Source organism: Gastrolobium bilobum, unplaced genomic scaffold (assembly GCF_033153095.1).
Source record: "Gastrolobium bilobum isolate Gb01-03AN ecotype WA unplaced genomic scaffold, APGP_CSIRO_Gbil_v1 utg5722, whole genome shotgun sequence".
NCBI lineage: Eukaryota > Viridiplantae > Streptophyta > Magnoliopsida > Fabales > Fabaceae > Gastrolobium > Gastrolobium bilobum.
In genome coordinates, this window is record NW_026896284.1 from 79,829 (window position 1) to 151,145 (window position 71,317).

The 71,317-nt window shown below is 35.3% G+C and overlaps 7 protein-coding genes across 8 annotated transcripts; 1 reads left to right on the plus strand and 6 right to left on the minus strand.

Annotated features, from left to right (window-relative positions):
• Positions 1-6,691: 6,691 nt before the first annotated feature.
• Positions 6,692-9,253, minus strand: LOC133298618 (glutathione S-transferase L3-like). Its single transcript, XM_061497944.1, has 10 exons — positions 9,101-9,253; positions 8,925-8,999; positions 8,767-8,827; positions 8,484-8,570; positions 8,072-8,170; positions 7,889-7,991; positions 7,731-7,807; positions 7,431-7,538; positions 7,081-7,161; positions 6,692-6,974 (listed from the first exon to the last, which is right to left on the minus strand). Exons 1-10 carry the CDS (start codon positions 9,109-9,111, stop codon positions 6,963-6,965), a joined length of 714 nt encoding a protein of 237 aa, XP_061353928.1. The 5' UTR covers positions 9,112-9,253; the 3' UTR covers positions 6,692-6,962.
• A 136-nt stretch (positions 9,254-9,389) lies between these two features.
• On the minus strand, positions 9,390-15,773 carry LOC133298615 (thylakoid membrane protein TERC, chloroplastic). Of its 2 annotated transcripts, XR_009749830.1 has the most exons (15): positions 15,500-15,773; positions 15,314-15,367; positions 15,085-15,206; positions 14,904-14,980; positions 14,477-14,564; positions 14,232-14,312; positions 14,069-14,125; positions 12,923-13,004; positions 12,195-12,244; positions 11,929-11,985; positions 11,766-11,844; positions 11,301-11,359; positions 10,161-10,218; positions 9,773-10,082; positions 9,390-9,678 (listed from the first exon to the last, which is right to left on the minus strand). XR_009749830.1 is itself a non-coding variant. In XM_061497942.1 (14 exons), the coding sequence occupies exons 1-14, from the start codon at positions 15,708-15,710 to the stop codon at positions 9,991-9,993; spliced, it is 1,167 nt and encodes a 388-aa protein (XP_061353926.1). In that variant the 5' UTR covers positions 15,711-15,773; the 3' UTR covers positions 9,732-9,990. The 2 variants fall into 2 exon arrangements, 1 of the variants encoding a protein (XP_061353926.1); XM_061497942.1 differs by lacking the exon at positions 9,390-9,678 and having other exon boundaries at positions 9,732-10,082.
• A 3,833-nt stretch (positions 15,774-19,606) lies between these two features.
• LOC133298617 (probable protein phosphatase 2C 38) lies at positions 19,607-22,621 on the minus strand. The gene is made up of 5 exons (XM_061497943.1): positions 22,301-22,621; positions 21,822-22,217; positions 21,309-21,676; positions 20,657-20,893; positions 19,607-20,189 (listed from the first exon to the last, which is right to left on the minus strand). Exons 2-5 carry the CDS (start codon positions 22,108-22,110, stop codon positions 19,971-19,973), a joined length of 1,113 nt encoding a protein of 370 aa, XP_061353927.1. The 5' UTR covers positions 22,111-22,217; positions 22,301-22,621; the 3' UTR covers positions 19,607-19,970.
• A 4,894-nt stretch (positions 22,622-27,515) lies between these two features.
• On the minus strand, positions 27,516-29,190 carry LOC133298609 (uncharacterized). The gene is made up of 4 exons (XM_061497937.1): positions 29,101-29,190; positions 28,876-28,996; positions 28,232-28,668; positions 27,516-28,119 (listed from the first exon to the last, which is right to left on the minus strand). The coding sequence occupies exons 1-4, from the start codon at positions 29,178-29,180 to the stop codon at positions 27,879-27,881; spliced, it is 879 nt and encodes a 292-aa protein (XP_061353921.1). The 5' UTR covers positions 29,181-29,190; the 3' UTR covers positions 27,516-27,878.
• Positions 29,191-50,521: 21,331 nt separating this feature from the next.
• LOC133298621 (E3 ubiquitin-protein ligase SGR9, amyloplastic) lies at positions 50,522-52,170 on the minus strand. The gene has a single exon (XM_061497952.1). The coding sequence runs from the start codon at positions 52,064-52,066 to the stop codon at positions 51,137-51,139; it is 930 nt and encodes a 309-aa protein (XP_061353936.1). The 5' UTR covers positions 52,067-52,170; the 3' UTR covers positions 50,522-51,136.
• A 1,675-nt stretch (positions 52,171-53,845) lies between these two features.
• LOC133298610 (pentatricopeptide repeat-containing protein At2g37310) lies at positions 53,846-56,660 on the minus strand. The gene has a single exon (XM_061497938.1). It carries the CDS (start codon positions 56,658-56,660, stop codon positions 54,651-54,653), a length of 2,010 nt encoding a protein of 669 aa, XP_061353922.1. The 3' UTR covers positions 53,846-54,650.
• A 6,442-nt stretch (positions 56,661-63,102) lies between these two features.
• On the plus strand, positions 63,103-65,451 carry LOC133298625 (protein ALUMINUM SENSITIVE 3-like). The gene is made up of 3 exons (XM_061497955.1): positions 63,103-63,396; positions 63,796-64,041; positions 64,953-65,451. The coding sequence occupies exons 1-3, from the start codon at positions 63,103-63,105 to the stop codon at positions 65,262-65,264; spliced, it is 852 nt and encodes a 283-aa protein (XP_061353939.1). The 3' UTR covers positions 65,265-65,451.
• Positions 65,452-71,317: the final 5,866 nt, after the last annotated feature.

The window sequence follows — 71,317 nt, forward strand, 5'->3', positions numbered from 1 at the left end:
ATAATGGAAAGGCCAGTGTCTCTTTTGAGTGGTGGTTGGAGACCGGTGCTACCTGTCATACTACAAATGATAGAAATTTACTCACTAAGGTCATAGAAATGAAAGACACAGTGGAAAATTGCAGTGGTAATGAGACAGATGTGACTCATGTTGGAACTGCAAATTTGGTGCTTTCTTCAAGTAAATAACTAACTATAAAACAAGTTAGAGTAGTACTTTTACTTAAAAGAAAATTTATATCTTTGCTTGATAAAGCTTGTATGCCTTTCTCAACTATGAATGGTAGAGTAACTTTATTTGTTAACTCTTGTTATTTTGGTTGCACATTCATGATTAATGGTATGTATAGATTGAGTTTAGATACTGTGAGCATAAACCATGTGAGTTCAACTTTAATTGATCCAAAGTTGTTACATAATAGACTTGGACATGTGAGCTACAAGAAAATGCAACATCTAGCTAAAACTCTTGATACTCTATTAAATGCTTCTATTCGATTTGACAAATGTGAAGTATGTGCACAAACTAAGATCACTAGAAAACCTTTTAAGTCAGTTTCTAAAAGCACACAACTTCTTGATCTGATACATTTTGACCTTTGTGACTTTAGAAATTATATTGCTAGAGGTGGTCAGAAGTATTTAATAACATTCGTAGACGATTTTTCTAGATATTGTCATGTCTATTTGTTGAAATCGAAAGATGATGTTTTTTGAAAGGTTCTAGATTTTTAAGTCAAGAGTAGAAAATCAACTCAACTTGAAAAATAAGAGGTTTAGGAGTGATAGAGGAGGAGAGTACACAATGACAGGGTTCAAGGAATTTTGCGCTTCTGAGGGCATAATACTTGAAACCACTGCTCCTTACTCGCCTCAATCAAATGGTGTTGCTGAGTGCAAGAATAGGACATTAACTGAAATGTTAAACTCTGTTACTTACAGCTGGCATGCCTTCCTCCTAATGGGGAGAAGCAGTTCTAACTGCCAATCACATCCTGAACAGGTTGCCACACTCTAAGTTGTCTATGACTCCTTATGAGATATGGCATAAGCGCTCTTGTAGATATGATACTATTAAGACTTGGGGATGTATTTCTTATGTAAGAATACAAGATCCTAAGAGACCTAAGGTGGGACCTAAAACCATTACTTGTGTATATCTAGGAAGTGCAGAAGACAGTGCTGCAAATAGATTTTTGGATCTATCCACAAATGCGGTGATAGAATCCAGAGATGCAGAATTCTTTGAGAATAAGTTTATCAAAGATCATAGCTTGAGTGTTTCCGGATCTACAGATATGGTTTATGAATCTCCTATAGAATCTGAAGCAAGCCCTTCTGACACTTACCCCACACAACTGGCTGTTGAATCAGTTCCAGTTAGAGTATCTACGAGAGAGAGAGAGAGAGAGAAAGTTCCCAAAGACTTTGGCGAGGACTTTGTCACTTACCATCTAGAGGATGATCCATTCTTCTATCAGGAAACAATGAGATTTAGGGAATCTCTGGACAGAAGCCATAGATGATGAAATGAGCTCTCTGTTGCAGAATTTTACTTGACAGCTAGTCAATTTGCCGAAAGGGCTAAGGCTATAGGCTGTAAGTTGGTACTGAAGAAGAAACTGAATAGTGATGGATCGATAGCTAGATATAAAGCACATTTAGTAGCTAAAGGCTATAGACAATAAAGTGAAGTAGACTATTTTGATGTCGACTCACCTGTGTGTTATCTATCAACTATAAGAATTCTTCTTGCTTTGACATCTATTGAACACTATGTAGTGCATGAAATGGATGTAAAGACAACTAATGGATGACATGTTAATTCTTGGTTTTGATCATTCTGTAGTGAATGACATAAAAGCTAATTTAGCTAAAGAATTTGACATGAGAGATCTTGGTATTGCAAATACCATTCTTGGTATGAAAGTAAGCTTTGATAGGCAAGTTATCTCCCTTAGCCAGACTCATTATATTGAGTAGCTACTTTCTACCTGGGGATACAGTGAGTGCAAACTGAGTGAGACACCATGTGATTATAATAAAAGACTGAGTCCTCATGAAGGAACCAGCGTGGATCAGTTAAAATATTCAAGACTGACTAGTAGTCTCATATATGTTGCAAGTTGCACTAGACCTGACATAGCCTTTACAGTTGGCATGCTGAGTCATTTCACTAGTAATTTTAGTAAAGAGCATTGGGATGCCCTCGATAGGCTGATGCGATATCTTAAAGGTACTAAAGATTATGCTCTACACTACTCTGGTTATCCTTCAATTGTGGATAGATATTCTGATACGTCATGGTGTTCAAAAATTAGAAATAGTAAGTTCATCAGTGGATATGCATTCACTTTGGGTGGAACTGCTATTACTTGGAAATCCAAAAGACAGACTTTTATTGCATTGTCGTCTATGGAATCAGAACTTTTTTGCTTTAGCCTTAGCCGGCGAAGAGGCAAAGTGGATAAAGAATCTGATTATGGATATTCTTTGACTCAGCTAAAGATTAATTATTTAAGCCTATTTTGTGATAATCAAGCAGCTGTCCAAGTTGTTAGAAATGCTCTCTTTAACTTAAAGAGAAGATATATAAGATTGAGACATGCGTTGTTGAATTATCTGAGAAAATAAGGAGTTATCACCTTGATCGATGTGAGATCAAAGGATAACTTGGCTAATGCTCTCACAAAAGTTATGCCTAAAGATCGATTATTCAAAACAGTGGGGGAAATGAGGTTAAAGACTATATAGATAAGTCTTAATTACCATTTACTTACCTTTTAATTGTGTGTTTTGAATTATCGAATCTTTCTTTTGTTGGCCAAAATGATAAGCACTATTTATATGTTTCATCGATGTTCATAGTTGCTGATTAATTTGAAAAGGGTAAGTTGTCTCATTCCAAACTTGATGAAGATAACTTAAACCTGATTCAAAGGTTCTACTTGGGAAACTTGTGTCATTCCAAACTTGATGATACAATCCAACCTGGTTGGACCATCCTTTTGGTTAAATTATCTCATTCCAAACTTGATGCTAGATTATTTGACTTTGAGGAATCAGTAATTGTGACATTCCAAATTGAAACATTGAAATAGTTGTTTGCATAAGAAGCCTATGGGTCATGTTCTTAATTGAAACTTGACATCACATGACTAGGTTATTGTAAGTAACTTGACTATTGATTTTGTTCATTGAAACTAGACAATAGTTATTCTCTTACAAATAAACTTAAGTTGATGGCTGTTTGCAAAATAAACTATTTAGGCCTTGTTCATAATTTATGAAACTGGCTTGATGCTTATGAACATAATATTGCGATGCTTTATGACATTAATATATGTTCTTCTTTGCCTGATTATATGATGCTAAGTCCTTTTAGTAGAACTAGACATCTTTGGTAGATTATTCAACTGATTGGATTCATAATAATATGAAATTCATACTTGATATTCTACAGAGGATGGCAGAGATGGAGGAGAGCTTAATGAGAGGGATCTTGACTAAGATCACCTCCTTGATGAATGAATATATCATTTAGAGTATGTGGGGACTTGACAGTTCACCCGCTATTGCCCATTTTGATGGAGTCCATTTATTTGAGACTTACATTTTGCTATCTTTAATTTATGAACATTGTTGATTGAGAACTGATTTTGAGACTTCTTTTGGATGTTGGGATTTGGATGAGTTTAGATTGAATCTAAAACTCTAAATATTTACTTTGGTATGTTGGTCTCAGAACAGATTCATGATAATGATGATTTATTTATTTAGATTGAAAATGACGATTGAGTTTAATATTTTACCATTAAAACTCTTTGATTGATCCGAGTTAATTGTCTTGGACTGGATATGAATGATTCATATTTGTTTGAACATTATATTGATCACTCTATTGGATTGTGCTATATGGTGAACATAGGAGGAGATTGTTGGATATATTAATAGTATAATCAATAATAGTATGTTCACATATAAGCCCAATAGGTGAAAGCATGGTTATTTTGGGTCCATATGGGCTGGAGCCCAATAGCTTGTATTATATCTAGGGTTTCCTAAGCTGGAGGTAACACTGTTGAGCATTCCAAACTTTGATGTCTCAAGGTGTAATACTTTAAGCACCTCTGAACCCTTCTCTCTCAAACTCTTAACCTCCAACACTTATCACATCATTTATTCATTTCTGGTCTCTACCGGTTGCTTAAACAGCGGTACAAAATACCCGGCAAAAATCACTATTTACGAGATTTTCGTGAAAAGTGCGAGACTATACTAAATCACATTCTAAACACATATTTAGCATCCAAATCATCAAATTAAATCTTTATAATAAAGATTTATCGGTGAGGGTCATTATACAACCCAGAAGATGTAAGTCCCTAGAAACTATACGTGTACAAATCCTCTAATGTGAAAGGAAGCAAGATTGGAATAATTATTGAGAACCCATAAGGAGTAGTTGTGGAGCATTCGATAATCCTTGACTTCCCAACAAGCAATAATCCGGCGGAATATAAGGCATTAATTATTGGGCTTATTCAAGCAAGGAAACTTAGAGTCGAGCACATCACCATCTTCAATGACTCGCAACTCGTCGCATCACATATAAGGGGGGCCTACCAAGCCAAAAGGACCCTTGTGGCTAACTATTTGTAAGGTACAAAATCTACTTGGCGAATTTGAGAAAGTGGATCTAGAACATGTGAAAAAGAGTGAAAATACTAGGGTGGAAATTTAAATTTAAATCACTAAAAAAGTAAAAAATTTAAATATTTGAAAATCAATTCATTTTAGGCAAAAACTCGTTCAAATTAATTGTTATATTGCCAAAATTTATAACAAAAGTTGAAATCCACCCACAGTCTAACTCAAATAAGCTCTTAATTAATATTTTTCATGTTGTAGTAGATAAATTTATTTTCTAAAGATATATACAAGGGTTTTATAAGAGTTATGTTGTAGGAAAAGTGATTGTGTAATGTTATAGAGATTCGTTTTGCGTGCCTTAATTTTTTATTTATTTTTTTGTTTTAAAAAGTGTGGGCCCCACAAAATATTGTGAGTGTAGGAAAGTTTGTTGTGTTATGTTAAAGGATAAAATGAAAACCCTATATAAAAATATGTGAAGTCCATATTTTTTTTTCTCTCTTCTTCTTACGGGCCTACATGGGTCTCATGCACTTCTATATGTATATAGAAAATAAATTCCTACAATATAAGAAACAATAACCCCTCAAAAAAGAGGTACGTGGTAAATAGGGGTGGCAATTTGGGTTGGTCCGCCCCGCCCCGCCACCAACCCGCCAAAAACGGGGTGGGGCGGGTTGGCCCGCCATTAAATATGGGCTGGAAAAATGAACCCACCCCGTTTTATGGTGGGTTGGCGGGTCAACCACCAACCCGCCAATTATAATTAAAATTCAAAAATAAATTATATTTTATGAATTTTTCTAATATTATTTTATTTTATTTCACACATCTCTTAATTTTTTCAGTCTCAATCTTAAATGTATACTAATATTTGTCAAACATTCTTTAGGAACTCATTTGTCTCCATATATAGATAACATCTGTCATAAATAAAATTATTATTCTTTTTTTTTTCTAGAAAGTACTAAGATAAAATAAAATTGATATCACAAAAATTTAATAACAAATAAAATACTACCTAATTGTAAAAAAAAAAAAATTTATAACCCAGCGGGTCAACCCGCCCGCGGCGGGTTAAACCCATTTTGACCCACTTCTAAGCGGGGCGGGTTGAAGTGGGTTGGTGGGTTGAAAATCTCAACCCAATCCGCCCCGTTTTAGAGGGTTGACCCGCCGAGCTCAACCCATATTGTCACCTTTAGTGGTAGATCAAAACATTATAAATTATTAATTTACATTTAGATATTTATAAAACCGTACTAAACATTTTATGAAAGTGCACACATTACGAATGTGCATCATAATATTACCAATTTGTAAAATTTTCTATTAAAAAATTGACCTTCAATCGTATCATGCATACCAGAAGAAGTTTGAGGAATTTTACCAGAAATTTTAAACACGAGTTAATTTTTTGGGTGGTGTTTGGTTGGGAGCTTTTCAGCGGATATCTATCTTTCTCAAGTATGGCTTTTAGAAATACCATGTTTGTTTCAACGTTTTTCACCAAAAACCCATCTATCCAATTTGTCTGGATTTATGAGAAACATAGATATCCGCAATGTTTAGAAACCCAATTTGAAAGTGAGATTTTTCGAAAAACCGATTATCTAACTTTTAATGCACTGTTGATTTCATAAAGTTATCTAATTTTCCCAAGTAAATTTTTTTTTCACCAAACAACTTTTTTTTACATTTTTCTACCTATCTCAGTTTATCTATCTTTCCAATCATTTCTCTATTTATCTCATTTCCCTACTATTCTAAAAAATTTTCCTGAACCAAACGCTCCCTTAGAGTTCCTCCTTGAGTAACACAAACGACTTCATTTTAGATTTTGCACAGATAATTTTCTCTCTCTGTATGAGAAACACTTTTCCCATAAGGGTTTAATGTTAATTAAAATTACTAAAGTGATGGACGTCAAATAGTCTTCTACCGTTCAATGCATTGATCATTAGAAAATGCTTTCAACACAACTTTTCACGACCATGTTTAATTTTCACACAAACAAACCTTTTCTTACAACTCACGGATACTAGAAATACTAAAGTTTAATACATAAACATCAATATACGTCAAAGTAGCATAATACCACACTGATCAGTGATCACAAGCTGGTACATAAACATTATTATGACATCAAACAAACAAGCTGGAAAATGAACATCATTGCGACATTAACCTATCCTGCAACTCTAGTAGGTAGAGACACCAACATTTGACAGAAGAAGCATCCCATTAATAGAAATGACGCTTTATTGGCCACACTTTACATCTTAGAAGAAGCCCCGTGTAATCCAACGTTTACTGTTGAGGCTGTAGAGTAGAAATGCAAAAGTTTTAACAAGTAGCAAAGAGGAACATGCAGAAACCAATCACCATTCTTCAAAATCAATAGTAAAAGATTCATATTATCTAGTACCAGAAAACGTTTCTTGAAAAGATCAACTACTTCCTGAGGATCGACTCTTGTCTGTTTATAAGCATCAATCTTGTTCAACTCCTGCAAAAGGAACATATTTCACTCACAAATGAATATCTCTTTTGTAACCAGTGTGTCTGAAGCTGTTAGTAACTTAGTAGTTAGGCTTCTTATCGAAGCCATGAGATTGTGACCAAGTTCAAGTGGAACAATCTGTTACCACTTGCAAAGTAAATGGAGAAATTTGCTAAAAGTTCATATTGATGATTATGGTGAATTCAATGAATGCAAGCTGGTGCGATTTCCATAAACTAAGGAAGAAATTTTACGCAGAACTGGTTCTAGTGTACCTCGAGCCATGCTGCAAGTTTAGGCCTTCCTTCAGTGATGTCATGCTTGAAAACCTCAGCAAAGACAATTTGGAATCTTTCAACAAATGGAATATAGGCAATATCCACCTAATCATCACAGGCATTTACAAATTATATGAAAGAAAAGATATAGTCATTGATATTATCAGACACTATTTTTTATTCAAGTTATGACTACTTTCTTTCAACAGATGCATCATGACGAACATCAGAAATCTGCCTGAAAGGCAGCAAATTCAAAAGGAAATTTTCAGGACTATTGAATTGAACTCAACTTACCAAACTGAATTGACCAAGAAAGAATGGGCCATCATCAAATTTACCAAGAGCATTCTCCAAGTATTCAAAAGAAGGACCTGATCAAAATTACCAATTAAAGGCCGATTTTATATTTTAAGAAAACTTTCCTCTATTTATAAATTAAATATTTTACTTACTGGCTTCTTTTACAGGATCCCCTTTCAATGAAGTGTACAGGTCTCTGGTGAATGTATCAACATGGGATATCAATTGCTCACCGAACTCTTTCTTGGCAGGATCCTAGAAGAAGTTCACTTAACATCATTAGTTCATCCTAACTATTGAAAAGAGATGAAAGGCCACGATGGTGCAGTTCTTACACTGGGAACCAGAGATGTCCCTTCGAAGTTGGCATCTATATATTTGATCAAATCAAGACTTTCTCCATATACCTTGCCATTGTGCTCCAAGGATGGCACCTATTTATAATAGGAGAAGAAATTCATGATCAACTGGGAGAATCAAATTAGCTCACTAGCAACCAATTTAATGAATTCTCTCATGTGAGATAAGATTACATGAGAGTCCCTATAATTTGCAAAAAAGTATGTTTTTTATTATCTGTGATTTTTTATGTTTTAAAAAGCACAGTGACATATGTGATAAAAAAAATCACAGGAGTATAGATAATTCTGAAACAAACGACAGGAACATTGGTGAACTTTTCAATTTAATAAATTCTCTTGTCACATGAGATCATCCATTTCCCAATTTATTATCTAAGTTACACACCTTATTTTCAGGGTAGACTTTCTCCTTATACCAAGCAGGCCTGTTTTGAAGGTCGATAGGAACCAATTTGATCTTGTCTTGTAGCCCCTGTAGTTTAACCAAATAGGTAAAAGAAAAATACGACAAAAAGAATAAAATAAGATCAAAACAAACATACACATAGAAGTTAGCAAATAAAAATTAATAAAATGAGACGCTATATCTGAAAAAGCAAAGCGAATATAAAAAGACATGCAACATGTGAATAGATCATTCATTTAAGAGGACAGAACGAAGAAACAACCTTGTAATCCCTAGCGATCCATGCACGCTGTGCATAGGGGCAACTATAATTGATGTACAACCTAATAAATAAATAAATAAATAAATAAGGTCATGGGTATGTTAACTTTGAAGCAAAACCATAGAAAACAAGGTGAATTTCGGAGTGTGAGAAGGAACCTGGTGGTTCCATCAAAAAGAGGTGGTGGGTCGGAGGTGGAAGTTAACGATGGTGGACGAACTCCTTGCACGCCTCTATGATAGTTACAAAAAGAGAGCGTTAGAGAAGATGAACATTTGTTCATACAACAACAAAAGGATCACAAACGAAGTGAGAAAATGAAGAATTTTCTTACACAGTAGCCATTGATCGTGTTCTTCTCCGAAACTAATGCTTGAGAGCTAATCTCAATAAGAATAGTGTTGTGTCTACATACAAGCCAATTGGCTTTTTATAGAACCTCGTACCACCGAGTCGTTTCATCAGCAATGACGCGTATCGAGAATACTAGAATACCACTAAAATTATTATTAAAAGAAGCATAAATATTTTATTTTTCTAAAATTATCTTAACCTAGTTGGTAAAGTGGCTAGGTTCATTCATGATCAGGTTACTGGTTCTTTGCATAATCTTTCTGTGTAATCTTTTCTTTGTTTTTTTTTGGGCTGCTTGAGCCCTCTAATATTACCAAAAGGTTCATGCACTAAAGAAAGAAAAAAAAAAAAAAAAACTCTTCAAAGTAATGTTTTTATTTACACATAAATTTCAACATCAAACTTAGAATTATGTGTTTAGTCCTACCGAACTTTTCAATAATAGATTTTACTACCACTTAAAAAACATTTATACTTTCTTCGCTGAATTTGTAGTTTGATTGCTGACACGGGTGCGGATTCATAAAACTTGGATGTGATACCAAATGTTGGCACTTTCTGTGTAATAATAATAAAAATTAATATATTTTCACATGAAAACACAAAAACATAATTTATAATTAAAAAAAAATCAGTTAAACAAGGAATTTACAATTATTCTTTGGCGTTTAGCATCAACTTGAGCCATAGCACAGGCTACAAATGACTCCTCAATTGGCAATTGACACCAACGAATCAAATCAAATCATTCTTTCTACAAGGTTTACAAGATAATAGAAGGAACGGGGGAGGAGGATGGTGCCATTGCTTGGTAAGTATATGCAATCATATAGAGCTCAATCCATCCCAAGTTGGAATTTACTTTTTAAGCTAGTCAGACTTCTTAGCCAGACTTAATAGCACTCCAATGGTGAGACTTGAGGCTACAAAACCAAGAGATGCCTCCGTTGAAACATGGATTCCTGTAGGAATGAGATGTGAAAATTCAAGTACAGTGGATTGTATATAAATTGGTAAATGGATAAGTAATGTATACCCACCAAAGTAGTCCAGGATCATCTTAGACCCAATAAATCCGAGAACAACCGCAATGGACGGCTAACAAGACCAAAAATGTATATATCAATGACATGGATGGAAGCATAAGCAAACAGAAGCAATTTAAGATATCACATCAATGAATATTCAGTATGTATTATCCTGAATAAGAAGAAAAATGAAATTCTAGTTGCAGAGAAATTATACTTAAAAAATAAGAGCAATGGTACTACCATGAGTAATAGTATATGTAAAGAAGAAAGAAAACATAGGGTTACAACAAGTTCTTATTTATCATTAAATCCAAAGAAATTACTGGGATGCCCTAACGATAAAAGTTAAAATAAAATACAAGATGTATATATGAACAATATAGACATTACAAACCAATCACAATTCGTTTCAATTAATCGATTAATCCGGTCGAGCCGATAGGACCACAAGGGTGCCAAAGCTCTCATACTAAGTTTTTAACAAAAGTGCGTACCCAGGGCTCAAACTCGACATTGGTTAAGCTTGAACAACCCCTTGCCAGTTATCCATATGCTTGGTGGTCAATTCGTTTCCAGGATTATTCACATAGAACCACTAATAATCACAATTCAAACCAACTAACACAGTAACACCTTTGAACCACAGCCTTTCACAATAATCAACAAAAATTTTAGATTGTCAATGATGTATGTCAAATGGACTTCCAGAAATTTGGTTTCAGAAAAGGAATTGAATAACAATATTGCATTTAAGATGTAGATGTGCAATCGACATGAAACCCCACTACAGTTGAATTATGAAAAATTGGTTGGGTCCCACTTTGACAAACGAACATAATCCATATATCTTTCTAAAGTTTCTGTTTTCCAGTCAGTCCACAAAAAGATGTCTATTTTCCTGTAATAATTCTGCTCCTAACAGAAAGAGCATTTGTACATTTTGAACCACAATTTAAGATGAAGTAGCAAACTTCTAAATAAGCAGGAAGTCAAAGCAAAACAGCAATGATAAGTGATAACAGAACCATAGTTCAAGACTCAAAAGGTAAAACACAGATGGTTATTTTAAAGGATAGAGTATAGACATATAAACAGCAGAAAATTATGCAGCAACCAACATATATCAAAACAGACCAAGTTAGGATTTACCTGTAAGTACTTCAACTCTGACATACCCCCGGAAATTATTGAATAAAGTGACCTTAAACCTACATTTGATAAATAACAGCTGTTTATTTATTGCTTATTCAAATACAAATAAATATTTAAGGAAAAGCATCGACTACTGTTGTGCAGAAACACATCTGATCTGAGATCGTAACAAGAATAAATTAATCCTGCCTCTCAAACTCCGCGTGATAGTGAAGAAGTAGAGAAATAAGTTTACAAAAGAACCACTTCTTTGCAACAAATTCTGCGTTATAAAATTATTTATTACAATGTGTTCCACAAGCAAATGGATGAACCGTAAAACCAGAACTGTACTTGTATGCTTTTCAGGTGTCAAGTACACCGTGACTTTAAAGAACACAAATTCCAATTCTAAAACATTGAAGAAATCAAATTCAGATATACTAGTATTACATCACGAGAAACAGAGGCAACAGAACTTACCCAAAATTGCAAAAAGGTTAGAAGTAAAGACTACAAATGGATCTCGTGTTACACCAAAAACTGCAGGTATTGAGTCAACCTATAAGAAAAATCTCATGTCAACATTCCCATGGCAAATTAATTAGAAAATGGCACATACAATAGGGGGATGAGAAAAACCTACTGCAAATGCAATGTCACTGAGCTCAATAACTGCTACAGTAAGAAGCAAAGGGGTGGCCTGCCCAAAATGTTTGATCCCTGTTAGAAATCAAGTTAAAACTAATTTAATTCATTAAAAAAAAACTTTTTAATTATTGACAAGAAAACATCAAATGCTAATCCAACGAAAAGTTCAATGCATTTGTGCTGTGGAAATATTACAATTGATTGAATCAACACAATAAGGAAATAATTTCAATTTATAACTGACACTCATCAATAACTTACTTTCCACATCCCATCCTGATTTGTTATGAACCGATTTCCATCATAATGTGCTGCAACAATTTTATCAGAGTAAGATTTGGGACAATAAGATCACTCAGCACAACTTGAATAAGCTCAATGCAAACAATCACATGCCAAGTGAAATATGTATAAGCCAACAATATATTTTTCCCCCATCACACCCATGGTAACATATATGTAGGCATCTAGGTAGACCTGTGTGTATATATGTATTCTAATCAAGCATTCCACAAAGGAACAGAGATCAGGCCAATATAAAAATACTCCAGCTTAAACTAAAAGGAAGCTACAATGGGATATACCTATATCCAAAATTCAACATAGAGCAAGTCAGCATCTATTGTGCCGCAGGCTATAGAGGAAGCAGTCCAAATTCTATGAGAGAATACTCATGAAATCAAAATTATTCTGTGTACCAAACAACATGAGTTGCACTTATAGGCACACATATACACAGAAAATTCCATGAGAAAAGGAAAAACTACAGATTCCTAAACCATCATCCAATTAAGCTTTGATTCAGCCATTTTTACTTAAAACATTCATTTTATATTTTAATTAATTCAGACTATGTTTTCTACTATATCCTTCAATTCGATTGTTTCAAAGAGTAAGAATCCATATTCAAACTCAAAATACCCCAGTAAACAGCAGCAAATCTCCAACTAGGAAAAGGGAAAGAAATAATCATGATTAGAGAACATTACTTGTTATAGGGATAAATTTCCTGCATGTCTTCACCACAAAGTTATCAGATAAGTCAGACTCATCTTCTTCACTGGCAAATAACTATTCATAAAACAAGAAACACATCGTGATTAATGCCGGTCCATAGAAAATACCACAAGTATGAACTTCCTATGATATTGTCAGGGAGATAAAATCATTCGAGTGCTTCCATCTTGTAAAGAACCTTGGGATACACCACCCCAAAAGCTAGCTCAAAGGGTGGGAGTGCCCAAGGCCTTATAAACTCCACATTAGTTGCTCATACAACCAATGTGGGACTATATATCTCAACACGCCCCCTCACACAAAAGCCCATTGGGCTTGAAGAGTGGATGATGCAACAGGTCCAGCCTACATGTGCTAAGAAATTCCACAAGAGAAAGTGGGGGGCGGCGAGGTTTGAACCCGGGACATGAGGCTCTGATACCATGTAAAGAACCTTGGGATACACCATCCCAAAAGCTAGCTCAAAGAGTGGGAGTGCCTAAGGCCTTATAAACTCCACATTAGTTGGCTCATACAATCAATGTGGGACTATATATCTCAACACGCCCCCTCACACGAGAGCCCATTGGGCTTGAAGAGTCGATGATGCAACAGGCCCATCTTACCTGTGCTAAGAAATTCCACAAGAGAAAGTGGGGGGCGGCGAGGTTTTGAACCCGGGACACGAGGCTCTGATACCATGTAAAGAACCTTGGGATACACCACCCCAAAAACTAGCTCAAAGGGTGGGAGTTCCCAAGGCCTTATAAACTCCACATTAGTTGGCTCATACAGCCAATGTGGGACTATATATCTCAACACATCTAAAAGCTTAGAATGATTGGTTCATAATATTGTATAAAAGCCTCTTTGACCTGGTAGTTAAGAGTTTCATCCTCAAGACTCTCATTCCTTCATAATTAAATAAACTTCAACATTAGATAAAATGAGAAAATTCGTTGGCCATGCTTTGAGCACAAAGTAGCATGAGCGGGATGTTAGGTATACGAAAGCATTCATGTGCCTTCACCAAATATCTTGAGCTCAAAGAATCATTGTTTCCTTGACAAATATGAATTCGAAGGTGTTATATGAAGAAAATATGAGGAATTTAAAAGTTGGAAATTGTGAATCTTCACCTTAAATGATGAGTATAGTAATATTGCTGCCAATAGAAGGTTGACTGCCTCAAACCTCTAAACATTATCATAGTAAAAAAGATAGGTTGATCAGCAAAAAAGTGAAGCTTTTACCCAAAAAAATTAAGAAAATGCAAAATATGATATCCATCATGAAACACACCTGAAGGGTGGCTGTTCCAAGAAGTATTATTGTCAGGCGAAAGACAACTGCACCAGCAATACCATAGGAAAGTACACGGTTCTGTAAGTACAATAAGAAGTAAATGAAAGTTAATCAATTATTTGCTCTCAGACTGTTTTTTTATTCGTTAACACAATATTAAAAACTTCAGTATCAAGAACTTGTTAAATCATAAAGTTGAAATTGCTCATTGTTTACCCTTGGCAAGAAGGTATATACATCACCTGATACGAAGTTGGCACTTTGAAGTATTTGAATATTAGAACAAAGACAAAGAGATTATCTACGGAAAGACTTTGCTCCAATATGTATCTAAAAAGTGCACAAAGGTCAAGGTCAATATCCCAGTAGTACAAAGTTCGACAAAATGAAAACAAATCCCGACTTGCGAAGGTGGCGTGTGTATACAGATTTACCCTATTTGCAAAGAGGTTATTACTTGTATTCGAACACATAACCTTTATGTCACACGAGAGCAACTTTACCACTACTCCGTGCTCTTGGTGATATACTACTCTAAGGCCAAATAGAAAAATAGGATGTGGTTGTGTGAATATTGACTTTGACTCATCGAGAACATTGGTTATTGTAGCACTGTAAAATTGGACTGACTTTCTAGTTGATAATATAAAATGAAATTAGTCTGCATACCCAGCAAAGAATTCGGATGCCTTGCCAAAACCTTCTTTAACACCCAAACCGACACCAAATGCCACTGCAGTGCAGACCTATAAGAAATCATAACTAAATTGATGTAAATCTAAACAAGCAAAGAAAAATATAAAAGGAAAGCACTAAAACCATAGTCAGCAAAGATTTTTCATTTTCCCACCCATAAGGCTACAGTTTGAACAGAGGAGCTGTAAGTTTCATTTCCCAGAGATTCTTCCTGAGTACGACATTTCTCAATTTCGTTACTGTCATCACTTGGTTGAACACTAATCCTCTTTACTTCTGCAGATTCATCCAACTACCATTTATAATGATACATATAAATTTAAAATATATATATATATATAAAATAGAAGCATTAGAACTGAATAGCATAGCCTCCAACTCACCAATTCGTCTGGAGCATAGAACCGGAACACGGTGAGGACGACGATAATGATACACTGCCACACACGCAATAAAATTAAAAAAAGAATATAAAAAAAAACTCGTAAGGAGAAAGAACAAATAGCATAGTAGTGAGAGAGAGAGAGACAGAGAGAGAGAGAGAGAGAGAGAGAGAGAGAGAGAGAGACCTGAGGAAAAGGAAGAGATAGGATGGTGAAGAAAGTGGAGTTGAGAGCATTTGGAAGGTGAAGGTGAAACCCTGAGCACGCGGCGATCTAAGTTGAATGGAATTTGGACGCCACCGTTAACAATGGAGGCCAATCCCATAACTCGTGAGCTGTTCTGTGCGGTGGTAAAACACCACCGTTTTGGGAATATATAAAGAGAGAGCGAGCGCATTTGGAATATAAGCAACTGATCCTCTTACTCCCACCGTTTTGTTAGCGCCAGAATTATAAGATAAGTTGTGTGGTCTGAGTTATGTTTGACCTACTTAAACACACATAAGAAAAGATGAGCATACCTATATAAAAACTAGGGAAAAGTTGAAAAATCTGTTGTGTTTCTTATCACTTATTGTTATGGACCCGAGACCAATATTCTATGAGTTCCAAGAAAAGACAATGGAAAAAGAAAATTAAGGTAAATAAAGAAAATACTAAATATCTTTTTGGATCCCTAACAAAAAATACGGTCCCAATTTTAGTCCCTTATAAAAATAAATTAATCAGTTAGTCCCTAACAAATTCAAAGTGGACCCATTTAGTTGAAATCGTGATCCCTCACAAATTCAAAAAAGACTTATATTAGTCCCTCAAAAGGACTAAAATGGATCCACTTTTAATTTATTTTTGTAAGGGACTAAAGTGGGAACCATGTTTTTTGTTAGGGACCCAAAAGGGTATTTACTCTAAAGAAAAATACAAATCAAGGATTTTAATTTGAGGAGGGATATTTTTACTATTAAAATTTTCCACTATAAACTTACTACCTATCTAATCACCATTTGATCAACATTTTCTCTCTCTTAAGAAATTTTTTAGAATTCTCTCTTTGATCCCATGATGATTAGATTGATAATAAGTTGGTAGTGAAAATTTTTGGTAGTACAAATATCCTCCTTCTTTTAATTTTAGTGTAACAGCTATAAATCTGGACATGGCCTCCCAAAAAAGCATCCAAAAGTTCAAAATTTAACTACAAAACTCTATAGATAAATGTTAAACTTATAGGTATGAACATTTTTTTATCTATCTACTATTATATTGTTATTGTGCATACACATCATCCAATGGCTAATGATTTATTTATAATATACAGTGATATGTTATATTTTGAGATATCTAATACTTATGAGAGAGCACCTATATCCAATATAAATATATTAATATTTAACTAGACATCTCCATCTTCGGAACAGAACAAATGAGTAATAATTATTGTATGAGAATAAATGAGTGTTATAATTTGACACCAAATCCGAAAACAGAGATGTCCAACATTAGGGGAAGGATCCTTTGACATGGGCATTAAACTTTGAAATTTGACATCAAATCTTAACTGTTGATTTCTGTCAATCAATTATAATTTCTGCAATCAATCTTATTAATTAATTATTAATTCCCAATAAATAATAATCGTTGATTGACGAAAATCAAAGAATCATGCCCTACATATATATAGTCTTTATATTTATAAGTTTTTAAGATTTTAATATCAAAACGGCGTCATTTTGAGAATAAATGCAGATAACTCATCTGCAGTAACTGCAGAAATATTTTTCTCATATATATATAGGGTTCCTCAATTTTGCTGTCACTGCTAATGAAAAAATTTGCAGCAAATATATTTACATAAGATACGGAGCCAGATCTTGAAATTAAAAAAAAAATACCAAGATCCGAAACCGGATCCTTGTGGAAGTAAGTGTTGCTGCAAATTTTTTGATCTACTCGGGGAGCTATTAATGCCATATATATATATATATATATATATATATATATATATATATATATATATACGAACTAAACCGTTGATTTTTTTTAATAAATAATAATAATTTTATACTACGTCATTTAAAGTGCGTCTCTCACCTTAGAGGAGTCAAATTCCATCAATTTTATATGGAGCAATCTTCTACTTAATTTTATTAATCCGAATATAATATGTTTCCAAATAGTTACTTACTAACACAATTGCAAGAAAGAAAAAAGATTAAAAGAAAACGGAATTGTGGTCACTGTAATCGCAAGCTATGATGCACGGACACGGACACGGACACGGACACGACACGACATGCCGACACGTTAATTCTAAAAAATGTCATATTTGGACACTTGGGACACGTTTTGATATTAAATAAAAATTTTAATATATATAATATAATTTATATTTAATACATATAAGAGTCCACAATAAGTCATATAACCAATCAAATATTTAAATTTTATAACATAAATATAAATAAAAAAAATTCGTACGTTGTTAATTATTCATGTCAAATTTCATAATAGAAAAAAATTAATTTATAAATTTTTTTATATTTAGTTAATAAAATAAAATTAAGATTAAAAAAAACGTGTCCGAGCGTTGACCGCATGTCCGAAAAAGTTGACCGCGTGTCCAAAAAACGTGTCGGAACGTGTCGAAGAGTTGACCGCGTATCCAAAAATATTAACTGCGTGTCCGGCGCCCGACACGCAAATTTTTAAACTTTTCGCGTGTCGGTGCTTGCGAGATGGCAAGTGTGACTTCATCCATTCTGAGTCTATTTTTGTAAATTTAGTGTACGCTCAGTTTCAAAAATATTTTCATATATTCATGTTAATGTGGGTACAATTTTTTTTATTTTTTTTTTGGTATTTAATATGGGTACAATTTACATAAAACGCCTACCTTTGAATTTTTGTAATTTATAATGTACAATTTATAGGTAGAAAAAATGGTAGGTAGAATAACATATCTCTTGTACTATTTATCCGTCTTAGTTTTTGTAGGGAAATAAAGGAAGACAAAAAATATTCAGCCCATATACTAAAACACTAAACACTTATTACATTATAGATAGGTTATTCTACTTATTTTTTTCTGCCTATTGTATACCACTCTAAAAGACCATCATATCAGAATCTTAATTAATATTTATCTTTCTCTCTCTTTTTTAGATTATGATCTAACGGTCTTGGAGAGTGACAGGCAAAGGTAGGTAAAAAAAATAAGTAGAATAACTTATCTCATTATATTATTATAGTTAAAATTTAGGGATAGGTTATTCTTCCTATCATTTTTTTTCTATCTTTGCCTATCACCGTTCAACACCGTTAAATCATAATCCCAACTACATTTTTCATTTCTCTCTCCCATTGAGATTCTGATCTAACAATATTAAAGGATGGTAGACAAAGGTAGGCAGAAAAAATAGTAGGTAGAATAATTTATCCCTAAAATTTATAGGGATAGATTATTATGCCTACCCTCTTATTCTGTCTACCTTTGTCTACCTCTCTCAACACCATTAGATTTTAATCTCATCCAATAGTGGAGATTTGCGGGATAAAATAAACCCTTTTAAGCCTCTCATCCTTTCTCTGTCCTCCTCTTTTTCTCATCTAATGATTTTTTATTCACGTTAATTTTAAAAAATGGCATATTTCGATACGTTGGGACACGTTTTGATATTAAATAATATTTTTAATATATATAATATAATTTATATTTAATAGATATAAGTATAACAGTCCATAATAAGTCATATAACCAATAAAATTTTCGAATTTCATAATATAAATATAAACAAAAATAATTTTTCGTACCATGTTAATTTTTCATGTCAAATTTCATAACAGAAAAAAATTGATTTATAAATGATTTTTTTATTTTTAGTTAATAAAATAAAATTAAGAATAAAAAAAAACGTGTCCAAGCGTTGACCACGTGTCGAAAAAAGTTGACTGCGTGTCTAAAAACGTGTTGAAGAGTTGACCACGTGTCCCAAAATATTGACCGCGTGTCGGACGCGTCGTGTCGGACACTCACAGTTTTAGAAAATCAACGAGTCCGTGCTTTGCTGCTAAAGATGATGACAATAGTATGACAGTGATTCGAATACTAAATCCTAGTTCTCTCTCTTTCGTTAAGCTTAATACAATTATTTTTGTATCCCAGAAAAGTATTACCCATACTTAATACATGAAAGAATAATTGTCAAGGAATGATGGATGTATCATGGCCAAAAATAAAAAAAAGAAGACAAACAAAAACAGATATTTCCAAATACCAGACATCATCTTTGTGTCATTACAAAATAGCCGTACATAAATTAATATAAAGAACTTAGCTATTACGCGCTTATGCAACCTTGCTGACTTTGAACTACCACCTGAGGCCATAGATTTGTTGTCTTTAGATACATGAGCAATTACTACTATTAATACATTTATATAGGAAGCAGCAACTTACATAGGTGTGAGTCTTCTGCAAGTTATTAGCTTATGATCCCAATTGTATCTAATAGCTTAATTGTTGTTAGATGCAATTGGGATCAAGAGCTAAAATTGAGTATAAGATTGTTGCATGATCATGGTACATCTAAAATTTGCTTGGTTATAGTGATAATTGCATCATTTTAATATCTACAATTATTTTTGTATGATCAGCAACCTAGGAAGTGGCATGCCCACCTCCCTTGATTGAAACAGGAGAACCCCAGAGAGAACTGTTATGAGTGAGATTGTGATCTAGAAATACAACAATCACTGTTATATCATCATGGAAGTCTCTCCTCACCCCTTGTTCAATCTTTTGGAGGTCTGCAAGTCTCATTTCTCTCTTCTTAGCTGCTTCTCGAAGTGCAGTTTTCACAAGTCTCCTAGCAATTCCCTGTTACATGAAATGGAATATGTTAGAAAAATATAATATAAAATCGTTAGTGCAACCTTCACCTAATTTTAGATAATAATATAAATCATTAAAAAAGCTCTCACTTAACACGTTAAGTTTTTTACTTGAAATGGTTTTTTAAATGGTTCTTTACAGTAATCACGAGGTCACGAGTTCTATTCTTACTGCTTATACTTTTTAATGGAATTAAAATAAGCACAAGGTAAATTAAAAATTAAGCATGTGTAATCCAGGCTTCAAGCCGTATTAAAGAATAATATAAACTATTAAAAAGACCGTCACCTAATACCTTAACGTTTTGGGTTAAAATAGTTCTTTACACTAAGACTTTTTAAGTTGTTGGATTGAATTGATTGTTTTAAAAAATGATAAGTGTACCACTAGTCAGAGAAGGAATCCTACTAAGAGAACAACAACCTTGAATAATGAAAAGAATGGAATCTTACGTTAGGTGGGTTATTGGTGACTATGTTAGCAGCCTCTTGGTTGCTAATATGTTCCCATAAACCATCAGAAGCAAATATGAGAAATTGATCGTCAGGATGGAGTTTGTGCAATGATATTGTTGGCTCACAACTAAGAATTGGCTTGAAGAATGTTTCAGCTAGTCTAAACTTTGATGGTAGAGGCTCCCTGTTAAATTCTGCTTTCTTCAGATATGCATCACCTATGGATCGTGAAACCTGCAAAGCCAAGTTCTGTTCTCATATTGGAGTAATAAATGATAAAAATATAAATATAAAATTATTCACATGTCTTCACCTAATAATTTAAGCTTTTAATAGAGTTGGTTTGTTAATAAGTGATTTTCAGCACAAAATAGGAGAATTTGTCCATTGATCACACTTAGAGCGCAATACACAAAGAACTCTTGTGTAAGGAGGTGTGTTAAACGTTTTGTTCTTGCTTATGGTTTTATGAACAATGTCTAGCATAAGCAATCATGCCGTGGCAGCATAATTCTTTAGTCTTTACAAATAATATAAAGCAAGTTGTTTTTTATTCTAGATAAGTCTTTCCTTTGCTGAAAAGCATGTGAACCTAGAATTTGAAATCTTATCAGTAACAAGAAGCAATATAAATCCACCAAATTTGTACCTGTATGAGGCCTTTCACACGCCAAACGTTGTGTCTCATAACCACAATTTGTGAATCATAAGGGTGCTTAGACCGAATTTCATCTCTGGCTGTTTCTTGGTTAACATTGTGTTCTGAAGATAATTGTATAGCTGATGTTTCCCTTGTTGCCCTCTCTACTCTTCCTAGCACCACCCGGGAGTCTCCAGAATTTGCAACATATAACATGCCATCGCAAATTATCCCCACCAAACAACAAGTACCCGTGGATGCAATATATGGCTTACTTAGCCACTGTTTCTTCACAAGAGATAGAAAACCTGCCTCTGTTGCTGAAAATGCCCTTTTGATAACATATTCTGACATGCCTTGATGTTCAGCTGCAAGCCCTGGATCACACAGAAAATGGATTCAATAATTACCAAACTGAAAATAAAGGGTGTTGTTAAGGATATCAATGTTTTGGAGAGTTTTGAAAACAATATCCCCAGTGAATTTTGAATCCACGTGCTTATAATAAAGATGGCAGCATACTTTTGAGATTGCAGAAAAGATTGTCACTGACAAATTGTGAGGCCTCAGTTCCACCATGACCATCATATACACCTATAAAGGTCCCTTGTGGACCCAAATGGTTAGAACTTAAGGGTCCAGACTCAAGTTGGCTTCGATCCTCCAATGACCTATTGGCCTGAACCACAGCCATTGAGAATTCCCCATAAAGATGGTTCCCCAAATCCTTATACCATAGAAGTCCATCAACTCGGCCACTCCCATCATCATCATCACCATCAACATAAGGTTTCCAGCAGGATCTAACCATCTTGTGACAACCCCTTGATTTTATAGAAGCTTATGTTTCACAACAATAGCACAAATGATCCAATAATTGATATAAGATCAAGCTCTCAGTTCCTGAATTTATATACCCTGCAGAAGCATACACCACTGGATAAGAACAAATTGAAGACAAAAACCAAAAGGGTATGGGCTGAACTAACTAAAAAATGTACCTTGGAAGGTGAAACCAAATAGTTTTCATGCAAGTTCATAGAATAAGGGGGCGTGCTGGTTCTGTGTACCTTGATTTTGAGTTGAATGCTTTTTGGACCTCAGAGATGTGCCATATTTCAGAAACAAATTTATTCAATATGGCAGAGTTGGTCTAAGATCTCAGTGACCAAAGGAAGCAAATGGATAAGAGAAGGATTTGGAGCTTTTATGGCAAAGGATCTTTAGAGTAGTGTCAGATGAGATCTAGGATCAGAAGATGAAGAGAAATTTATTTTAAAGTGTATAGTCTGACATTGTTGTTCTTGTCCTTTCATTTGTCCCTTATGATTAAATGTTTTTTGTGGCCAAGTGGGTTTCTAAATGTCATCAATTTCATGGCTGAGATTTTGAGTTCCATCAACTTTATAAGCAATAATCCTGAGTTTTTAGGCAACTACGTTCTACAACACTTCCACTTTCCAATCTTTTGGGTTAACGTTAACATCATACTTTTCCCTGCTTTTAACTTTCGTGACACTAAAAAACTTTACTAGATTTAGAGTGTTTATGACTGACAAGGTTTTCTGACCCTCTTAGCTCTTACCATGCACTTGATCTTCGAACTGTAATTTTTTTTTTTTTAATCACGATTTATGCTAATATAAGCTACTTTTTTTTTTACTGTAAATATGTGATTATAAAAAGTAGAAAGTGATTTACGAAATCCTTTTCTCAATGGTTCTTCAACACTAAAGACGTAATTGATTTTGTAGGCAGAAATATCTGTTGTGTATATGTCAAACAGAGTTTTAAGTCAAGAAAACATTATTCACGTTTCTTTGTTACATGACAAATTTAACCAGAAAAGGAAAAAGGAAACATATATTAAGATCCATGTAATGTATCTTACCACATTTATTCCCCCATTTTCTAATGAATAGTCCTTTTTTATATGAATCTGTCAAACCTTTCCGTTGAGGCAATATGATAAAACAAGAAGAACATTTTCCTAATTTTAAATATTATAATTGGCTTTTTGATGTGCATAAAACTCCTTTGTTGTCAAACATCGTTAATTTTTTATATGATTATTATATTTCTTCTACAGTTTCTTTCAATATTATGTAGTCAAATTATAGGGTTTTTAAGAAAACTTGTACTAATGGTATAAAAACGGTACAATAACCTCAAAGGACAATCAAATTTAACATATTTATTAAGGATTCACTTTTTCTACTATCAATGTAGATAATTTATCTACATTCAAAACGATGTCGTTTTGAGGCAGAAATCAAGGTATTTTTATAATTATAATTTATTTTAGGGTTATAATAATCTTTTTATTATAATTTTTTAATTTTTCAACCCAAAATGACGTCATTTTGGGAGCGAATATAGATAACTTATCTACATTCACTGTAGAAATATTAAAGCCATTTATTAATTACATAATTGGTTTTTTTTTTCTGGGAAGAATCTGTTTACAAACTTTTTTTACATATTTTTGCAAATTATACTATGTACTCCCGGGAGAACATAGTGTAACCTAGTGTTCTCCCGAGAGTACATAGTGTAGTTTGTAAGAATTTGTAAATAAAAATTTTATAAATATAACCCTCCTTTTTTTTATGCTTTATTATTTTATGATCAAATGTACGTCAATATTGTTATTCTTGTTTCTCCCTATATTATATCTTAAGGGAATACGAATATTACATTCATTTGGTGTTAGTATGTGATCTAGATAAAATATAGGCCCGTTAGAGGCCCAATGACATATGGAGAAGCCCAAACCCATTAAGGATCCAGAGCAAGCGCGATGGACAAACATCGCGCATAAGACGCGATGCCCTCATCGTGTCGGACAAAACACGATGTCCATATCGCGGATAACCACTATATAAGCAAAGGGTACAAAACCAAGGTACGATCATCCTTTACATTAATAACATACAAACTCCTGTCTCTGATACTGACTTAAGCATCGGAGTGTGTTCGCAGGTACCCCCAATTCAGATTCATCGCGCTACAACAAAGGACAGAGATATAGTAAGATCCAGTTCTGATTCAAGGCCCAAGACCAAGAACAACAATCCCCATCTCAACTGTGTATGATTAGGCTCGATACATATTGGCCAGCCCAAATTGTATTTGGCCTGATCATTGGCGCCGTCTGTGGGGAACTACCAGTTAGAACCCATCATTCTCTTGAATTAAAAACATGGTTGATATCAGAAGAAAATCTCAGAACGGCTCCAAAGGAAAGCGGAAGGAGACTCCTGCTTTTCGCGAAAAATCAGCTTCGTCGGTGGCACCACTTTCCATCCATCAGGATAACCCACCGACAGCCCAACACCTGTAAATCTACACACGCGTTCAAAACTGTGCGTTAAGGACCAAACGAAACATTGCACGATTATCTTAATAGATTCTTATAAGGAATAATTATATGTTTTTGTATTAGGTATAGATGAAAGGTTCATATAATAACTGAAAAATAAAGAAAGTGCCACCGGAAACAAAATATATAGAGAGGAGACAATAATCTGGTAATTCTATTAACACCGCCACAATTTTTTTTAAAATTTAAGCTTGCAGTTAATTAATGTTAAAAGATTTCATCCACTATCAAGTTCATATACTATTTATGTAACTAAAAAGTAAGAGAGACCAAATTATTTTGGTAAATGGTAACGAATGCACACAAGTTACCTCTTAACCATTAAAAAATAATAAATAAAAGTAATTTTTCATATTTTTTCTTAAAATATTATATTTTTTATTGAATATATTATATTTTTTAATTTCTTAAATATATTCAGAGCACTCATCAGCAAAATATGATTATTTTTTACTTTAATATTTATATAGTGAATGTAGATAAATTATCTACATTCACTCTAAAATTGACATCGTTTTGTGTTGAAAGATTAAAAACTTATAATGAGAAAAATTATTAAAATCTTGAAATAAATTATAATTACAAAAATATCTTGATTTCTGTTCCAAAATGACATTGATTTGAGCTATTGACTGCAGAAAAAAGAACCATTTTTTATATAAAATTTATCATTTTTTTTTTAACAATGGTGGTAACAAAATTTGAATTTATGAACTCATGTCAGTTATTCAAGTACTTCACCATATATTTAATTCTAATGGCTATACATTTTAATTATGATGCAATTCTTTGAATGTAAGTCCATCATAAGAGTTATTATGCAATATTTTAATTTAATGATAAGCATTTGATCTAATTAATGATTTTTTTTATGATGTTATTCTTTGAACGTAAGTTATTCAAGTACTTCACCATATACTTAAAAGGATTTTTTTTTTTAGTGGAACCTCTCATGTGAGATTTCACATGATCACATTATGTAAATGATTCTTAACTGTTGATATATATTGAAATTATCCTGTTTGGTTATTTCAATATATAGACTTATTTTTCAAACTTATTTTTTCTAGTAGGTAAAAATTTCTATATAGACAAATCACGTTGATAAAAAAATGATAGAGAAAAAATATTAGAATATAAGGTAAGAAAAGAATAATTATTGATTTATATATAAAAACCCTCTAAATAATCTGGTTATGTGAAATTATCCATGAGAAGATTCATTTATTTGTTTTACCTATATTGAAATTTAACTTTTTATTATTAAAAAAGGAAGCAGCAAGAATTGGACATAGGTAGTATTATGTCATATCAAACAATCAATTCTTCTAAAAATGTAAACTATTTAACGATAACACATGAAGAATTTTATTATATCTTTTAACACAATGTTTCGGTCTAATAAGTTTGAAAAAATTCTGAGGGCAAAGGATCACGAGGTGACTTCAGACCTTTCAGACACAAAAACATATGGCACACGGACAAAAATTCTTGGAACTTGTAATCGTGCATGCATTCTCAATATTCACCTACAAAGATCAACATAGTATATCTTTCTTTGGCTTTACGTGTGTTATAACTAATCGCGTTTTAATTATTAATATACTTTGGAAGTTGTGTGATTATGTTTGCTTGTCTTTTTCCTGAGACCATTCAGCTACTTAGCTAAAAAAAAATTTAACACACTGATTTTTGAATTTATAACCTCATAGATTATCCAAATCCCTCGCCATTATACCTATTCTAATGGCTTCGGCTGATTTTTTTAAAACATGAATAATCCTGTTTGGTTTTGGATTGATGATTCGTGCCCAACTCTTAGAAATAATTAAGTTCATAAAATTTAATCTAAACGGGTGCTTAATTGATTCTCTCATTAAGAAATAATTATTGCATAGATGAAGCAATCTTGCAAAACACACAAAAACAAATAGTGGAACATTGACGGTGGGTTAAAAGAGAAAGAAAAATGGATGATGACGATGAGGTCTGCGAAAAACTTTGTAAGTAACGAAATTGTTTGTGATTCGTTGACATTATTGAATTATTAATCATAAAAGAGATTCAGAGAGGCAAATTTTGTGTGTCACATACAGTCATAGATCTTAACTAAAAAGGTTATTATTGTACATAAGCTTTACCTTCTTTTCTATTGGATTAATGTTATCATATGATATCTGGACCAGCTTACACATATCTCTATTGTCATCTAAATTTGATTAACAGTGAATATAAATGCACTCTAAAGTCTTAAGCTCGATTTTTGTGGGTGATCCTTGTAATTATTATAAAGTCTTGCTGTGGTAAGTTTGATCCTTGTAATTTTTTCCTTATGTTTTTAAAATCCTTTTTAAGATGTGACTCTTATAGAATTTGACATGAATGCAAGAGAAATAATGGAAACTGAAATACAGAAAATTAAAACAATAAATAATCACCTTTGAGAGGAGTTTAAAGTCTTAATTCTGAACCCGTCCCGAATCGGATTAGTTGGAAAGCAATGAACCGATTGGAATATTTTCAAAAAAAAAACAATAAATAATTAATTTTTCACTTGTCACAAACACCCCTTGAATGTCATCATGTAACCAAGTCTTTCATACTAGCATGCTATAACATCCATTCAATTCTATGAATGGATAACGTATGTTGTTTTTCATCACTTTAACTGACCTACTGTTGCAATCCTAATATCAATAAATTAATTCCTTAACCATATTAATTGACTTTATTTTTACATTCAAGACATAAAAAACCGTGACATTTTGCATCTGAAATTTCCCGAGCATATCAGAACAGTCCAGCAGCAGATCACAAAATTGCCTAGTCCTCCTCATAAACCATAAGCCCAAGTATAATAATAATATTGATGGAAGTCACAGGAACCAAGTGGTGACCACATTAAAAGTCACCAAAAGTGAATGAAGAAAAAGCACAAGAAAAGAATATGGACAAAAGGGTTGGGACCCCAAAGTGGAAGCCTAGAACTGACAGCACATCCCCCACGTCACATGCATTCTGTGGTGAGTGAAACAACAATTCACGAGAACTTTACCACTCTGCTACCAATCTTATTATTCAGGACCTCAAGGTTTATTATGCTGTTCCCGCCTATTTGTATGCTAAATAATCTCACACCCCATATTATATATGAACATAGAAATAATTTAGCATTATTACTATCTCAGTGTGAGACCTTAAATTGGGCCAACGTGAATCATTTGCCTTGTTCTTCCCATTGAACTTTGAAGCCTTTCTCTGGCATGCCTCAATGCATCTAGAGCTTCAAGGACACTTTCGTTAACTGGTTTGAGATTATTGGTGGCTTGTGATGTTGCTGTCATATTCACAGGAACTAATGCTAGAGAATTATCGCAGAAATCTGCATGATCACTCTCATTCTCTGTCGCTGATGATTTTGAGCTTAAACTAGAAAGCCTGAAACACAATCCCAAAATCCAAAATTTGTAGCTAGCTCAAACAAATACAACTGAATGAGAAAAAACTATTCATCTAATATAAAAAAACTCAGCATGTTCAAATTTAATACCTGCTTTCATCATTCTTCAAATCCTCATGGCTTGGATTTGGATCCTCACTTAGAATCTGTTGGGAAGAATAACAACCCGGGTCTGAATTTCTACTGGAATTATCAGTAATCTGAGAATCACAATCTTTTGTAGTGGATGAATTATTGTGGGTCTGAACGAGTGCGGCTTCTGAAACATTGTGATTTTGCACTACAATTTCTGGCAAAGCTGGATTTTTTGCATGATGCTTTGTTTCATTTGCTTCTGAATAATGTTTGGAAGTTGAACTAATTGAGGATGACCCACAAGAATTTTCAAATTTATCTGACAAATCAGAATGCTCCAATTGCCCTGACATGTTGAAAGATTCAAGCTTCTTCTTTAAAAATTTAAGCTTTCTTTCAGCTTTCTCTCTTAATTTGATCTCTTCCCTTAGCAATTTTTCCAACTCAACCAACTGTCCACCACCCCAAAAAGAATTTTTCATTTTTTCATTTTTTGGGAAACAAAGAATAAAGTTAGTCAGAGAAAAAGCCACACAAACCGAACAACATGAATGTCATTTTCTTTCCTTTACAGTGATGATCCAAACAGTGTCACAGAAAAGTGAACGAAACAATTATTCAAGATTGACACTCTTAAACAATAGGATTAATAAAATTACCTTGTTGCCCATTGATTCTTCTTCTTCCTTAGCTACCCTTGAAGCCTGTCTCTCTGCCAGTAACCTCCCTCTGAGGCACCTCACAGTGTTCAAACCCTCATCTCCTTCCATTTTATTGCTGCTGATATGACACATTGAACAATTTCATTCCATATTTTGATAGCACAATTAACAATGCAATACTAGAAACAAAGAGAAAGAGAGAGAAAGAGATAAAACACACACCTCCATATGTGGTCCACCCTAGTAGTATCAGCAGCTATCACTTGCTTATTATCTGCACTTTCACCACTACAAGTCCCCATCTCTTTCCTTCAGATCAGACCCAAAAGTGTGTTGAGGTTATTTTCGAATAAACAAGGTAAAGGGAAGTGTGAATGTGTGATGATGGTTCTGGTTTCTTTGGAAGAAGAATATCCTTGTTGTGCAATGTGCAGGTTCAAAATTAAATGCGATAATTTGTGTATTTGAAAACCAAAGGGAGAAGTGTATCAAATAAAAAAATAAAAAAAAAAAACCAAAGGGAGAATGGAATCTTGCTCACATCTCACACAAGCTGAAGTCGCTGTCTCGGAGTTATAAATATTTTTATTTTTTATTTTTTTATAAAACACATCTATCCTGCGGGGGAGATAGCCGGAATAGGATTCTGTATAGCATATCCTAAGCTAGGTTTTTACTTAAATAAATTAGATATGTATAAAATATTTCAGACTTGATCTGATTTCTAATACCGTTAGTTATGGGGGGAATAGGCCTGAATTATGACCTATATTCAAAAGGAATAGGATATTATAATTATTAAATAATGTTATTGTCAATATTACTATCAAATCTTAATTGTTGATTTTCGTAAATTTCGTTAATCAAGGATTATTATTTTCACAAATCAAGCTTATTAATTAATTATTAATTCGCAATAAACGATAATCGTTGATTGGAGGAAATCAACTATTAAAGTATGATAGTAATATTAATAGTAACATAATTTGGTAGCAATAATATTTTATCCTTATTCAAAAAACAAAAATTTTGGTCTAGGTCTGTCTAAGTCTATTAGATATTTAATAATTCAAAAAATAATAAAATAATATTACTCTAATATTTAAAATTATTAAAATAACAATTTATTTATTTTATTTAAAATAAATAATATGATATATGTTGACCTGTAAGATTATAGGCCCTCCATGTAGAAGAAAATCTATGACCCACTTTTTTAGACTTTTTTTAAAATCCAAAGCATATTCTATTTAATTATATGTAATAGGCCAAGCATAGACCCGTGTTAAGCCCACCGGCTCTTTACACCTCTAAGATGGATTAATTCTCCCAATTTTTTTTTTTAACAATCACAAAAACTTAAGCCCAAGATCTTATTTAAGCGGAATCAAACATGTACTACTTAAATCAATCCCTTAATATCCACCTCCAATTACATCTTTGTTTTGTGGTACTTTTGACGGTAATTGTTAGATTTTATTGTGTTTTTGGTTCAGTGTAAAATAGATTTTATACCACATACTTTTTTATTTCAAACAAGATTCATCATATCTGTATAATTTATCTACAATGCAGTAATTTTTTTTTATTTTTCTTTTGGATTGTGACTATCCACCTATCAAAATATAAATTATAGCAAAGCATGCCTAAATCAAAGGCTTGCGTAAAGAGAATAATGTATTAATGTTTGTATAGATGCTCCAAATGCCAAAAAGGCAAGCCTGGAGTCAGCAAGATAAAAAAAAATTAAATATTCAGAATGTGACTTATTTACTATATTTTATTAATTAAAATGTTTGAATTTAATGTTCTGTCTTTTAAACCATTGAAAGGTTGCTTTCTTGGTTTTAAAATGTACTTGTAGTTTCAAAAGAAATAAAATGCATATATAAAACTTATTTAGCCGCTCAAAATGAAAAATAAGAAAAATAAATAAATGCAAAACACGCATTAAAATCAAAGGCTTCCTGTACCTGCAGGCTGCAGGCTTACAAGGAGATTGTTTTCTGTGATACAGACACATATATTTTGCAGCATTTATTGGTTATTGTATGTTATATGAAACAACCCTGTTAAATTTAAATTTTGAACTCGCATGAAAGCGATGACTTTGCTTGTCTATCTTTGATTATCTCACAGTTCCACTACCTGCTATTTTAATAGTGTGTCACGTGATGTTCTTGAATTGTCTTTTCCTTCTTAATATCTCCTCTCTCTCTCAAACTATTTTTAAAATGAAAAACATAAATATTTATAATTTTCAAATTAACATATTGTGCGTGTATTGTTCATAGAATAAGCTAATAAATTACCAATAAGCAAGGCTTGGTAGGTGGGGGGTAAAAAGAGGTTTTGCTAAATTTTAGAAACAATCGTTTCTCAATATTTATATTATTTTTTTAGTAAATTATTTTTGTAATGCCGGAAGTCAGAGGTAATATTAGAATGAGAATGATATTTTCATATATTATTTAATATGATTTTTTTTGGATACATTTAATATGATTATATAACGTGAGAGGATCTAATCATTGATAATGGGGAATAAGAGAGAAAAATATTGAAATTGAGAGTAACAAGATAATCATCAATAATTTACCTATAATTGGATATGATTCTTTCACATAACATGACCAAGTTAACTAAATATGAGACGATGCTCTCTCTCAACTAGAATATTTAAGTGGATTCGAAATATATACTTAGGGATTTATTGGATTGAGATTTTAATAGATTATTTTTGAATAAAAAAATTCATTGGTATTCAATTAGGATTTTAAATGCTTGAAAAATAATCATGTTGTATTCGATTAGAATTTTAAAAGATTATTTTAGAGTCCGTCCAAATTCGTTGATATTCAATCAGGATTTTAAACAAAGAAAAAACAATCTTATAGTATTCAAAAATCTTACGATTTTATGCATTTTCTATTTGTGTGGATTTCGTGAGACTTTTTAGTGAGAAATATAAATAGGATGTCTCTCTCACAATCTCACAATAACCCTTACGATTTCTTGAGATTTCTCTATTGCTTCTTCTTCTTCCTTTGGTGGGTCAACCCGCTCGAAACATAGTTCCGCCATTGGAGCTTCGTTAAAGCTCAAAAACAACAAATTTTTGAGCGATTTTCATCACAAAAACAACCTAGAAACAACAACCAAACAAGAAATTCATCTCAAAAAAGCATATTTTGGAGCAATTTTTGAAAGTTTAAAAATAATTTTTCAAACTATTGGTTGTAAGAACCCGCACCGTTAATTAAGGTATTTAATTAATTAATTATGCAAAATTAGGAAATGATTCCATAATTGACTCTAATAATTATTATGAGGCTTTAATAATTATAGTAAGTGAGTAATAATGCTGAAAGTTGCTTTTCGGAAGAAAAGTACAGATACCGGTTCTGCTAGTCGGTATAAATGCGTACCGAAAAAGTATCCCGGAAAATTAATGTAAGTGCATGATAATTACTAGAATAATATGTAGGACTTGTAAAACGAGTTTCAAGTCAAGATAATGAGAACTGGTGCTAGAAACCGGTACTGGCTTGGAAAAACGCATACCGGAAAGGTGCTCAGAAAATTACGAAAAAAATATGATAAATATTAGAAAATTATGTAGTTTCATAATCCAAAGTTTGGGATTAAAATGCTAAGCGTAGCAATTAAAGTTAATATTGTGTGTTTAAGTGGCTTGGGCTATAAATACCCATTTTTAAGGGCACAAAGCCCTAGATACCAGACTTTGAACGTGAGTTGTTAGTGGAGGCTGACCAGTTTCTGTTCCTTTGGCCTTCTCCCTCATTCTTGAGCCAAGTTGTGACATTTATTGGTTTTCTTCACCCTTTCTTCTTGTATACACTTGGGTGGTGACTTGTGAGTGGGGAGAGTGGGTTTGGGGGAGTGCTCAGCCACTGTTGGTGAGGGGTTTTGGGGCTGACTTGGTTGGTTTGGTTGTGAGAAGCTTGGCTTTGGTTTTTGGAGGTCCAAGTGGGGAACTTTGCTCTAAGGAACCAACCTTTATGGTGCTATTTTCGTGCACATCTTTGAGTCAAACTTGAGGGGTTGTGTTGAGCTCCAAGAGCACCTCCATTCTCTGTTTTAAGCCTTTGGTATGTATACCAACCTTTGATCATGAGTTTAATGCTTAAAAATGAAAGCTTGATGCATGTTAAGGCTTAAAGATGATAACTTGTTGTTGGGTAATGTTGAACACACCTAGAAATGCATGTTTAGGTGCTTTAAATCGTTAAAAACCCAACCTTGGAAGGATATCTTCACGAAATGCATTTTCTGCATTCTTTCGTGAAATATCCGGATATGTGCCCGATGAATATCCGGATATGTTCCCGATGAATATCCGGATATGTGATATCCGGATATGGGTTTTGTGTATCCGGATAATAGATATCCGGATATGGGATTCTGGATATCCGCATATTGCATATCCGGATATGTCCAGTGAGATATCCGGATATTGAATATCCGGATATGGTCCCGAGGAATATTTGGATATTCTGGGATTTCGTAGAACAGTAGTTGTGCTGTGTGTACAGTAGGCTATTGGGGGTTTGTGGACCCTAGATTGATGAAGTTGAACTTCTGTAATTAATGAACTAAGTCAGAATCGTTGTGATTAAGGACTTATGGCTTGGTATGGAGCCTTAAGACGTAAAACGTAAGGAAAGGCGTTGTCTTTAAGTTTTATGCTTGTGTTGCATTTTATTGATATAATATTGGTCCATAACAGATTGTGAATCTGCTGTGTTTGGACTTTGAGCTTTGGACTCTTGGCTTTTGGGGTTAGCTTGCAAGGTAAGCTTTCGTGTCCTCGGTTTAGCCATGTTGTGGTTCCACCATGTCCCATGGCGGTATGGTTTATGCATGCTGTGTACATGTTTTTGGATATTTGATATGTTGATTGAACTTTACATGTAATGGCTTTTAATATGCATGTGTTGTTTCATCTTGACGGGAAGCCTGAGTATGTAGCGCTATACAAGACGGTGTACCAGGGTGAATGCAAGTGGTACTTGCACGGTGTGTAGGTGATAGACGTATACCTGCACTGTCTCTGGCCAGTAGATTAGTATTGACACACATGACATGATTATATGCTCCATTGCATTGTTTTAGAAATGATAAATGATAAACTGTTTTTGAACTTATATTGCACATGTAAGTGAGCTTGGGGTGGAAGATCTTTGAAGACTCACTGACTTACTGAGATTTCTAGATTAGAGATCTTACCCCACGTTTGGGGAATGCTTATTTCAGGATCGGGTAGTATGGGTACTGATGCCTCAGGCGGCAGGAGGCCGGAGCTTAGCTGATTATGTTTTACTGCTTATGTTAGCATGACTGGATTTGGATGCTGTTTATGTTTTCCGTTATTTATGATGTGTTGTTGTTGAGACTGATGTTGGGCATGTTGCCTTATTTGAGTGAGCATGGGGATTTTTCATGACACTTTCTGTTAGTACTTGTAGTTTGGAGTTGTATAAACTGTTAGATGGTCCGGTCTACGTTGTTGTAGTTCCGTGACTAGAGCCACACTTATATTATCTATGTTATGAGGTATTTCAGTTAGCTGTTTTATTGCAATTACATACAGGCGATGTTTTATTAATTGATTATTAAGCAAGTTGGTAATGTTAATGGCATCATAATTGAAAAGAAAAAAAGTAATTCTGCATTTTAATTAAGCGCAGCTTAATACGATATTATGATAACATTACCGGATATATACGGGGTGTTACATTTATGGTATCAGAGCAATGATTCGAGGGAAAATCCTGTATGTATTGCAATTGCTAGGTTGTTTGGTTGCGTCTGTCTTTGTGTTTACTCCGTCGAATTTTATTATGATGCTGTATATGTGATCACATTGCGTGGGCCTGATCAACTCATAATTTGTGTAACTTGTGCAGAGTCATGGTAAGGTCCGGGAGAACACGAGAGACTTCTGAGGATCAATCTGATCCTATCCTGACTGCATTGGTTGAGATGCAGGCGGCTAGGTTAGCCGATCAGGAGGCCACTAGATTGGCCAACGCGGCAATGATGGAAGCTGTTCGCGAGGCGAACCGGATAGCCGCAGCTGAGGTTCGTGAAGCGAACCGGAGGACCACTGAGGAAGTCCTCGAAGCGAACAGGATGGCGAACATGACGATGATGAGAGTCATGTTGGAGGAGATGAGAGCTGGTCCTGCTATTGGCCAGGCTCCACCACCACTGCCACCACCGCCACCGCCTCCACCTAGTGTTCAGGAGGAGAGCCATAGTCACATCGGCAGTGCTACTCATGCCGCTGAGACGGGGGAGCCCCTTGTGGGGATTGCTGAGGATCGTGATGTGATCGATCGCCGGCTGAATGCTTTCAGGAAGCATAAGCCACCTGTGTTTGAAGGGTCTCTGGATCCTATTGCTGCTGCGAGATGGCTAGAGTCACTGGACAAGATTTTTCGGGTCATGCAATGTACAGACCCACAGAAGCTGATGTTCTCGACCTACATGCTGGAGGGTGATGCCCATGAGTGGTGGACGCACACCTCTCGTGCTTTTGAGAGGCAGGGATGTGTCATGACGTGGCCATTCTTTGAGGAGTGCTTTCTGGGCCGATACTTTCCCTATGATGCGCAAAAGAGGAAGCAGGGAGAGTTTGATCGTTTGGTACAGGGCTCAATGTCTGTTGATGAGTACCTGGCTAAGTTTAATGAGCTAGTGAAGTTTGCACACTTCCGGATGGTTCCTCCTACTCCGTTGTTTCTGGCAGCTAAGTTCCACATGGGACTTAGTGAGGTGATTGCTGAGCATCTTGCTGGTGCTGCTTAGAGGGACTTTGGTACACTGGTTCAGCAATGTAAGGACATCGAGGATGTTTGCGTGGCAAGCAAGGCCAAGAGGGCCAAGGTTGAGGAGGGCAAGGGAACAAGTGGTTCCACTCCTTCTCCTACTTCTTGGAAGGACAGGAGGTTTGCTGATAAGAGTAAGGGAAAGCAGTTAGCGACTAGGCAAGCGCCTGGTCAGTTCAAGAGAGCTGTTTCACATCAGGGGAGTTCTGCTAGGCCTCCTACCACTCCGTGATGTTCGGGATGTGGGAAGGAGCATGTGGGACGCTGTGCTACGGGGCAGTTGTTGTGCTTCAAGTGTGGCAAGGAGGGCCACTTCTCTAGAGATTGTCTGTCGTCGACGGCGAGAGCTGCAGCTGTTCAGGCAGTTCCTTTGCAGATGGTTCCGATGGCATCTTCTTCGGCACCTGCAGTGCCACCTTATGTTGGGAGAGTGTATACACTAGATAGGCAGCAGTCGAACCGCGTTCCGAACCTTGTCAGAGGTACTGTGTTTATTGGTGATTCTTTTGTCGATGCTATCTTTGATTCTGGGGCTACTCATTCGTTTGTTGCTACCCCGATTGCTTTGGGGCTTGAGTTGCCCAGTGCTGTGCTTTCTCCACCGTTGCGGGTGACTACCGCTACCGGAGAGATTTGTGATTCTACCACTTTACATCGCGATGTAGCGTTTCAGTGGGATGGCCGTGAGTTCTCAGTAGATCTGATAGGGTTACCGATGGCCAACCTTGAGATTATTCTGGGCATGGATTGGTTGTCTAGAAACTGTGCATTGATTGATTGCTGTGTAAAGCCCGTGGTGATGTCTCCGTGTGATTCCACAGCTAGTTCCTCTCCATACATTTCACTGCTGCAGGCCAGGAGAGCGCTGCGAGCAGGGGCATTGGGTTATGTCATGTTGGGTGGTTTGGTGAGTGGGACACAGGAGGATATCACTGGAATTCCTGTGGTGGGGGAGTTCCTCGAGGTGTTTCCTGAGGAGATTCCTGAGTTTCCGCCACAGCGGGAGATAGAGTTCTCCATTGACTTGTTTCCCGGTGTGGGGCCGATTTCTTTAGCTCCTTATCGGATGTCGCCACCGGAGTTGGCTGAGCTTAAGAAGCATATTGAGGATCTTTCGGCGAAAGATTTCATTAGACCGAGTGTGTCTCCTTGGGGAGCACCGGTTATCTTTGTGAAGAAGAAGGACGGGACAATGCGATTGTGCACCGACTACAGGCAGTTGAACAAGGTGACAATCAAGAACAAGTATCCCCTTCCTCGGATTGATGATCTGTTGGATCAGCTCAGGGGTGCTTGTGTGTATTCCAAGATTGATCTCCGGTCCGGATACCATCAGATTCGGGTGAAGCCGGAGGATGTCCCGAAGACCGCGTTTCGTTCGAGATACGGTTATTTTTGATTATTTGGTGATTCCGTTTGGACTCACAAATGCGCCGGCAGTGTTCATGGATTACATGAACAGGATTTTCCAGCCGTATCTGGATCAGTTTGTGATTGTCTTCATTGATGATATTATGATCTACTCCAAGACTGAGGAGGAGCATGCAGAGCATCTGAGGATAGTTCTGCAAGTGCCGAAGGAGAAAAAGCTTTATGCTAAACCTTCTAAGTGTGAGTTTTGGCTCAAATCAGTCAAGTTTCTGGGGCATATGATTTCAGCAGATGGAGTTGCAGTGGATCCCAACAAGATTGAGGCCGTGTTGGATTGGGAGAGACCCAAGACAACTACGGAGGTGAGGAGCTTCTTAGGTTTGGCAGGTTACTATCGGAGGTTCATCAAGGGTTTTTCCACGATGGTTCTCCCTTTGACTCGCCTTACCCGAAAGGAGACTCCATTTGTGTGGACTCACGAGTGTGAGGCGTGCTTTCAGGAGTTGAAGGAGAGATTGACTTCTTCACCTGTGTTGATCCTTCCTGATCCTGAGGAGCAGTTTGAGCTTTACTGTGATGCTTCTGGAAAGGGGCTGGGCTGTGAGCTGATGCAGTTTGGTAGAGCTGTTGCTTTTGCTTCGAGGCAGTTGAAGCCTCATGAGGAGAACTACCCGACTCATGATTTGGAGTTGGCTGCGATTGTGTTTGCTTTCAAGATTTGGAGGCATTATCTTTTTGGTTTGAGGTTTGTGGTGTTCAGTGACCACAAGAGTTTGAAGTACCTGTTCGACCAGAAGGAGTTGAACATGAGGCAGAGGAGGTGGATGGAGTTCATAAAGGACTACGACTTTGAGCTAAGGTATCACCCTGGCAAGGCCAATGTGGTAGTTGATGCTTTGAGTCGGAAATCCAGTAGTTCATCCAGTTTGCTACTTGGTAACTTCGATGTGGTTGAGAAGTTCCGCCACTTGGCAGTGACCGCTCCGTGTGCGAGCGTACTTCTCGGGTTGGAAGCATCAGATGTCGTGAACGAGCTGCTAGAAAAGATCAAAGAGGCACAAGTTCAGAGAGAGTGTCTGGATTATGTGAAGAACCAAGACGGTGTGTCTTGGAATGATGATGGATTGCTTTTGTTCCAGCGGAGGATTGTGGTTCCTCGAGGTCCGTTGACAGAAGAGGTTATGGCAGAAGGCCATAAGGGTCAGTTTTCTATCCACCCTGGTGCTACTAAGATGTATCAAGACTTGAAGAAGAACTTCTGGTGGCCGGGCATGAAGAAAGATGTTGCCATCTTTGTGTCCAAGTGTTTGGTTTGCCAGAAAGTGAAGATTGAACACCAGAAACCGTCTGGTAAACTTCAGCCTCTTGAGATTCCAGAGTGGAAATGGGAGAGCATTTCCATGGACTTCGTTGTGGGTTTGCCGAAGACTCAGGTTGGCTGTGACTCGGTATGGGTCATTGTGGACAGATTGACAAAGTCTGCCCATTTCCTTCCAGTGAAGGTGAGCTTCACTACAGAGCAGTTGGCCAGATTGTATGTTCGCGAGATTGTGAGGCTTCACGGGGTGCCCGTTAGTATCATCAGTGATAGGGACCCGAAGTTCACATCTCGGTTCTGGGAGGCGCTGCAGGGAGCTTTTGGTACGCAGTTGAGACTGAGTACAGCCTATCACCCTCAGACTGATGGACAGACTGAGCGGACTATCCAGACCTTGGAGGACATGTTGCAGGCTTGCACGTTGGAGCAGGGCTCGGCATGGGATAGGTACCTTCCATTAGTAGAGTTTTCTTATAACAACAGTTTCCATGCTAGCCTGGGCATGGCACCCTACGAGGCGCTCTACGGTAGGAGGTGTCGTACACCTACCTGCTGGTCGGAGGTTGGGGATCGTGAGTTGTTTGGCTTGGATTTTGTCCAAGATACCACCCTGCAGATCCAGATGATCAGGGAAAAGCTGAAGCAGGCGCATAATCGTCAGAAGAGCTACTACGATGTCAAGCATCAACCACTGGAGTTCAGTGAGGGTGAGCACGTGTTTGTGAGACTTTCACCTGTCACCGGTGTTGGACGGGCACTCGGAGTGAGGAAGCTGAGCCCGCGCTTTATTGGGCCATACCAGATTCTTGGTAGAGTAGGACCTGTTGCCTACCGGCTTCCCCTTGCCTCCGAACCTGGCCAACATCCACGACGTGTTTCACGTGTCTCAGCTTCGGAGGTACATAGCAGATCTTTCGTACGTATTGCAACCGGATGATGTGGAAGTTCGAGAGAACTTAAAGACTCCCGTCGGACCACTAAAGATTCTCGATCGTGGCGAGAAGCAGCTGAGGAGCAATATCATTCTGATGGTCAAGGTGCAGTGGACCAGAAGGACTCCTGAGGAATGTACTTGGGAACGTGAGGACGAGCTTCTCCGGCAGTACCCCGAGTTTCGACCAGGTATGTTTCTGATTTTGAGGTCAAAATCCTAAAAGGTGGGGTGAATGTAAGAACCTGCACCGTTAATTAAGGTATTTAATTAATTAATTATGCAAAATTAGGAAATGATTCCATAATTGACTCTAATAATTATTATGAGGTTTTAATAATTATAGTAAGTGAGTAATAATGTTAAAAGTCGCTTTTCGGAAGAAAAGTGCAGATACCGGTTCTGCTAGTCGGTATAAATGCGTACCGAAAAAGTATCCCGGAAAATTAATGTAAGTGCATGTTAATTACTAGAATAATATGTAGGAATTGTAAAACGAGTTTCAAGTCAAGATAATGAGAATTGGTGCTAGAAACCGGTACTGGCTTGGAAAAACGCATACCGGAAAGGTGCTCAGAAAATTACAAAAAAAATATGATAAATCTTAGAAAATTATGTAGTTTCATAATCCAAAGTTTGAGATTAAAATTCTAAGCGTAGAAATTAAAGTTAATACTGTGTGTTTAAGTGGCTTGGGCTATAAATACCCATTTTTAAGGGCACAAAGCCCTAGATACCAGACTTTGAACGTGAGTTGTTGGTGGAGGCTGACCAGTTTCTGTTCTTTTGGCCTTCTCCCTCATTCTTGAGCCAAGTTGTAACCTTTATTGGTTTTCTTCACCCTTTCTTCTTGTATACACTTGGGTGGTGACTTGTGAGTGTGGAGAATGGGTTTGGGGGAGAGCTCAACCACTGTTGGTGAGGGGTTTTGGGGCTGACTTGGTTGGTTTGGTTGTGAGAAGCTTGGCTTTGGTTTTTGGAGGTCCAAGTGGGGAACTTTGCTCTAAGGAACCAACCTTTATGGTGCTATTTTCGTGCACATCTTTGAGTCAGACTTGAGGGGCTGTGTTGAGCTCCAAGCTCACCTCCATTCTCTGTTTTAAGACTTTGGTATGTATACCAACCTTTGATCATGAGTTTAATACTTAAAAATGAAAGCTTGATGCATGTTAAGGCTTAAAGATGATAACTTGTTGTTGGGTAATGTTGAACACACCTAGAAATGCATGTTTAGGTGCTTTAAATCGTTAAAAACCTAACCTTGGAAGGATATCTTCACGAAATGCATTTTCTGCATTCTGTCGTGAAATATCCGGATATGTGATATCCGGATATGGGTTTTGTGTATCCGGATAATAGATATCCAGATATGGGATTCTGGATATCCGGATATTGCATATCCGGATATGTCCAGTGAGATATCTGGATATTGAATATCCGGATATGGTCCCGAGGAATATCCGGATATTCTGGGATTTCGTAGAACAGTAGTTGTGTTGTGTGTACAGTAGGCTATTGGGGGTTTGTGGACCCTAGATTGATGAAGTTGAACTTCTGTAATTAATGAACTAAGTCAGAATCGTTGTGATTAAGGACTTATAGCTTGGTATGGAGCCTTAAGACGTAAAACGTAAGGAAAGGCATTGTCTTTAAGTTTTATGCTTGTGTGCATTTTATTGATATAGTATTGGTCCATAACAGATTGTGAATCTGTTGTGTTTGGACTTTGAGCTGTGGACTCTTGGCTTTTGGGGTTAGCTTGCAAGGTAAGCTTTCGTGTCCTCGGTTTAACCATGTTGTGGTTCCACCATGTCCCATGGGGGTATAGTTTATGCATAATGTGTACATGCTTTTGGATATTTGATATGTTGATTGAACTTTACATGTAATGGCTTTTAATATGCATGTGTTATTTCATCTTGACGGGAAGCCTGAGTATGTAGCGCCATACAAGACGGTGTACCGGGGTGAATGCGAGTGGTACTTGCACGGTGTGTAGGTGATAGACGTATACCTGCACTGTCTCTGGCCAGTAGATTAGTATTGACACACATGACATGATTATCTGTTGCATTGCATTGTTTTAGAAATGATAAATGATAAACTGTTTTTGAACTTATATTGCACATGTAAGTGAGCTTGGGGTGGAAGATCCTTGAGGACTCACTGACTTACTGAGATTTCTAGATTAGAGATCTTACCCCACGTTTGGGGAATGCTTATTTCAGGATCAGGTAGTATGGGTACTGATGCCTCAGGCGGCAGGAGGCCAGAGCTTAGCTGATTATGTTTTACTGCTTATGTTAGCATGACTGGATTTGGATGCTGTTTATGTTTTCCGCTATTTATGATGTGTTGTTGTTGAGACTGATGTTGGGCATGTTGCCTTATTTGAGTGAGCATGTGGATTGTCCATGACACTTTCTGTTAGTACTTGTAGTTTGGAGTTGTATAAACTGTTAGATGGTCCGGTCTACGTTGTTGTAGTTCTGTGACTAGAGCCACACTTATAATATCTATGTTATGAGGTATTTCAGTTAGCTGTTTTATTGCAATTACATACAGGCGATGTTTTATTAATTAATTATTAAGCAAGTTGGTAATGTTAATGGCATCATAATCGAAAAGAAAAAAAGTAATTCCGCATTTTAATTTAGCGCAGCTTAATACGATATTATGATAACATTACCGGATATATACGGGGTGTTACATTGGTCATGATTTTTCTTGATATGAAAATGTGTGATTTTTATATTAAAAACAACATAAAACAGTGGAAAAACAATGAGTGAACAAAAACCCCTCAAACCAATTTTTATTTTACATAAATGAAACAAGATCGATTTAAAGAAAGATTGAAACTTTCATAATATGAACCCCATGTTTCATAATAATACATTCATAAACGAAATTTATTCGTTATAGGAAACGATTTCAAATAATTTTTATGTCAACAGATCACTAAAAACTTGTTTTTCATAACCCTAAAGCAATTTAATGTATCGAATGAAAATAATTTGACAAATTTTCTAAACTTTCATATAATAAAACCCATAAATACAAGATAACTAGAGGCAATCCTGGCCTAGCTGCTTGTGGGGGTTTGATTCGTAATTCTCAAGGGAGATGGCTGGGGGGTTTTGCTTACAAATTGGGGGTCTTCTCTTCTTTTAAGGCTGAGCTCTGGGGTGTTCTTCGTGGTTTGGAGCTAGCTTGGAACGAAGGATTTTGTAATATAATCATTGAGAGTGATTCATCTAGTGTGATCACTGTGCTCACCAAGTCTGGTGTAGCAGTCCGTGAGTGTCATCTGATTGTTGTATACGGACATGGATCAATAAGAGTTGGTCAATTACTTTGATGGATACTTATAGAGAAGGAAATGTCTGTGCTGATTGGTTGGCGAATCTTATTCTGGACCCGGATGATTCCATTACTTATCAGTTTTGGAGGGATCCTCCTCCTGGCATTCTTCATCTTCTCCGTGGTGACTTTACTGGTGTCAGTAGGTCCAGGGAAGTGAGGTGTAGGATTTAGTCTTGGTTTTGGTTGTCTTTGTTGTTTTTTTGGCTTAGTCCTTCTGTATACCAAAAAAAAAACCATAAATACAGATTCAAAATTTTCTTGGAATACTCAATGAAAACATGCATATGATATATGGTTATAAAACTCTCATCACGTAGAACAAAAACTTCAAGGTTTACAAGATCAATTGCAAAAAATTTCAAACGGAAATTTATCATGAATTTTACTAATTGAAAAAATTATATTACGTTTTACTTTTTCTTTCTCAATATCATTGCATTTCTTTCTTAACTTTTTTTATTGACTCTTGTAATTTTGAATGTTTGTTAAAAATTCATATGATTTTTTAAAATCTTATAAATCCATATTGTCCTTTCAAATCTTATAAATTCTATTAAAATTCTTTAAAATCCAATCTTATGAAATCTCGATTGTAAAAAGAGTATTTTAAAAAACTCTTTAAAGTCTCTCCAATTCTCAATAGTCTTTTTAAATCCATAAGATTTTTATATCTTAAAAAAGTCTTTTAAAATCCTAATCCAATACATCTCCCTTACTCATATACATTATAAAATTATAAAAAAAAGACAAATTTTATCTATTTAAGGGAGTTGTTTTATAAAGAATATATAGTAATCAAGGAAAGAAAGTTATTTGATGGTGCTCTTGCACCCCAATTATACAAAATTAAAAATAGTTCTACCCCTATCGAAAGTAAGACCTTGAGAGGCACGTGGGGAGAATTTAAAATATTATTTCATAAATTTTAAAGTAAATTTAGTATCACTTTGGTACGAGGTTAAATAAAAGTTTACCTCTTCCTTTTATCCTCTGACCAAACTCTCTTAGATTTTGTTTGGGAGTTTCGAAGAAAAGAGAAAGAAGAGAAGGAAATTGAAAGGTATTCTTTTTTTTTTGAGTTAAAAAATAATAAGTGAAAAAAATGGAATGGTAATGAGATTCCTTCCTAAAAAAATTAATATAATTATTATATTTTACAAATTAAATTAAATTTAAAATTTCTAAAAAAATTACTATTTATTGTTCACGTACTAGAAAAGATCATATTTTCTATGAAATTTATACATTTCAAACCATGAATAATATGTTTTCAACGGAATTTTTTCGTTGTAAGGCAACATAATTTTTTATCTGTCAAAATTTTTACAGAAATAAATTTAAGTCAGAATTTTCGACAGAAAATAATTCTGGCGGAATTTAGTTTCCGTCAAAACTTTTGACGAAAATAATTCTTGAATATTTTCAACGGAAAAAAATTCCATCGAAAGTTTCAAAGTAAAAAAATTTCGTCGAAATTTCTGACGGAAATGTTTTCCGTCATAATTTTTAACAGAAATATTTTCCGTCAAAATATTCAATGAAAATGTTTTATTGTCTAAAATTCTGACGAAAATATTTTCGTCAAAACTTTGGACAAAATTTAGATTCCATCAAGAATTTTGAAGAAATTTTTTTCGACAAATTTTTTTATAGAAATGTTTTTCTTCAAAATAATTTATGAAAATATTTTCCATCGAAAATTTTTGTTGGACATGTGGTCTGTTGAAAATTTCGATGGAAATATTTTCCGTCAAAAACTTTTATGGTAGTATTTTTGTCGAAAGTTTCGACGATATTTAAATTCCGTAAAGAATTTTGACAAAAAATTTTTCATCAAAATTTTTTATTGAAATATTTCCGTCAAAATTTTCTACAGAAATATTTTCTGTTGAAAATTTTCTATGGAAATGTGTTCCATTGAAAATTTTGACGAAAATGTTTTGACCGAATTTAGATTCTTTGAAGAGTTTTGACGAATTTTATTTCCATAAAATAATTTCAAAGTTATTATGACTAAATGTTGTTCCGGTTCTAATTTCGACGAAACAAATTTCTCTATTTTTTCTCTATTTTCATCAAAACTTTCGTCACTATTTTTGGTAGAATATTTTCTGTAAATAAATTATGTCTATATTTGGGACTTTACTAGTAATGTTACATTTAAAAAATGATTCAAACTTATGTAGTTTTCATATTTTAATACTAAGGGGGCGTTTGGTACACGTCATTCTCCAGGATTCCCGGAAAACTGAATTTTTTTAAATTTTTAATTTTCGGATGTTATTGTAAACTGAACGTAAAAATCATATTTTTGAAAATCGAGATTCTCGGACAAAAAAAAAAATCCTGTGCCAAACGCCGCCTAAGGGTAGATAAGTAATTTCCAATATTTTTCCCGCTTAAACCCCTAAATTAGGGGAACTTTAATTTTATGAGTGAAAAGGGTCCCCATTTTTTAAACTCAAACAATGATAGGTATAAATAAAAGGGAAAAGTGTTTATCCTTTTAAATGACACAACTTATATCCTTTCACTCTCACAAAGAGATGAGACCCACACTTTTATTTTTTTTTGTCAACTCTCTCTCCTCTTTTATCTATCTCTTTCTCTCTCTTAAAATGACACAACTTTACATCCTTTAAAATGACACACATTTTTCCCTAAATAAAATCATCCTCTTCCTGAAAAGTGACTCCCAAACAAATCCTTAGAGTATATAAGAATATTTTACGAGAATGAAGTCTCGAGGAAAAAATTTACCTGCTTCATATAGAACCTATACTATCTTAATTAAGGTGACTGGGATCTTCCATTGCCATTTAAATCATTAACCAGAGATAGATGCATGTAACAAAGTCTTGCTAGTTTTATAATAAATTTAATTAAAATAGTGATAGCAAATCCGATTCTAAATCAATTTTAATAGTCACATTTATTTAAAAAAAAATCACATTCCCTTACTAAGTTTTATGACTTTTATTTTAAACCATTTTGAAAAGAAATATCAAAGCATGCTATACAAAGTTCAAAAGCATGAAGAGAAGTATGGATATAACTAACCAAACAGGCAAGTAGGCCCAATACTAATTATGATACCAAATTATGTATGCAATCGTGAAAGTAGTTGCATAATAGTTCAATTTCATGTTTCCAAGAAAAGATTACAGAAGCATAATTACTATTATGAGGTTTTGTATTTGGCTTGTAGTGCACTCAAAGAAATGAGCTAGCAGTTGCTAATCTTTACCTTGTTTTGCACTATTAATCAAATACTTCCACCTAACTACATGATAGTTATACTGATACATTCCAATGCATCAATGCAGGAAAGAACTTTAAGCATTCACCTTTATTTCACAGGAGGACCACTCCATCTATATTTAAGGGGCACATTCTTTAGAGTAGGTCACACACCTATGTGCCCCATTACTAATAATATTGCTGCCTTATTAGACGGGATAAACATTTTCATCTTTATATGTGAACCCAAAAGAGAGAAGGGAAAGAAAAAAACCATCCACCCTCTTATTAAAAATGAATATCATTCCACATGTGAAGATCTAATTACTATCAAAGCTATTTAAAAATTTTATATGATAATTAATTATTTTTATATAAAAAAACCTTCTCATTTTCAACTAAAATTCCTTAAAATTCTAATTGTATTTAATTTTCATAAAAATTTTTAATTAAAAACAATGGCAAAGTCCAAAAATTTTGTGAGAGTTGGCGAAAGGTCACACCAGTGTTATCAAACCCGGCTCGAACCGATCTAGTCAACTCCGAACCGGTGAACTGGTGATCTAACTGGTTCTAGTCAATCAATAGATTGATCATGTATCTAATTCGGTGAAAACTTATTTGAACCAGCTGGGTTTTATCAAAATCAGTGAACCGGTCGGGTCTCTAAAAAACTGGCTGGTCATTCATTATTTTTTAAAAATAAAAAAAATAATTTTGTTTTGTTCACAAAGTTTTAAAAATTCAGAACTCCTCCCAAACGAAGCTTGTACTCGCAATCGTCGATTCCACCACTTGCTCTAACGTTTCCCTTCTCCAATCGCTAACTCTCATCTTCTCTTTATTCCACAAGGTCATTAGCTCTGAGCTCAAGTCTCTCCACCTTGTCGTCTTTCCAACCACGATAATGCTTATTTAGTCTCATCCTTATTCCAGCATTGTACTTTCTTTGCACTGTGTACAAGTACCACTTCAATATCGAGGAGTAGGTGTGTTCGTGGTTTTAGTTTTTAGTTTATTTTCTTGTATTTATAAAGAAAAACTTCAAATTTCATTTTAAAAGTGAAGTCCTTGATAAAAATAAATTATGTATCTTGTCTTGAATCATAGAAAACTCAAGTGTGGGTTTTTAATAAAATATTTTAAAATATTCATTTTTAAAACACTAAATTCTCATGTGTGAATTTATTTAGTCAAGATGATCATACTAGAGATTGTGTGCATCAGCATTAGTGCATTAGTGTGTCTTGAATGGAAACTGGTATACAACTTACCAAGTTTTGCACAATTTGTATAATTTGATGTGTAAGATACATAATAAATTTAGCAGCTTTCTTACTAATGTGAAAGGTCTTTGTTGTGGATTTTGCACTGGATTTTTAAGTATAAAATAGAGATTTGCATATACTTATTCAATCAACTAGTTCGACCAGTGACTTATCGGTTGAACTAGCGAGTTAGGAATCCAATATCCCCGGTTGGGTCAATAACCAAGTCGGGTTTAATAACATTAGTTCACACAACCCAGACAAGTAACAAAACATTGAGTCAATACATGGCTAAACTTGAAAAACTCTCTAAGTTTTCGTTATATATCAGGAATAATAAGAACAGAAATAGGAAGACTGAGCTTTAGGGACAGTGAGCTTATATTACATTACCTTTTACTTAAGTCAAAATGAGACAAAAGAAATATAAATTTGTATGAACTTGAAGCGGGATAATCGTCCACCTAACCCTTTCCTTGTTTCACTATCATTGAAAACTAGGAACAGTGACCAAAATGTCACTGTTCACTGACTTTTATACCTAAATGCCACGCGAACAGTGTTATTTCCCAATATGCCACGCGGAAAAGTTCACTACAGTGCCCAACGAACTTGGTTTGCTGACGTGGCACGTTTCTGGTGGACAACAAGTTCGCTACTCCCAGTAGCGAACTATGTTGCAATAAATGCTGACACATTGGAGAAGTTCGCTGCAGTGTGCCACGTGTCTGACATGCACCAAGTTCGCTGAAGGTTCAAGCGAACTAGGTATCACGTGGCACAATCAGAATTAATGTATCAATCACAATAAAATATAGAAAATGAAAGAAAATTGCAATTTAATTAATCTGCCAATCAAAATTAATGTGCCAATTAGCAATCACAATTAATGTGTCAATCACAATTAGCGTACAAATAGGATTAACTTTTGATTGTATCAATCACAATTAATGTGTCAATCGACTTTTTTACCTAAATGTCACGCGAATAGTGTTATTTCCCAATATGCCACACGGGCAAGTTCGCTACAGTGCCCAGCAAATTTGGTTTGCTGACGTGGCACGTTTCTGGTGGACAACAAGTTCGCTACTCCAAGTAGCGAACTATGTTGCAATAAATGCTGACACATGCAGCGAACTAGGTGTGCCACGTGTCTGACATGCACCAAGTTCGCTGAAGGTCCAAGCGAACTAGGTGCCACATGGCACAATCAGAATTAATGTATCAATCACAATAAAACACAGAAAATGAAGGAAAATGACAATTTAATTAATGTGCCAATCAAAATTAATTGCCAATTAGCAATCACAATTAATGTGTCAATCATAATTAGTGTACAAATAAGATTAACTTTTGATTGTACCAATCACAATTAATGTACCAATCACCAATCACTTCGGAGGGCCATAACTTTTGATTCAGATATCTAAATCAGATATTTTTTATTTTATTTCATATAACTTTTCGAGATCTACCAAATGACACCTCATTTGACATATTTTATCTCTCACAACCATCGTTCGAATTTGTAACTATGATATCACAAATAATTAATGTACCGATCAAAATTAATTGCAATTGATACATTAATTGTGATTGGTACATTAATTGTGATCAAAATTAATTGTGAATGATGATTGATATATTAATTGTGATTGGTGATTGGTATATTAATTGTGATTAATACATTAATACAATTAATTGTCATTTTCCTTCTTTTTCTATTTTTTTATTGTGATTGGAACATTAATTCTGATCGGGCAATGAGATTGTGCCACCAGCACACCAAGTTCGTTACCCTTGGTAGCGAACTTCGTCCAGTCAGCTTTTCCTGCAAAAGTGTGCCACGTGTCACGAAATCATTGGCTACCAAGTTCCCTACCATTCGTAGCAAACTTGGACACGTGGCAATCAACTTTTTCTGCCAAAATGTGTCACGTGTAACGAAATCATTGGCTACCAAGTTCTCTGGGCACTGTAGCGAACTTGCCCACGTGTCATATTGAAAAATTACACTATTGGCGTGATATTTAGGGAAATAAGTTGTGGAACAGTGGCACTTTGGTCACTGTTCTCTCTTTATCTGTCATTAGAAGTGGTATCATGGTCAATGGTTTGGCTAAGTTATGTATTTGAAGATGATGGTTTGTGTTTACACGATTCATGGATGTTGTATAGATTCACCTTAAATGCCAAATGTTTTCTAGACGAATACTATTTTTTTACATGATAATCTTTTATTTTATTCCTTTTATTAAAAAATTCTTAGATAAGAAAATATTTACTTGAACAAAAAAATGCACTCCTCCTTTCAAACTCCCTCCAATCATACCAACATGTATAAGGAACATCTTAGGCAGGAGGTGAAAAGACTAAACCTCAACCATTTAATCTGACATAGGTTGTCAAGATTAATTCTACCTATATTTCACAAGAAGCAAGTTGAATAGTTAAGAATTGGATCACATTCCTGAGGGTAAGACGAGATGGGGCCAAGATTGTATGATCCACCTATGTGAGGGCTCAATTGTAATGGCCGTATTTCACTCAACATTATTTTCTTGGATACATATTTCACTCCACATTAAAATACCTTAATTATTACGTGGCCCAGTCTATTAGGCTTCTTTGTTACTCTAATTACCTCGATCCCCTAAAAGGCCATAAAGCCCATTCCTCAAACATATTTTCCCTCACTTTTTGTCATGTTATCTCGTATTCCACTTTTTCCATAAGGAGTAGAATAGTGATGTTTAACAAAATATGAGGAAAGTGTAAAGAAGATAAGTGATATGTTTAACTTTTTCGTTTATCCCAGTTTGGCAAAGTAGCAAAAGGAGAATAAGGAATAAAGTTAATAAGACTGTTTTAATATCCTCAAGAAGGGTTTTTACCATAAAGATAGCAGGATGACTTTTCAAACCTATGATTGTGAATAAAAATGGAACATAGACTTAGTTTGCCCATTTGATTAGATGAATAAAAAAATTGAATGGTTCTCCCCCTCACAATAGTTGTACACAAAATCTTAACACAAAAAAGAAAAGTGCAAATGAAATTTCAATTAAAGAGAGTGGTCAAGTGGCAATTCAACTAGATCTTATAATTTGATTTGATAAAGAAATAATGAGTTCGATTTTTGAAAATCATAATTTTTTCATTCATAGAATAAAAAAACATAAACCCAAAATCAAATTAGACGATTTATTAAAACTTTGGATATCAGTTATCTCCTAAAAAAAAGAGAATGGCCAAGCAAGATTTGTTTGTCAAATTTAAGGCACATAAAATCATTGACATAAATCATGAGGCTAACAACAAATTAGCAATTAATGCAAATCAACTTATTCCATGCATCTATGAGGAACACATTGCTAAAGCTATTGCAATTGCCCAATCAATTTATCGAGTATATACTTATCGTCTTATCGACATATCTATATACAATCACACTTGTAATCCTTCCATTGACTTGGCCACACAATCATACCCTGTAGCCTCTACCACAGGAGTCCCTGTCTGAGGTCAGAAATATCCAAACCAAAACAAAGACATGCAAGCAATTCAGCCATGAACCAACCATGCTACGCCATATTCTCCCAATCACAAAAATCACAAGCCCTTGACTGTGTGCCCCACCTCCCTTTCTTCCTCGGAGACAGCCCTATCTAGTCACCCACCTTCAATTCATTTGGGGAGTGAGAAATAATGTGATTTAGCGAAGAAGAAGAATTTGTTTACAATTCTTTTTTACAAATTACATAAATATGACCGGTTATATATTCTTAACTGAAGGTATGACCGATCATACTTATTGTAATTTGTAAGAATTTATAAACAAAAAATTTATAAATATAACCTCTTCCTTAACAAATATTTAAAACTATAAAGGTTATTTTAAGGAATCATCTTATTCTTTTCCACTTATTTTAACCAAAACTTCCCACAGCCGTTGGATCTCTCCGAAAACGTCATCGGACGGCAGCCTGAACCTGCAACAAGGACACGTGTTCCTCTTCCCCAGCCACGGCAATAAGCACATCCAATGGAACAAGTGCTGACATGGCAACTCGCACACGTCCCTTCCGACTCTCATCTCCTCTTTGCATATCACACACTCTCTCCCACCCAACATCACCTCCACCGACGGCAGCGCCACCACCGCCGCCGCAGACGCCGCCACCTCCCCAACTTCCTTCCCACCACCGCCGCCGCCACAACCAAGTGCACCCACGAGTCTCCAACACCGGCTCACCATCTCAACGAAGGGAATCAAGGTTGTCCCTGAACATGCCCCAACGGGCACAGAAGAAGAAGAAAGCACCAACAATTCATCAGAGAAAAGCTTGCTCAAGTTCACCCTCCAATCAGAAGAGGGTCCCTCTAGAGCTTCTGGGTTGTGGTTGTGGGTCTCGCAGAGCAAGAGGAGCAGCAAAACAGCATCGAGATCGCGCTGTCTGATGGTGGTGGATAACGGCGGCGGAGGCGGCGGTGATGTTCTGTTTTCCGGTTGGATGTGGCGGGTGAGGCGGTGGAGAGATGAGAGGAGGTGGCGGGCAATGAGAAGAGTCTTTTGGGGAAGAGAGAGAGTGTGAAGGTGATGAAGGGTTAGGGAGAAAAGAGTTGGGGAAGAGAGGAGGAAGGAGAGGCGACGGTGGTGGTGGTGGGTGGCTGAGAGAATGGAGTGAGTGAGATCTGATAAATGGGAAGGAGTGAAGGTGGAGAGTGCAGCCATGATGGTTGCTGTTGTTTCTTCCATTGATTGTGGGATCATGTGCTTGGGACTTCGGCTTTTTAGATTGTGAACTATGTAAGTAGGAATGTTGCTTTTTATGCACATGTGTGTTAGTCATTCATTACTATCATAACAGACCAATGTGTCCTTGGTTCCTGTTCCTTTTTCTACCACAATCTTTATCTTTTTTAAAGTCGGTAGTCCTTAATATTTTTAGGAAGATGTGACTGGATATATGGCACTGCTTGACTTTTTACTTTATTTGGATTGGGATTTAAATGATTTTAATGAATTTTTTTTGAAAAAAATATATATTAGTATTCAGTTAGAATTTTAAAGGAGTAAAAAAAGTTATGTGATATTTAATTAGGATTTTAAGATTATTTTAGAGTTTTTCTAAATTCGTTGGTATTCAATCAGATTTTAAACAAAGGAAAAACAATCTTGTGGTATTCAAAAATCTTACGATTTAAATAAATTTTTTATTGGTGTGAATTTCGTGAGACTTGTGAGAAATATAAATACGATGTCTCTCTCACAATCTCACCCTAACCTCTAGAATTTCTTCACATTTCTCATCACGTAGAACAAAAACCCCAAGGTTTACAAGATCAATTGCAAAAAATTTCAAACAAAAATTTATCATGAATTTTACTAATTGAGAAAATTATATTACATTTTATTTTTTTTATTAATATCATTGCATTTCTTGTTAACTTTTTTTTATTGACTCTTATAATTTTGGATATTTATTAAAAATTCATATGATTTTTTAAAATCTTATAAATTCATGTTGTCCTTTCAAATCTTACAAATTCTATTAAAATCCTTTTAAATCCATTCTTAAGAAATCTTGATTGTAAAAAAAAATTTAAAATCTCTCCAATTCTAAATAATCTTTTAAAATCTATAAGATTTTTTATATCAAAAAAATCTTTTAAAATACTAATCCAATGCATCCCCGACTAACAATGATTTCGCTAACACTAGTTCGGATTAATTAGTATAATTGTCGTGTAATGTATCAAACTAAAGGAAGTAATAATTAGATGTGATAGGGAGAGAATATCATTAATAACAATATCAACAATTGACCTTCTTAATGATCTATATCATTAATGGCTTCAAAACTTTAGACATTCAGTGAGGTATATTATAATTGAAACTCAAAGTGAAATACATGAAAAAAGAAAGAGAAAAATATCAATCCCCATTTGTTAGATTAAAATGAGATGGAATAGATCAGATTGCAGATTACCTGATTTAGGTATTTAGGGCAATAGAAAATCTAGAAAGGTTGTGTGGAAGAACTAGAAATGGCGTGACACTTGCGGAGATGGAACAGAATGAAGTGGCAGCGTTTGTCCATATGTTAATGTCCAGTGCGAGCACGTTTCTCACTCCTATGCTTTTCGTTATCTCTTTCAACTGTTGTCCCTCGACCGATTTTGTTAATGGCAACAAAACAAACAGAAGAGAAAGTTCCACCCTTGGCCCATGCCCGTGGCTTGTTCCTCTTGTCACCTATAAAATACACCAAAACAATAATGCAATTCCGGTAAAAAGATGTAGAAGAAATCGGCATCTTCATACCCTCTCCTCATCATAGCTTCTCTCATCCTTCAATTACATGCACACATGCTAATTTCTCAATGCCCCTGGTCTTTCATACAATCACACCCTTACGTAAACCTTACAAATTACTTTCTGGTGCGAGTGTGAAAAGGACAATTTTACTTCTATGATAATGGGCGTTCTGGTAAAAAATATTAAAATATAAGGCCTAGTAGGCTAGTAGCCATTCCCTGTCGCAAAGAAAGAGGACATTTCGGTGGCAAACCAAGCTATGATTAAAGGAAAAGATATTTAACAGATATCGGATGCTTTAATAACAAGAAAACTATTTTCTAGGCAAGAATGGGGCAAATATGTAAAAGGAAAAAGGTAGAGGCAAGACAAACCCCACGAATAAAAAGATTATCTAAATGAAACAATTATGTTTCCTGTGTTAAATTACAACTGGCTGTGTCAAAATCAATGCCCAATCTAAAGTCTCATCTCCCCAATTTGGTGATCTCCAAAAAAATCCTATACGTGGAGCCATTCTCAACAGAAAGTGTCTTTTTTGTTCTAGCTTTTCACAAATTTTAGGTCCCCATCTCATCGTTCCACAAGTTTCAATCTTAGAACCATAAATTTGAAGGGGAAGAAAAAACGTATATGTCCTGAAATTCAGGGATCCTAAGTTCGCATAATATGCTCACACGTCTCAATGTAATTTGACTTAAAATCAATCAAGCCACTTAAAGAAGGGAAACTTTAACCTCAAAAACACGATGGTATATCCGTCTCAGAAGGAATCATATATTGACCGTAGAACGCAGCGAGTCAAAATTTATAAGTATCTAGCAGACAGTTAGCAGCAGATGTCCATCCAGGAAGCAGGTAACTGAGAGGTAACTAGTTAACCACGCATTTGCTATTCAAATAAACATGTAATCTCAGGAACTTCCACTCCAAAGGTGGTTATCATTTGACCAAAAGTTGTTGCCTTGTCCGGATACAGCTTTTTCTACATAAATACAGAGTTGTTAATTAATTTCTGCTCCTCAAAGGTTGTCTGGTCTTGTGTTGCTCTGGCCATACAAGAGGTGAGTGATCTGTTTCAGTTCAAATTAACACATGTCAGTTATGAGCTAAAAGCATTCTCATAATCCAACTCTTCCTGCAAAATATATCCTTCTTCCCTCATCAAACCAAGCAATCCTTCCAGCAATGCATAAATCTCATCAGATCTTCCATTTGATACATCCTTGGCAATGAAGCTTAGTAACCCTCCACTCGATTCAATCCAGCTACATCCACGGATCTTCTGTAACCCAATTTCTTTCATTCTTTCCCTAACCCTATCAGCTTCTTCCCATCTCCCAGCATGTGAATATAGGTTTGCCATAATTATGTAATTCCCTGTATTTTCAGGCTCAATCTCAAACAAATGATCACAAACAAACTTGCCCATTTCAACGTCACCATAAACAGAAGCCCCATGTAGCAAAGCACCCCAAACTCTAGCACTTGGCTCAATTGGCATTTTAGAAATGAAGTTTGCTGCTTCTGAGAGCTTTCCAGCTCGACTAAGAACACCGACCATGCAAGCATAGTGCTCCACTAAGGGTTGGATGCCATATTTTGAGGGCATCACATTGAAGATTTCCCAAGCTTCATCCACCAGTCCGGAATGAGCACAGGCAGTCAATACAGCAGTTAATGTCACTGGGTCAGGTTGAATTCCTTTATCTAGCATCTGAGCATAGAGACCAAGTGCCAAACTAGCATCTCCATGAGCAGCATAAGCGGATATAATTGCTGTCCAAATTATTAAGCTCCTACTTCCGGATTGATCAAAAACCTGCCGTGCCCCATGAATAAACCCCAACTTTGCATAAGTATCAATAATGGCAGTTGCGACATACATATTTTGGTCATAACTTCTTCTGATAGCATAAGCATGCACCTCTTTCCCTCCTCGCAGATTTGAGAAGTACGAAAACAAAGGAAGAGTGCTAGCAAGTGTAACAGCATTAGGTCTCAAACCAGAACCCTGCATTTCTCTAACTAAATCAAAGACTCCTTCATACTGGTTATTCTGAACCATACCGGAAATCACAGCATTCCAGATACTTAATCCATGGTTTTCCATTCCTCGGAAAATAGTCATTGCTTCCTCTACAAACCCGTAAACCATGTACCCCGAAATAATAGACCCATAAGTAACCTCGTCCTTTTCAGTCAATTCTTCAAACAACTCTCGAGCATAATCCAGACTACCACATTTCGCATACATGGCAATCACAGCATTGCAAAGCGAAACGTCCATCTCAATTTGCCTCTCGTTCACCAAACGGTGAACTTCCATTCCAAACACAAGATCCTTGGACTGTCCACATGCCTGCATCACGCTGAGTACCGTAACCACATCTGGTGCAAACCCCGCCACACCCAACATCTCCAAGTACAACCTCTTACACTCTTCGTAGAACCCACACTGAGAATACCCACCAATCATCGAGTTCCACGACACAACATCTCTCTCAGGCATTCTGTCAAACACCGTCCTCGCAAGTCCAAGCTCATCGCACCTCGAGTAACACGTAACCAACGCATTGAGAACGAAAACATCCCAGTCGAACCCACGTCGAAGAACCGAACAGTGAACCTCTTTAGCCAATCTGGGGCTACAAAACGACGAAGCCAGCACCTTCAATACGCAAGTTATAGTGAAGCTATCGGGAGAGACACTGCTGGAGAAGGACAAAGAGGTAAACAGGTTCAGCGCGTCGCGGAACATTCCGTTGAAGGTGTAGCCGATAAGCATCGCGTTCCATGAGAAGGAGTTTTTGTGGGGAATTGCGTCGAACACCTTGCGCGCTTCTCGTATGAGGTTGGATTTGGAATAGAAGTTGATGAGCTTTGAGGCGAGGAAGTTATCGGGTGTGACAGAGAACAGGAAGAGGCGAGCGTGGAGCTGCTTGGCGTGACGGACGAGGCGGTGGTTCGTGCAGTGCTGAATGGCGGAGCCATAGGCGGCACAGTCGAGGCCGCCGCCGCGGGTTTTAAGGAGGCATTTTCGGAGGTTGCCGTTAACCGCCGCTTGTGTTTGAATTTTAAAGCTAAGCGCCAGCGGATTATGGATCCTCATTCATTTGTTTCGTAAGGCCTTTTCTTTGTTCCTCCTTATTCAACGACAATAGAGAGAGATCTGGGCTAGGTCTTGGCCCAATTTAACATTTCGTGGGCTTTTAAATTCTTCAAGGCCCACTCTCTTTGTTGCTCTGGAGCCCATGATTGGTTCTTGTTATTTACTTTCATTCATCAATGGTTCTTGTTTTAGATGTGTCAGATATCTTGGCTTTTTGACCCTTATGACCCTTAATTAATAATTAATTACCAAATTGCCCTTCATTCAAAACTATTTCGAAAATTTACCCTCCCCAACAAACATAACACCAATCTGCCCATGTTTGACCGTTGACCACGAAGCCTACCCGGGTACACCATTACCTACCCAGGTAATTTTTGAAAATTTTTTATCTACCCGAGTATGTAGGAGTGTACCCGGGTAGAGTTCTTGAATCTGGGAAAATGGTTGAATTATTTACCCGGGTATGGATCAGTGTACCCGGGTAAATCGCGTCCAGAAATCCCAATATGTATGGGTTTCAGCCATTGTTGCGAGGTATAGGGTTTTTGAAACCCCAAATCTCTCTCTCTTACCCTCTCTAATCCGAAACATCACACATATTTCATCTCATCATTTCAGAAAGCTGAATCTTGGTGGGACATTGAGATTACATCTCCACACTCCCATTTTGTGCTCAAAAATCCGAACCAACCTCCAAACCCAAAACCTAGATCTAATTTTTGTGTGAAAGATGAGTTCAAGTCCAAACATGGTTCCTATAGTTGTTTACTACAATGGGAGGCATTTTGAAGGTCCGAACGGTGTCCGATTTGAAGGAAAAACAAAAACGATGAAAATCAAAGTGGGCACTACATGCAATGAACTGAAGGAGAGAATTCTTCAAAAAATGGGGTCAGAAGGCATACATTCCATCCACCGCATGATAGCCAGGTTAGAGACTGTAGTGGATATGGATACAATATACTACATTGGAAACGATATAAATGATGATGATAAAGATGTGGAGTTCGTAACAGATGCGTTTGTTGAATGGAAAGTATTAAAATATATTGAGATATATGTTGAAGTTGATGTTGGACAATCTTCATCTTTACCGGTGCATACAACCACTACTGCACACTGTACCGGTCAAGAAGATACAGTTGTACGATCTTCTGCACCTCCTCAGGTAGCATTGGATGAGGATGAAGAGGATGAAGACGAGGACTATGTGGACAGCGAAGATGAGGGAGAACCTGAAAGTGCTATTCCAGAAGGTGATTCGTCAGACGCTGACGTGGACGATAGTTTTGAGGCTGACATGAGCGCCGTAAGTCTCGGTACCCCAGCCTTGTCACCACTTCATGTCGACCCAGTCAGTAGTGGTAAGTTATTAAATTTGAACATTTGCTTTAGACAATTTATTATTTGTGGTGGTATTCATTCAGACAAATGAGAGTTGATCTTTAGATGCAGGGTCTGAGGAGCCATTCTGGAATGAAAGCCAACATTATTCATTCATTAACTGGGCGCACCCTAATGACGAGTTGGAGATCCTATATGGCGATGATGACTTGCACGGAGGTTGGAAGTTAGGAGATCCGTTATTTGTGCAACAAGAATTTGGGTCCAAACCAGAATTGTAACATGCTGTGAAGATACATTGTATGAAGGGGCGCAGGACAGCCATAGTTGAAAAAAGCGACGAGTCAAGATTTATTATGAAGTGTAAAAACCATGCTGACGGTTGTCCCTGGTATATGAGGGCAATTAAGCCGAAGAAGGGAGCTAATTGGGTGGTCCGTAAATGGGGTCAAGGTCACACATGCCTAAATCAAGGCCTAGCACAGGATCATAGACAGTTGGATTCAAATATCATTTGTGCGGCTATAATGAGTATGTATTCTACTGTGTATTTAATGATTCAGATTAATTGAGAATATGGTAAAGTTATTTTTTTTTTCCAGATATGTTAAAGGAAGATCCATACACAAGACCAGCTCTGATACAGGAGAGGATACAGGGAACATATGGATACAACATAACGTACAGGAAGGCCTGAAAGGCAAAAATGAAGGCCATCGTTAAGTTGTTTGGTGACTGGGAGAAATCGTACGGATTCTTGCCAAATTGGCTGAAGTATATGACGGAGGTGAATGTGGGTTCTGTGTTCAAGCTTGATACAAATCAATGTTTTGATGAACGTCGGGTTTATACAGACAGGGCCGTATTTCAAAGGGTTTTTTGGACATTTCACCAATGCATTGAAGCATTCAAACACTGCAAGCCTATAATTCAAATTGACGGCACTCATCTGTATGGGAAGTACAGAGGTACTCTATTGATTGCAACATCTCAGGATGGAGATGGATTTCTGCTCCCTATTGCCTTTGTTGTTGTTCCTCCAGGTGAGTAAATAATTTTGCTTTGGGGTATGTGAAAGCATGTGACCCTTCTTTGCCACTTCATACTGTAAATAATTTCTGAGCCCATCCCTATTGACTTTGTTGTTGTTCCTCCAAGTGAGAGGTTGGATGATTGGTCTTGGTTTCTTAGCCTTTTATGTTTTCATGTCACACATAGGCATGGTATTTGTCTAATATTCGATCGTCATCGAAGCATCATAAGTTTGTATCAATGGTCTCCCGGTTATAATCACCAAATATATTATGGTTGTCTCCATCATATAGTGCTGCTTCCGTGACACCATCAAAATCGAACCCCAGTAGCTCCGTCCAGATAGGAGCAGTCATGATGATATCAATCCCGCAGACACGGGAAGTCAGCTCGCCTTGCGAGTAGCCAAGGTTCTGGTAGAAGGCTCTTACCATAACCTCCGAGTATGGGCACCGCATCTCCGCCAGGTGAAGTAAATGTGTCTGCTCAAGAAGTGGCACAATGTCAAAACGCTCTAGGTTGAAGAATGCCGAATCCAGTGATTTCGGTTCGCAGATCTTTCGGGTCATGAAAAACTTCACGAACTTCTCGTGTGAAGGTATGTCATCCTCAAACAAATATCCGAACGTCAAGTCCGGAGCCTGACTCGAAGCAGCCTGGGGCTGAGAGGATGACGACCCATCGTGACGACTCTTGGTTCTTCTCTCGGAATGGGTCACTGACAGCTTTGAAACACGTCGAGAGGTCATTGTGTCACACTATTAAACTGAAAAAATAACCAAAATCAGAAATTAGATACATGTTAGGGTTAGGGTTAGGGTTAGGGTTAGATTCAGGGTTAGGGTTAGGGTTAGGGTAAGCGTATGACATACAAATTGATAAAATAATTCGGACAGAATCAAATGATATAAGCGAAAATACAATGAATCAGAACAGAAATCATAACATAATTGAAAAAACTGAAAAAAAAATGCACCTTTGATCGATTTCAATCGGTAGAAGGCAGAGAGGTTGCAAGGTCCGCGAATGATGATCAGAAACAAGACGAATTGGTGCAAGATTATGCCTGAAATCGCTCCAGAAGAAACTCCTCCAGCAGCTCTACTCGGGTACCCCTTTTGTGGGTTTTCGAAATGGGGCTGCTGGGGTATTTTAAAACCCTACCGTCGATGTTTACCCGGGTACACTGCTTCATACCCGGGTAAATAATTCAACTATTTTCCCAGATTCAAGAACACTACCCGGGTACACTCCTACATACTCGGGTAGATAAAAAGTTTCAAAAATTACCCGGGTAGGTAATGGTGTACCCGGGTAGGCTTCGTGGTCAACGGTCAAACAGGGGCAGATTGGTGTTATGTTTGTTGGGGAGGGTAAATTTTCGAAATAGTTTTGAATGAAGGGCAATTTGGTAATTAATTATTAATTAAGGGTCAAAAAGCCCAGATATCTTAAATATAAGAGTTCTTAATATGGATTTAATGTATCCAGTAAAAAAATATTTTTATAATTTTAATTTATTTTATGATTATATTAATTTTTATCATTATAATTTTTAATTTTTTAATCCTAAAATTATTGCATTTTTAATTTACTGGAGAAATATTTTTTCCTTCTTATATACTTTAATAATATTATATTAAATCTAACAAAAACATTACATTTGGGTCATATGCTAATATTGTTTGATACAGGTTTATATGTGAACAACGTGTGAATTCACTCTTTTTAAGTCTTCTCGATCGTATGCTGATTGAGAGTCCAAAGCTAAATCAATATAGACAAGTGTGGGAAATGCAATTAGGGTTCATAGAAATTATGCATAGAGAAAAGATAAAGTGGGACCAAGAAATTGAACTAGAGGGTGGAGCAAGAATCCTTGACAAATATAAATTGTTAAATTAAATTCAAAATATTATTTAATAAATTTTAATTCATTTTCAACCTTTTAGAAAGTTAGGTTCATAATATCTTAAAATCTATTTTCAAATAAATCTCTTATTCGAGACAAAAAAAATGGGGTTGAGCCCGGCGGGTCAACCCGTCAACCCGTCAAAACGGGGCGGGTTGGGTTGAGATTTTCAACCCACCAACCCACCTCAACCCGCCGCGGGGCGGGTTGACCCGTCAGGTTTTAAATTTTTTTATTATTTTTTTTATTTTTTTACAATTAGGTAGTATTTCATTAGTACTTAAATTTTTGTGATATTCAATTTTTTTTATCTTAGTACTTTCTAGAAAAAATAAAGAATAACAATTTTATTTATGACAAATGTTATCTATTTATAAATTCCTAAAGAATGTTTGACAAATATTAGTATACATTTAAGATTGAGACTAAAAAAAATATAGAGAAGTGTGAAATAAAATAAAATAATATTAAAAAAATTCATAAAATATAATTTATTTTTGAATTTTAATTAATTTTTTTTTAATTGGCAGGTTGGTGGGTTGACCCGCCAACCCACCATAAAATGGGGTGGGTTCATTTTTACAAGCTATATTTTTTGGCGGGTCAACCCGCCCCGCTCCGTTTTTTGTGGGTTGGTGGCCGGGCAGGGCGGGTCGGGGCGAGTCAACCCAAATTGCCACCCCTACTATGCTTCTAGAAATAAGAAAAACAGGTACAACGGACCAAATCATCCGCAATCTCAATTATCAAATAAATTCAAATGAACCAAAATGGTGGTACATAGAGACCTAAATAAATCGAAAGAAAAGTGAATGGGTTGGATTCCACATATTATTTTTAGGATAGATTTAAATATTTACATTTTTTATCTATCGTGCACTCCTAATTAGTATCTAGCCAGCTTAAAGAATTAAGTTTCTAGGAATACATGAAGAATGTTATAAAAATTGGATCGATTTGGCTGGATCAACCTCAGAACCGGTCATGTAACCAGTCCAATTTTTATATTGGATAGACCATGTTATAGAATCGATGTGATCTGATGTGACCGGTCATGTGACTAGTTTATTATTATCAATTGATGTTTTTTTTCACTTGCACATACAAATTGTTTATTTTATTTTTTTAAGATATTTAAGTGATCTATAACTTATTAATTTACATAGATTATGTACCTACAACACTAATATTATCTTGATTATGCAATATGCAGAAAATTTTGATTTGATTAGTTAGATATGTCGTCTACTAAACTTGAAACATCAGTATCACAAATATTATATGTTTGATTGGTCTTTTGTTAGTTAATGATTTGTAATTTATTATTTTTCATATTAAAATATTTGAATTGATATATTTTTTATAGGTATTTAAATATATTTATATTTTTTTAATATAAATTATAGATTTATATATAGGAAAAAAGACTTCTCATGTTGCATGAGAAGTCTCCTCTTCTACCACTCTCACTTCGATATCCGTGCCAATCAATTTTCTATTTTTTATTTTTCTTTAAGGTGGGGCCCCACCCCTTTTTCTCTCTGTAGGAAAACTTGAATTTCTCATACAACATGAGAAATTACAAGCCCTTATATATATTTATTGGGTCATGCGGTTGAATCAATAATCTATTGATTGAACTAATGATGCACTACCTCGATCCGGTCAGGTTTTATAACATTGACAAAGGGAACTAACTCACCTCGAAAAAATAATTTTAATTAAGTTAACTCAAAAAAAATAAAAAATAAAAATAAATACAAATGAATTTAAAAAAAAAGAAGAAGATACTATCCGTTGTCAGTGCCACGTAGTCATAAGGCAATCAATACACTCAATCCGGGGCCCACAAGGCACTACCTTACTTACCGTCCTCAGTCGTACGTACGTTACAATGAATTAAAGTACCACGTTATGTGTCCTGGTCAACAGTTCAGTTAACAACATCCCAGTACCGTTTATCACTAAATAAGTGTATAAATCATCACTAATCCTGTGATTACATTTAGAAAAGCCAATTTTGATGTGACCAAAGGGTAATGACTCCACGAGATGACTCACATTCAGAGGAAGGTTGCTTCTGCCTTCCACTAATCATTTATAATATTTGCATTACAACAACGTTTCCCAGGGCAAGCGATTCATCACACCATGGAATCGTTCTTGTTCAAAACTAACCACACATACCACCATCATGTGGAGTTGACGGCCATGGATTTGTCATGGATGGTTGAGTTTCTTAAGGGCATGGTGAAGCCTGCGGCTGCCACCGCCGTGGTGTTTCTGGCTGTGGCCTTATCCTTTTGGCAAAAGCTGGGGTTGGAGTGGGAAATGGTTTATGCCATGTTAAGGGCTTTTATTCAGCTTTCTATTATTGGGTTTGTGTTGCAGTTCATATTCAATCAAGACAACGCTGGATGGATCATTCTAGCATACCTTTTCATGGTTAGTCAATAGTCATAATTCATATTTCCTTGTTTTGAACTTCAAACTTCAACTCTGTTTCCCAAACAGAGCTTTTAGTTTCCATAGAGAAAATAGTAGTGGAAATTTAGTTGGGTGTGCTTTTTCTGCTTCTTTCAATTAAATATCATTTCTAAAATTTCTCATTAATTAACCAAAGGTTACCCCACTTCCTTTCCAATTTCATTTTGTGTTAGTAATTTCTAAAATTGAAGGATCTCTTACAAGAATGTTTTTTGGAATATTAATTGATCCTCTTATTTAATGTTTTATTTTTCTTTTCTTTTACTTCAGTGATGAATTTCTAACAAAAGGATTTCAGGTGTTCTATGCCAATTTTCACTTGAAAAGTTTAATACTAATGTATATCTTTCCCTGCAGGTGTTTGTTGCTGGTTACACAGCGGGTCAACGTGCGAAACAAGTCCCACGTGGGAAATATGTTGCTGGTGCTTCCATTCTCACAGGAACAGCAGTGACTATGTTGGTGCTAGTATTACTGAGCGTGTTCCCGTTCACTCCAAGATACATCATCCCCGTAGCAGGCATGATGGTTGGAAACGCAATGACAGTAACCGGTGTTACCATGAAAAGACTCCGTGACGACATTAAAACACAAACGAACTTGGTAACTCTTATAACTCCTGCTCCTGTATCATGTAACAAATTTCAATGGCCTTTTGACAATATTAAATTTTTTTACAAAATTATTTACCTTTCAAAATTCAAACATTTTACGAAGTTATTGTCCTGAGACACGGCATGAGAGTTTGCGCTCAAGTAGCGTATTAGATAATACACAACTTGCGATCGTAGATCGCTATCTGTGGAGCTTGAACGCACATATTCTATGCACAAATTATGATGGTAAAATATTTAAATTTTAAATCAACATTTCAAAAAAGTTTCAATGGGTAAAAAGCCAATTTCAACATATCCATGTACAACAACCCAAAAAACAAAGTAATAGTTTTAAGGGTTTATTGTATGTTATGTTACATCTCCTACGTACAAAAAATGTATGGAGTTTATACTTTTTCTATCGTTTTGGGAGTTTAGAAATAATGTTTTAAGTCCCTCGTCAGATAGGATATCGAATATATGCTTTCATCTCTACTTGTTAGAGAATAATATAAAATTATTAAAAAGGTTATCACCCAACACCTTAAGGTTTTGGGTTGAGATGATTATTTACATAATATCAGAGATTTAATGACCGGTCATCAGTTCGATCATATCCCCATTTTCTAGTGAAATTAAGTAAATTAAAAATTAGACTGTGCAATCTCCATATTTCAAGACTAAAAGATTCTTTTGTGAGGGGTGTGTTAGAGAATAATATAAAACCATTAGAGATGCCTTCACTCAACAATTTAAGATTTTGAGTTGAAATAATTATTTATCACCTGCTCAGTTCTCATGCGACAACTGAACTGAGCTACCACCATTTTTATACATGTACAAGACACAATTTTATCTAGTAAAATATCGTAAATATCAAACCTTAGTTTTAATCATTTAAATCATTTTAAAGTACAGGTTGAGACTGCATTAGCACTAGGTGCAACTCCACGACAAGCTACGCATCAACAGGTGAAAAGGGCTTTGGTTATAGCACTTTCTCCGGTAGTGGACAACGCCAAAACAGTGGGTTTGATATCGCTACCAGGGGCAATGACTGGTTTGATTATGGGAGGGGCATCACCATTGGAAGCAATTCAACTACAGATTGTGGTGATGAATATGTTGATTGGTGCATCAACTGTCAGTAGCATAATGTCTACATACCTCTGTTGGCCAGCGTTCTTCACCAAGGCCTACCAATTAGAGACCAAAGTCTTCTCAACTTGAATCTACCTTAAATGATGAAAGTACACGCTTCAATTCTCCCTCCGCTTGTAAATCAGGACAAGAAAGTCTAGGGAGTGAGGATTTCTTTTTTCTTTTTCTTTTTTTCTTCTTGTTTTAGGTTTGTGTTGTGGGTGTGAGGTTTGGTTTAGAGAGCTAGTACATACTCATCAGAGAAGGGGGATTTTGATAGACAGTAACGTTACCACTTATGTAATTGACTAATTGCTAATGTGGGTAAAGATGGGTGAATTTCTATTCAGCTCCAATTGTAGATGTCCAATTTTTGTTATTTTTTTTGTCTAATACAATATATTAAAAGATGGCGGTAAAGCATTAAAGAGAAAAGAGAAATAAAAAAATGAGTCTCATTTATGTTTGTGTATGCATAAAATAAAACTATATGATATAACGTAACATGAGAAATATATTTCTTTTTTTATAATTACTTAATTGGTCATGTTTTAGCACAAATTATTTTGTTTAATTTATATTAAACAAAATACTTTCTTTTCTTTTATTCTTTTTTGGAACAATTGTAAATGACCAAAATATTTTTTTTTTATTACTCAATTGATGTTTTTATTTTTTTTTCAAACGAATACTTTACATAATTTTTTTACAATTCCCGTGATTACTTTGTTTCATTAGTAAACTTTCCCGAGATTACTTTAATTTATATAATAGGGGTCCACTCTGTTAACTATATGTTGACCTGCGCAAAGAAAACTATTTAATTTTATTTAGTTAAAATATACTCTTAACTATTTTATAATATTTAATTTTACTTAAACATGAACAAGTAAATACAAAAAAAGATGAAAATGTGTGCCAATTTTACATAAAAATGATAAAAAATACTTCTATCACAATAAGGAGTAATTAATTTTACCCGATGGGTGTAGCTCAGTTGATAACTTGACGCTGAGTTAGTGGGGTTGGATATGTGTTCGATTCCCGCTGAATGCATTCTTGGGGAGGGGGCTGAACCTTTAGCCATTTCCCCCGCACTCCGGATTAGTTTCATAGCCGGCTCAAAGAGTCGAAGCTCGTGGGGATACCGGAGGGAGCCAACTCGTCTCAAAGAGATAATTAGGGTTGGGTAACTCCAAAAAAAAAGGAGTAATTAATTTCAATATATATAAGGTATGAAAAATGTTTCACTTATATATAAAAATAAATTATGTGAATTTATTAGGTATAGCCACCTTATCTCCGTCAAGGCATGTGAAGTTTATCTGTATCCTCAAATTTGCAGCCAAAGTGTAAATCTTAAAGCACTTGAACCACTTCTTTATATGCTAAAAAAGTTAGAATTCAAATTGGTAAGAACAAATTAATCACCATATTAATTATTAATTAATACTATACAAGTATATATAATGAAAATAAAACCAGGCAAAAGTAAAATTACTTTTCACGCAAAACTATTTTTAGTTTTGCAACCCATATTCTCCTTGTATTGTATATGTCCAAACGTAAGCATTCATCAACTCCTATCCTCTCTCACATTAAAAAAAAAATAGTGGAATCACTCGATGCCTTCATTGAAGTACTTTGATATGGGAAGAGAGCAGGAGATACAGGAAAGAACGGAAAAAGAAGCTCAGGAGGACAACATTGCTGATAAGAGGGCAAAAAGAATTAAGAAACGACCACTTAGATATCGTAGTGATGTGTAGAAGGAATAGACACACGAGACAGTTAGTTAGTTAGAAAAAGAATAACAGACTTTTGTAATAGAGTAGTCTTCCCTCTTCAGTATATAAGAGGAGGAGAGTGTAATCAAAGGACACTTTTCATATGAAATAAAACAGAATTCTTGCTTCTCATCTTCTCTGTAATCCTTCTTTTCTCTTTCCTCTTCTACGTGATAGGATTACCTATCAATTGGTGCTTTCATTTGAATCATGCCTCCAGAGACAAGAGCACGCTCCATGGATGATCGACTGGATTAGACCCAGTCCAAAGTAGAAACTCTGAAGGAACAGATGAACAAGAAGTTTCAAGAACTCACATTCAAACTGGATGCAATCTTCGACAATTATCAGGAAATGAGTTCTTCCTCATCACCAGCAGATGCACAACACTGGAATACAAATGCCAATGATAACCAAGCAACTCGTAATCTCAGGCTCAAAGTTCCTCGATTTGATAGATCCAGTGATGCTCAAGATTGGATTTTCAAAGTGGAGCAATTCTTCGATTTTTATGAAATGAACGAGCCACAATGTTTACGTATTGTACCATTCTATTTCGAAGGGAAAGCTTTGGCTTGGTATCAATGGCTTCGGAAAAATACAACAATTGTTTCTTGGCCATTGTTCCTCCAGTCACTTCAAGTGAGATTTGGACCCTCTGAATGGGAGAATTACCAGGGACAACCAGCGAAACTAACTCAGCAGGGATCAGCCATGAAATATCAGGAATAGTTCAAGACTTTATCCAATAAGGTAAATGGTTTATCAAAATTCTTCTTATTGAGATGTTTCATTTCTGGTCTGAAACCCATAATTCAGCATGAAGTTAATTCTTTTCGACCCACCACCCTTATAAATGCAATAGCATTGGCAAAGATTCAAGAAACCAAATTATCCTACAAACACACTTACCCCAAACTTCATTCACCCCACCCACCATTGTTACCTACACCACCAATCATGCTATTGCTTCATTCACCTCACTTACATTATATATTACATGATCATTATAAAATAAAATATGAAAGAAATCACTATTTTAAAATATTTATTTTAATATTAATTATATGGACACTGTCACTATTTAACTAATTTATTATTATAATATAATTTTAAATAAAACAAATAAAATATTGAAATTAAACAAAAATTAAAATTACTCTATACGAAATATTTTATAAAGAAAATATTATTCACAATCTGCAAGAAAGGCTATTCTAAATAAATAAATAATATCTTACAAAAAAATATTTCTTTCTTCTCTTGTTTGAAATATGACAGGACAAAATATTGGAAGACAATGGAAAGCATTGGTGGCTATGTTGCACCGACACGACATGGGACACATGATATGATATGATACGATACTTTGACTCGTTAATTTTAGAAAATGCTAGATTTTAACATGTTAAGACACATTTTGATATTAAATAATATTTTAATTTATGTAGTATATATTATATTTAATCTTCAAAATTTAACAAAAAAATGAAGCTCAACTTATAATATCCATCAATTTTGCAAAGAAACATAAGATATCCCAAATATTTATATTAAACTCAATAAAATAGTAATCATGATCCAACCAATCTAATAATTGGAACTAAAAATGCAACGCAACTTTCGAACCCTTTTTTGAGTCTCTGTAATGCGTGTTGAAGTGTCGGATACGACACGTCAGGTGCATCATAGATTGGTGGTATACGGTGAGGTACAATATACAAGGAAGCGCCAACGAAAATATTTTTATTATTCCCGTAATACTAAATATTTGATATATTTTTTATTAAATTTGGTAAAATGTAATAGAATCAACTTTTCCTATTTTACCTACCCTTTCATGATTATTGACACCTACATCCCGTCTTTTTCCTATTTTTAATAAGGGAGTACATACTCTCTTAATATCAAATATATGCTCCCTCAGAACACACGGTCAATGAAAAACGTAGCAATAGGGGTGTAAATGAGCTGAGTGTCAAGGGCTCAAGACTTGGCTTACTTTAAGCTTGACTTGGGCTGACTTGTTTAATAAATTGAACGGGTTCAAGCTTTAAAAAAAGCTTGTTTAGCAAACAAGCTCAAGCCTAATTTAATAAGGCTTGGCTTGAAAGCCTGTGAGTTGTCTCGATATATTATTATAATAAATAAGATATTTTTATGTCATTAAACCATTAACCCTATTTTTGTAACCCTATTTTTTTTACTATTGTCTAACTCAACAAGCAACTGACCAAACTCAGGTACTCTTTCTCTATTCTTCTTTAATTTGAAGATTGTAATATAATAAGCTTTGGAGTTTGGACAGTGAAGTCGTCACAGGTTTTTTGTGTGTGTGTTCTTTTTCGCATTGCAAGCGGCGCCAATCGCACATTCTCTTGGTTTATTAAGTTATAATGAGCTAGATCAATGTTTAAGAAGAAATTGCGGATCTAATTATTCGATCTTAAAATATATGTGGACTGAGTGAGTTCTGTGATTGTTTTTTCTCTGTCGAAGGAGTACATAATTTGATGCATTTATAGTCTCAACATTTTGATGTATGTGAATTTGGAAAAATATATTTTATAATTATAAATGAGCCGAGTCAAGCCAAGCTTTAGCCAAGCCTTTAATTTTTATAAACAAGCCAAGTTCAAAATATTTTTCATAGGCTTGGCTCGTTTAAGCTAAAGTTTGGCTCGGCTTAGCTCATTTACATCCCTAGGTAGCAAACTACAATATACTTGAAGTTGTATGGTTTCTTACATATACTTTTTTGTTTACAAACTACATTATGTACTAGGGATAGTATATTCCAGCACACAGCTTACGACCCTAGTACATAGTGTAATTTGTAAGAGTTTGTAAAAAAAAGTTTGAAAATATAACCCTTCTTATATATATATATATATTTCAATTTTTCTACAACTACTTTACGTACAAATTTTAAATTTGGGGAATTATAACTATACAAAGGTAGGTGAAAGCATTAAATATAAGAAATCAATGATCAAGATTAATTGTTGTACGTAAAGTAGTTGTAGAAATAATTTTATCATACATACATATATATATATATGTGTGTGTGTGTGTGATATGATCAACTTATATCGGTGTAACGTGTAAGAATAATAAGTCTTACATCAAATCTTAACCGTTAATTTCTGTTCATCCAACGGTTCAGATTTATTGGATTTCACTTATTAATTTTCAATAAATAACAAATATTAGATGCACATATATAAATTAACGGTTAAAATTTGGTGTAAGACTTATTATTAAAAAAGGTAAGAAATAAGTAAAAAAAAAATTGCGTGCGAAATACATCAAAAATGTTTCAAGAGTTTTATTTATCAACTCATACAAAAAATGGACAAGTCATTAAATATTTAGATTACTTTATTTTAAATTAAATAAATTTATAATTTTTTAAAAGAACTTAAAAAAATAATTTTTATTATTATACATGCACATAGTAGTAGGATGATTATATATGTTAAAGTTTTTTTTAGTAGATAAAAATTTAGGTGAGATTAAATATTAATATCCTATCCGGACCAAGGCAAATCCTTTAATCTCTTTGAAGATTTCTAAGAGGAATTATACATCGCAACACTAACGAATTCCTCATATTTGTTAGTGGGATTTGAACGCACACCTTTATAAAGTATAAATCTAATCCTTAATCAACTACGATGTTGGCAATTTTTTTATTTTATATCCAAAAGGTAGTTTGCTCAAGGATTAATTTGGCTCTAACCGCGACATATTAGTAATGAGTTTCAAAATCCACCTTTGCATCCTCTCTCACACAGTCATAAGGGTGTTCGCGGACTGAATTGAATTGGTTTTGAAACAAAAATCATTTAATCAAATCCTTTTGATTTGATCATTTAATTATCCATTCAGTTTGAATTTTTTTTTAAATCCGATCCTATCCAATTCAATTTTATTCGGTTTGAATTAGATCAATTTTTAATTTTTTGAAAAGGCTAAAATTTCAGTCATACAATTCACTAGTTATATCAAAATAAAGTCATTCAAAATTACAAACCATTAGAGAATTCAAGACTTCAAAGTTCAAACTAAAACAAGTCTTAAAACTCATGAAAAGTTAAAATAGATTAATAGATAATAAAAAATTAAAACAAGATAATTTGCTATCAATAACATCCAAGATTCCAAGTCTATAAAATAAAAAGATTCAAAATTATCATCTTTTGAAAATAATATATATAGAATACATTCGATCAGTTTGGATTGGATTGGTTTTCACCCACTAAATCGAAAAACAATCCAATCCAATTAAAATATATAGGTTTTTTTTTTTATTTTTAGTTATCGACTTTTCGGTTTGATTATCATAGTTTGAAT

What these genes read in the sequence shown, in the direction of transcription:
- LOC133298618 (XM_061497944.1), bottom strand. An exon ending in GGATCCTGTAAAAGAAGCCA is followed by an intron (nt 7,808 to 7,888) that starts GTAAGTAAAATA and finishes AATTTTGATCAG; the next exon opens with GTCCTTCTTTTGAATACTTG. An exon ending in TTCTTGGTCAATTCAGTTTG is followed by an intron (nt 7,539 to 7,730) that starts GTAAGTTGAGTT and finishes TGTGATGATTAG; the next exon opens with GTGGATATTGCCTATATTCC.
- LOC133298615 (XM_061497942.1), bottom strand. Translation starts at nt 15,710, where the DNA reads ATGCGCTCGCTCTCTCTTTATATATTCCCAAAACGGTGGTGTTTTACC. An exon ending in GCATCCGAATTCTTTGCTGG is followed by an intron (nt 14,565 to 14,903) that starts GTATGCAGACTA and finishes TGCACTTTTTAG; the next exon opens with ATACATATTGGAGCAAAGTC. An exon ending in TACTATACTCATCATTTAAG is followed by an intron (nt 13,005 to 14,068) that starts GTGAAGATTCAC and finishes TTTTATGAATAG; the next exon opens with TTATTTGCCAGTGAAGAAGA.
- LOC133298617 (XM_061497943.1), bottom strand. Translation starts at nt 22,110, where the DNA reads ATGGTTAGATCCTGCTGGAAACCTTATGTTGATGGTGATGATGATGAT. An exon ending in GTGTGAAAGGCCTCATACAG is followed by an intron (nt 20,894 to 21,308) that starts GTACAAATTTGG and finishes TTGGCTTTGCAG; the next exon opens with GTTTCACGATCCATAGGTGA. An exon ending in TCACCAATAACCCACCTAAC is followed by an intron (nt 20,190 to 20,656) that starts GTAAGATTCCAT and finishes TTCATGTAACAG; the next exon opens with GGAATTGCTAGGAGACTTGT.
- LOC133298609 (XM_061497937.1), bottom strand. Translation starts at nt 29,180, where the DNA reads ATGGGGACTTGTAGTGGTGAAAGTGCAGATAATAAGCAAGTGATAGCT. An exon ending in AGGGTGGACCACATATGGAG is followed by an intron (nt 28,997 to 29,100) that starts GTGTGTGTTTTA and finishes GTGTCATATCAG; the next exon opens with CAGCAATAAAATGGAAGGAG. An exon ending in AAGAATCAATGGGCAACAAG is followed by an intron (nt 28,669 to 28,875) that starts GTAATTTTATTA and finishes GGTGGTGGACAG; the next exon opens with TTGGTTGAGTTGGAAAAATT.
- LOC133298621 (XM_061497952.1), bottom strand. Translation starts at nt 52,066, where the DNA reads ATGTGCATAAAAAGCAACATTCCTACTTACATAGTTCACAATCTAAAA.
- LOC133298610 (XM_061497938.1), bottom strand. Translation starts at nt 56,660, where the DNA reads ATGAGGATCCATAATCCGCTGGCGCTTAGCTTTAAAATTCAAACACAA.
- LOC133298625 (XM_061497955.1), top strand. Translation starts at nt 63,103, where the DNA reads ATGGAATCGTTCTTGTTCAAAACTAACCACACATACCACCATCATGTG. An exon ending in TTCTAGCATACCTTTTCATG is followed by an intron (nt 63,397 to 63,795) that starts GTTAGTCAATAG and finishes CTTTCCCTGCAG; the next exon opens with GTGTTTGTTGCTGGTTACAC. An exon ending in TTAAAACACAAACGAACTTG is followed by an intron (nt 64,042 to 64,952) that starts GTAACTCTTATA and finishes TTTAAAGTACAG; the next exon opens with GTTGAGACTGCATTAGCACT.